General features: G+C 47.5%; 2 protein-coding genes and 1 non-coding gene across 10 annotated transcripts; 2 read left to right on the plus strand and 1 right to left on the minus strand.

Moving 5' to 3' along the window:
- Positions 1–21,870: 21,870 nt before the first annotated feature.
- LOC109747141 (uncharacterized) lies at positions 21,871–29,154 on the plus strand. 3 transcript variants are annotated; one of them, XR_012189979.1, is made up of 3 exons: positions 21,871–23,272; positions 23,892–27,479; positions 28,272–29,016. It is a non-coding gene; the product is annotated as an uncharacterized protein (transcript). The 3 variants fall into 3 exon arrangements; XR_012189978.1 differs by having other exon boundaries at positions 23,897–27,479; XR_005762987.3 differs by lacking the exon at positions 21,871–23,272 and having other exon boundaries at positions 26,119–27,479; positions 28,272–29,154.
- Positions 29,155–29,676: 522 nt separating this feature from the next.
- LOC109747149 (uncharacterized) lies at positions 29,677–44,755 on the minus strand. Of its 6 annotated transcripts, none has more exons than XM_045231189.2 (27): positions 44,556–44,755; positions 44,335–44,490; positions 44,004–44,192; positions 43,748–43,855; positions 42,571–42,648; positions 42,231–42,323; positions 41,755–41,841; positions 41,566–41,667; positions 41,381–41,476; positions 41,038–41,171; positions 40,824–40,914; positions 40,587–40,672; positions 40,422–40,515; positions 39,559–40,223; positions 39,346–39,439; positions 39,151–39,212; positions 38,948–39,023; positions 32,886–32,969; positions 32,636–32,754; positions 32,443–32,544; positions 31,973–32,092; positions 31,802–31,867; positions 31,343–31,409; positions 31,177–31,230; positions 30,572–30,664; positions 30,240–30,272; positions 29,677–30,138 (listed from the first exon to the last, which is right to left on the minus strand). In XM_045231189.2, exons 1-27 carry the CDS (start codon positions 44,718–44,720, stop codon positions 30,040–30,042), a joined length of 3,213 nt encoding a protein of 1,070 aa, XP_045087124.1. In that variant the 5' UTR covers positions 44,721–44,755; the 3' UTR covers positions 29,677–30,039. The 6 variants fall into 6 exon arrangements, with proteins under 6 accessions (XP_045087124.1, XP_045087123.1, XP_040251240.1 ...); XM_045231188.2 differs by having other exon boundaries at positions 39,346–39,442; XM_040395306.3 differs by lacking the exons at positions 29,677–30,138; positions 30,240–30,272; positions 30,572–30,664; ... (5 more) ...; positions 32,636–32,754; positions 32,886–32,969 and adding exons at positions 38,072–38,605; positions 38,735–38,805.
- A 2,366-nt stretch (positions 44,756–47,121) lies between these two features.
- On the plus strand, positions 47,122–48,368 carry LOC109747148 (uncharacterized). Its single transcript, XM_020306237.1, has 3 exons — positions 47,122–47,805; positions 47,899–48,129; positions 48,351–48,368. Exons 1-3 carry the CDS (start codon positions 47,122–47,124, stop codon positions 48,366–48,368), a joined length of 933 nt encoding a protein of 310 aa, XP_020161826.1.
- The last annotated feature ends 23,359 nt before the right edge of the window (positions 48,369–71,727 follow it).

Below are 71,727 nucleotides of genomic sequence, written 5' to 3' on the forward strand. Positions count from 1 at the left end.
TAACTTCAACACGAGGGGGGGTCGATATACCCCCTCCCTGATAACATTATTTTCCCGTGTATATATGTCGTCGTTGTCGATATAACCCCCTCCTGATAACTTCAACACGTGGGGGGTCGATATACCCCCTCCCCGATAACATTATTTTCCCGTGTATGTATGTTGTCGTTGTCGATATTACCCCCTCCCGATAACTTCAACACGAGGGGGGATAACTTCAACACGAGGGGGGGTCGATATACCCCCTCCTCGATAACATTATTTTCCCGTGTATGTATGTCGTCGTTGTCGATATAAAACCCCCTCCCGATAACTTCAACACGTGGGGGGGTCGATATATACCCCCTCCCCGATAACATTATTTTCCCGTGTATGTATGTCGTCGTTGTCGATATATATAACTCCCTCCCAGATAACTTCGACATGATGGACGGTCGATATGTATACCCCCTCTCGACCGTGATAACTTATACCATAGGAGCACACCCCCCGGCCCTCTCGCTCGACCAGAACTCTCGAGGACACCCAAACCCAATAAAAAAACAATGTCGGTCTCCTACCCCCTCCCGCTGCGCCCCTACCCTTGAAGCGTTGCCTAGGCCAGCCCAAACCCGGAATAAGCTAGCTCTACGTTTGCACTAATATATCCACCTGCTGTCATGTTTGTGTAATAATTGTCATGTTGTAATATTTGCAGAAACAATGGAGCACGGACGAGATGAGCAAGCAGAAGAGGTGTTGGGGGACATAATCTTAGCCGGAGGTGATATCTTGTCGTATCTTAACGACAATGATGGTCTGGAAGAACATGGTGAAGAAGCAGGCTGCGGTGATCGAAGAGTGGAGGAGGAAAGACATGATTATGATGGCTCCGGTGACCCAGTGCTGGTGCAAGAAGGAGCCCGTGGTGACGGCTCCGGTGACCGAACAGAGTCCGGCCAGGTAAATATATTAGTTAAGCCTGTGCTGACTAGCTAATTGATGCATTCATTGTTTTGGTATGTACACATATTAATTAACACTCGTCTTTCTTCTTTTTTCTAGCCCTCCGGATCGAGCACAACTGCGGTAAAGAGACGAGGCCCGAAGAGAAAGTTGCGCTCGGATGAAAGGTTTGAGATCACAGCAATCGCGCGCGACGGCCAACCGATTGAACCCCTCCGGACAAAGGATGCTTTTGCTGCTCAGTGCGGGGTTCTAGTTAGGGACAAGATCCCGATCAGCATCCACCAATGGTATAAGCCTAAGAAGGAAGACCCTGAGGTGCCTTATGTCAATGATATGCAGAAAGATGATCTTTGGACTGAGCTGAAGGCAAATTTCACCCTACCGCCAGAGGAGGATCCGGAGAAGCCAGTTATAGAGCAATTAATCAAGTCTCATGCTCTTAAGAAGATGGCAGACCTATTCAGGAGGTGGAAGAATGAGCTGAAAACGTTTGTCGACAAAGAAGAGACACCAGAATTCATCGGCCGGTATGAGAAGATCAGAGATCACTGGCCTGCATTTGTGGCCCACAAGACATCGGAAAAGAGTAAGAAGATGTCAGCGACAAACAAGAAGAATGCTGCGAAGAAGAAGCTTCACCATCGCACGGGGTCAGGTGGCTACCTCAAAGCCCGGCCTAAGTGGGCCAAGTCTGAGAGGGGTCTGCTTGATAAAGGGATCGAACCAGAGACAATGAACTGGCCAGACCGTTGCCGGACTTGGTTCTTCGGGGCTGGCGGAACCTTGGACCCTGTATCAGGGAGGTGTCGTTGGACGGACGAGCAACTTGCAATACCCGTCAAGAAGCTTAAGCACTATATCGATGCAGCGCAGCAAGGGACGTTCGTTCCAGACAGAGAGAACGACGAGCTCACAATGGCCCTCGGGAATCCTGAGCACCCTGGACGGACACGAGGCACGCCAGGCTCCGTTCCGTGGAAGGCTGGTTTTCCGGACGCGGGCGGTTACAAAACCCCGGAGAGGAGGAAAAAAGTGGAGCAGATCCAAATTCAGAAGCTGCACGAAAGGGTTCAAGCGCTAGAGGAACGAGACGGCAATCGAGATGCCGAAACTGCCCCCGAAGCTACACCGCCATCTCAGCGGACAAGCAGCATGGCTTCCACCGAGCAGCTTCAGCTGGAGCATGCGGCTCCTGCTAGCTACCCCGTGGATGCTATCACGGAGTCTCAACATTGCCACCTTATGGCGGAATGGAAGAACTTCAAAGTCAAGGCGGCTGTTGGCTCTGTTTTACCTCCTGAACCCGGCGCAACCTACCACTGCCGGCCGATTCCAGAAGGATATGCTAGGGTGATGGTGGATGAAATAACGGAGGGATTTGAGGACCTCCAGCTTGACCACCCTACCGGTGAAGGGGAGACTCGGCTGGGTTTAGCTCTGAAGACTCCGTGCCTATGGCGGAAGGAGCTCATCAAGCTTCCGAACTGGACGGCTCCGGCGAGTAAGGGCACTCCGCCTCCTCCTCCGGCGAGTGATCAGGGCACTCAGCCTCCTTCTCTGGCGCGTGGCGGCACTCCGCCTCCTTCTCCGCCAGCGCCGGCGCGCCAGAGCAGCCAGCCTCCTCCTTCTCCGCCTCGTCAGCAAGGGCGGAAGAGACCCTCCGCCGCTACGGCTGCTCCGGCGCGTCGTAGTCCTTCTCCTCCGCCTCGTAAGCAAGGAAAGAAGACAGCCGCAGCCGCTCCGTCTGCTCTGCCGGCGACTAGCAGTACAACTGCCAGAGCCGGGAGGCAATACAGATTCGGTCCTTCTCTGAAGACTCCAGAGAAGTTACCATATGAGAGGACCGAGGAGGAGAACGCGAAGATCGTGCGAGCCGAAGTGAAGAACTTCTTTGAAGGGGTGAAAGCAAAGAAACATCCACCTCCGGAGGAGAAGGTAGATCCGGTGAAAGCAAAGCGCACTCTGGCTGCCCTGACAAAACCACCAAAGTCTCCGCCGAGAGGCAACTATGAGCGCGTTCTTGCAAAGGCATATGCCGAAGCGGAGCGGTCGGGAAGTACTGTCAGTGATAAAAGGATGAGAGAACGGCGAGCTGGGAAAAAAATGGCCCAGCTCGGCGAACAAGCGAACCAATCGTGCCCCCCGCTCAAGGTGTCAAAAGACATCGTCGCTAATGATCCGGGTATGGTTCCCGGTTATAGCAATCTTGGACATTACCTGCCCGACGATGTACATTATGAAATCATGGAGGTGGACGAACACAAATACCATTACGGGAAGCCTCTCGTCAAAGATGTCAGATCTCTAAGCACGATGATGCGAAGACTACATGATTGGTACATGAAAACCTGCAGAGAGTCTGATGGGATGAGTACTTTGACGCTGAGAGTTAAACCGGAGCATGACCTCGTTTGAATTGAACTGCTGAATGTTCCATTTGAGGATTTCTTCTAGTTTTACAATCAAAAGGCCCTCGATAAAACAACAATCACTTGTTACTGTCTGTAAGTAGTACTACTTCTGTCATTAAGTCTCTCTATATAGGTCAGCTCTTTCATTGCATGTATTTATACTTATCCTCACTATATTATGCAGATTGAAGATCGCCGAATTGAAGAAAAGACAAATCGGTGATATTGGGTTCATTAACACAAATCTCATAGATGCATATACAGTTGAAAAAAATCCCAAAGAAGCCGAGGCCAACTTGCTACAATCGTTGGTATTAAATCAAAACAAAGATATAATACTCTTTCGTTACAACTTCAAGTGAGTGTTACTGTCTTGTGCATATTCGGTTTCCCTTATTAGTCCAAGTTATGGTAATGTAATTGATGACTTATGCATGCATGCGCAGCTTCCACTATATTCTCCTAGAGATTAAGCTTGAGCCGGGAGTAGTAACCGTCTTAGACTCGAGACGAAAAGATCCCCAGAACTATGCGAACATGACTCAAATGCTCGAGAAGTAAGTTAAATCGATCATTATCCACCATATCAGCAACTTTGTTCATTTCCTGATATCAAGTAATTGTTTTCTTTGTCTGGCAGGGTTTGGAGAAAATTCACCTCAAAAGCTCCGGGACTCCCGAAGAAACTGCAATTTAGACACCCAAAAGTAAGTACCATAGTAGCATGTTCCGCGCATCTCCTAGTGATTCAAGCGCTAGTTTCATCAATACCATTTAGCATGCTTGCTTATCAGTTTGATTGACCTCTATTTCTTGTAAAGTGGTTGTGGCAGGAACCCGGGAATAATTACTGTGGATACTACGTTTGCGAGTCCATCCGCCACACGACCTGTGAGCGGGGCTACACTGAAGAACAATATGAAGTGCGTAAGCAATAATATTCACAATTTTATTTTATTACCATCATTTGTGTTGAGTTTCATTTATTCATATATATATATATATATATATATATATATATATATATATATATGTATTGACCCCCTTCTTCAAATTAGATCTTTCGGATGCGGGATGAACTCCTAGCAGAACATCGTATGCGAGCAATTCAAGAGGAATTGGCGGCATTCTTCCTTGACCATGTGATCGCTGAAAACGGAGAATGCTATGTGGACTCTGTGTTCCTACAATATAATTTGGAGATTGTATTGTAAGAGATAATTATTGTATATATGTAGCCGGTAGTGTCGGATAGATATACGAGAACTTGTTGTTCGACCAATATCTCGGAGAAGGAGAGGTGGTCGATATCACTTCTCTCTGTATGCATATGTTCATGACGATCTTCTGTTTCCTTCATTTGATTACTAGCTAGCGTGTCTACTCCTCTCCATACGTATATAGTACGTAGCGTCGACCAAGCACGGAGATAAGAGAGGACACTTCTCTCTATTAATTAGCTAGCTAACACAATATATGAAGCACCTAAATTAACCACCCAAAACCCCTAAACCACCCCCTTTCAAAAAAAACAAAAACCTCAGCTCCTGCCAGGTGCTGACGCGTGGATGCCTATTGGTCCCGGTTGGTGACACCAACCGGGACAAAAGGCCCTCCTGCCTAGGCTCCCCGCACCGGCCACGTACCAACCGGGACCAATAGGCATCCTGCCTAGGCTCCCCGCACCGGCCACGTGTACGGCCTTTAGTCCCGGTTCGTGTAAGAACCGGGAGTAAAGGGCTAGGGCATTAGTAACGACCCTTTAGTCCCGGTTCCAGAACCGGGACTAAAGGCCCTTATGAACCGGGGTAAAAGCCCCTTTTCCTACTAGTGTTACCTCGTTACCGGTATTGTTCTCTTTTCTCGTTACTGTGTTCCGGCATCCCGGTGATCAAATCACAAAGTGTCTGGCCAGACGATGATGGATACCGTAACACCGAGAGGGCCCAGAGATATCTCTCCATCGTCGAAGGAGCAAATCTCAATCTTGAGCTATCAAGTTAATTTAAACACTTTTCCATGAACCCGTAAGCCGCCGTAATAGCCACCCATTTACGGATGACATTTAACAAACCCCAAAGTTCATGAAGCAAGCATGAAGAAACTCGATACTCTCATGGTCTAAGGAATCATGCAAATGTTAACCATCTCTATGTTATTAACTTGCGACGAAAATATCTCATAGCATAACATTAATTTGGGTCGATTCAACACAAGTGTTCTACTAACACTAGTAGGAAAAGGGGCTTTTACCCCGGTTCATAAGGGCCTTTAGTCCCGGTTCTGGAACTGGGACTAAAGGGTCGTTACTAATGCCCTAGCCCTTTAGTCCCGGTTCTTACACGAACCGGGACTAAAGGCCGTCCACGTGGCCGGTGCGGGGAGCCCAGGCAGGAGGGCCTTTGGTCCCGGTTGGTGCCACCAACCGGGACCAATAGGCAGGGCCTTTTGTCCCGGTTGGTGTCACCAACCGGGACCAATAGGCATCCACGCGTCAGCAGCTGGCAGGAGCTGCGGTTTTGTTTTTTTTTTTGAAAGGGGGTGGTTTAGGGGTTTTGGGGGGTTAATTTAGGTGTTTCATATATTGTGTTAGCTAGCTAATTAATAGAGAGAAGTGTCCTCTCTTATCTCCGTGCTTGGTCGACGCTACGTACTATATACGTATGGAGAGGAGTAGACACGCTAGCTAGTAATCAAATGAAGGAAACAGAAGATCGTCATGAACATATGCATACAGAGAGAAGTGATATCGACCACCTCTCCTTCTCCGAGATATTGGTCGAACAACAAGTTCTCGTATATCTATCCGACACTACCGGCTACATATATACAATAATTATCTCTTACAATACAATCTCCTAATTAAATTGTAGGAACACAGGGTCCACATAGTATTCTCCGTTTTCAGCGATCACGTGGTCAAGGAAGAATGCCGCCAATTCCTCTTGAATTCCTCGCATACGATCTTCTGCTAGGAGTTCATCCCGCTTCCGAAACATCTAATTTGAAGAAGGGGGTCAATACATATATATATGAATAAATGAAACTCAACACAAATGATGGTAATAAAATAAAATTGTGAATATTATTGCTTACGCACTTCATATTGTTCTTCAGTGTAGCCCCGCTCACAGGTCGTGTAGCGGATGGACTCGCAAACTTAGTATCCACAGTAATTATTCCCGGGTTCCTGCCACAACCACTTTACAAGAAATAGAGGTCAATCTAACTGATAAGCAAGCATGCTAAATGGTATTGATGAAACTAGCGCTTGAATCACTAGGAGATGTGCGGAACATGCTACTATAGTAATTACTTTCGGGTGATTAAATTGCAGCTTCTTCGGCAGTCCCAGAGCTTTTGAGGTGAATTTTCTCCAAACCCTGCCAGACAAAGAAAACAATTACTTGATATCAGGAAATGAACAAAGTTGCTGATATGGTGGATAATGATCGATTTAACTTACTTCTCGAGCATTTGAGTCATGTTCGCATAGTCCTGGGGATCTTTTCGTCTCGAGTCTAAGACGGTTACTACTCCCTGCTCAAGCTTAATCTCTAGGAGAATATAGTGGAAGCTGCGCATGCATGCATAAGTCATCAATTACATTACCATAACCTGGACTAATAAGGGAAACCGAATATGCACAAGACAGTAACACTCACTTGAAGTTGTAACGAAAGAGTATTATATCTTTGTTTTGATTTAATACCAACGACTGTAGCAAGTTGGCCTCAGCTTCTTTGGGATGTTTTTCAACCGTATATGCATCTATGAGATTTGTGTTAATGAACCCAATATCACCGATTTGTTTTTTCTTCAATTCGGCGATCTTCAATCTGCATAATATAGTGAGGATAAGTATAAATACATGCAATGAAAGAGCTGACCTATATAGAGAGACTTAATGACAGAAGTAGTACTACTTACAGACAGTAGCAAGTGATCGTTGTTTTATCGAGGGCCTTTTGATTGTAAAACTGGAAGAAATCCTCAAATGGAACATTCAGCAGATCAATTCCAACGAGGTCATGCTCCGGTTTAACTCTCAACGTCAAAGTACCAATCCCATCAGACTCTCTGCAGGTTTTCATGTACCAATCATGTAGTCTTCGCATCATCGTTGATAGAGATCTTTCATATTTGATGAGAGGCTTCCCGTAATGGTATTTGTGTTCGTCCACCTCCATGATTTCATAATGTACATCGTCGGGCAGTTAATCTCCAAGATTGCTATAACCGGGCACCATACTCGGATCATTAGCGACGATGTATTTTGACACCTTGAGCGGGGGGCACGATTGGTTCGCTTGTTCGCCGAGCTGGGCAATTTTTTTCCCAGCTCGTCGTTCTTTCATCCTTTTATCACTGACAGTACTTCCCGACCGCTCCGCTTCGGCATATGTCTTTGCAAGAACGCGCTCATAGTTGCCTCTCGGCGGAGACTTTGGTGGTTTTGTCAGGGCAGCCAGAGTGCGCTTTGCTTTCACCGGATCTACCTTCTCCTCTGGAGGTGGATGTTTCTTTGCTTTCACCCCTTCAAAGAAGTTCTTCACTTCGGCTCGCACGATCTTCGCGTTCTCCTCCTTGGTCCTCTCGTATGGTAACTTCTCTGGAGTCTTCAGAGAAGGACCGAATCGGTATTGCCTCCCGCCTCTGGCAGCTGTACTGCTAGACGCCGGCAGAGCAAACGGAGCGGCTGCGGCTGTCTTCTTTCCTTGCTTACGAGGCGGAGGAGAAGGACTACGACGCGCCGGAGCAGCCGCAACGGCGGCGGGTCTCTTCCGCCCTTGCTGACGAGGCGGAGAAGGAGGAGGCTGGCTGCTCTGGCGCGCCGGCGCTAGCGGAGAAGGAGGCAGAGTGCCGCCACGCGCCGGAGAAGGAGGCTGAGTGCCCTGATCACTCGCCGAAGGAGGAGGCGGAGTGCCCTTACTCGCCGGAGCCGTCCAGTTCGGAAGCTTGATGAGCTCCTTCCGCCATAGGCACGGAGTCTTCAGAGCTAAACCCAGCCGAGTCTCCCCTTCACCGGTAGGGTGGTCAAGCTGGAGGTCCTCAAATCCCTCCGTTATTTCATCCACCATCACCCTAGCATATCCTTCTGGAATCGGCCGATAGTGGTAGGTTGCGCCAGGTTCAGGAGGTAAAACAGAGCCAACAGTCGCCTTGACTTTGAAGTTCTGCCATTCCGCCATAAGGTGGCAATGTTGAGACTCCGTGATAGCATCCACGGGGTAGCTAGCAGGAGCCGCATGCTCCAGCTGAAGCTGCTCGGTGGAAGCCACGCTGCTTCTCCGCTGAGATGGCGGTGTAGCTTCGGGGGCAGTTTCGGTATCTCGATTGCCGTCTCGTTCCTCTAGCGCTTGAACCCTTTCGTGCAGCTTCTGAATTTGGATCTGCTCCACTTTTTTCCTCCTCTCCGGGGTTTTGTAACCGCCCGCGTCCGAAAAACCAGCCTTCCATGGAACAGAGCCTGGCGTGCCTCGTGTCCGTCCAGGGTGCTCAGGATTCCCGAGGGCCATTGTGAGCTCGTCGTTCTCTCTGTCTGGAACGAACGTCCCTTGCTGCGCTGCATCGATATAGTGCTTAAGCTTCTTGACGGGTATTGCAAGTTGCTCGTCCGTCCAACGACACCTCCCTGATACAGGGTCCAAGGTTCCGCCAGCCCCGAAGAACCAAGTCCGGCAACGGTCTGGCCAGTTCATTGTCTCTGGTTCGATCCCTTTATCAAGCAGACCCCTCTCAGACTTGGCCCACTTAGGCCGGGCTTTGAGGTAGCCACCTGACCCCGTGCGATGGTGAAGCTTCTTCTTCGCAGCATTCTTCTTGTTTGTCGCTGACATCTTCTTACTCTTTTCCGATGTCTTGTGGGCCACAAATGCGGGCCAGTGATCTCTGATCTTCTCATACCGGCCGATGAATTCTGGTGTCTCTTCTTTGTCGACAAACGTTTTCAGCTCATTCTTCCACCTCCTGAATAGGTCTGCCATCTTCTTAAGAGCATGAGACTTGATTAATTGCTCTATAACTGGCTTCTCCGGATCCTCCTCTGGCGGTAGGGTGAAATTTGCCTTCAGCTCAGTCCAAAGATCATCTTTCTGCATATCATTGACATAAGACACCTCAGGGTCTTCCTTCTTAGGCTTATACCATTGGTGGATGCTGATCGGGATCTTGTCCCTAACTAGAACCCCGCACTGAGCAGCAAAAGCATCCTTTGTCCGGAGGGGTTCAATCGGTTGGCCGTCGCGCGCGATTGCTGTGATCTCAAACCTTTCATCCGAGCGCAACTTTCTCTTCGGGCCTCGTCTCTTTACCGAAGTTGTGCTCGATCCGGAGGGCTAGAAAAAAGAAGAAAGACGAGTGTTAATTAATATGTGTACATACCAAAACAATGAATGCATCAATTAGCTAGTCAGCACAGGCTTAACTAATATATTTACCTGGCCGGACTCTGTTCGGTCACCGGAGCCGTCACCACGGGCTCCTTCTTGCACCAGCATTGGGTCACCGGAGCCATCATAATCATGTCTTTCCTCCTCCACTCTTCGATCACCGTAGCCTGCTTCTTCACCCTGTTCTTCCAGACCATCATTGTCGTTAAGATACGACAAGATATCACCTCCGGCTAAGATTATGTCCCCCAACACCTCTTCTGCTTGCTCATCTCGTCCGTGCTCCATTGTTGCTGCAAATATTACAACATGACAATTATTACACAAACATGACAGCAGGTGGATATATTAGTGCAAACGTAGACCTAGCTTATTCCGGGTTTGGGGTGGCCTAGGCAACGCTTCAAGGGTAGGGGCATGGCGGGAGGGGGTAGGAGACCGATATGTATACCCATCATGTCGAAGTTATCTGGGAGGGAGTTATATATATCGACAACGACGACATACATACACGGGAAAATAATGTTATCGGGGAGGGGGGTATATCGAGCCCCCCCCCCCATGTGTTGAAGTTATCGGGAGGGAGTTATATCGACAACGACGACATACATACACGGGAAAATAATGTTATCCAGGAGGGGGTATATCGACCCCCTCGTGTTCAAGTTATCCCCCCTCGTCTTGAAGTTATCGGGAGGGGGTAATATCGACAACGACGACATACATACATGGGAAAATAATGTTATCGGGGAGGGGGTATATCGACCCCCCCCCCACGTGTTGAAGTTATCAGGAGGGGGTTATATCGACAACGACGACATATATACACGGGAAAATAATGTTATTGGGGAGGGGGTATATCGACCCCCCCTCGTGTTGAAGTTATCCCCCCTCGTGTTGAAGTTATCGGGAGGGGTATATATCGACGACGACAGACCCGATAAAACATAAGAAAACGAAGAAGAAATAAAAAGAGGAGAAGAAGAAAGGAATAGAGGAGAGGATTGAAGAAAAAAAATAGGAGAAGAAGAAAAAATAGAAAATATTTTTTTTTCTTCTTCTCCTCTATTCTTCCTTTCTTCTTCTCCTCTTCTTTTTCTTCTTTTTTCCTCTTCTTATTTATTTGTCCTCTTCTTCCTCTCCTCTTCTTCTTTATTTCCTCTTCTTATTTTCTTCTTTCCTATCCTTCTTTTTCTTCTTCTTCCCTTCCTAGCTAGATATATAAAACTTTTCTAAAATTGTAACTTTTGCATACATAAAACTTTTCCATGGATCATCATTTCTCATATATATCGAATATATATCGAATATATATCCATTGTCATATATAAAAACTTTCTATATATGAACAAAAAACTTTCTATGAACAAAAAAACATTTTTGACATATATATTCATACATTTTGAACATCTACATACATACAAATTTTTTTTGTTCACATATACATTATAGCCACATACACATATACATCACATATGAACAAAAAAATTAAACTAATAAAAATAAAAAAAACATATAGCCACATATGAACAAAAACATATAGCCACATACATACACATATACATTATATATATATGATCAAAAAACAATTAAACTAATAAAAACAGAGCCGGGCGGCGGCTCTCACAGCGGGGGCGGCTAGGATGATGGCGACGGCGGGGGCGGCGAGGGCGCCGGCGCGCGGTGGCGGGACGGGGCGGGTGCGGCGAGGGCGCCGGCGAGCACGCGCGGGCCGGGCAGGGGGCTCGGGGCGCCGAGGCGGCGCGCGCGAGCAGGGGAGCACGAGGCGGGGCGGCGCGTGGGGGCAGGGCGACGACGACGAGCACCGGGCGGCGACCCGTCGAGGCAAGGGCGTGGGGCGACGGCGACGAGGAGCAGGCGGCGACGGCGACGAGGAGCACGGGCAGGCTGGCGGCGTCGGGGGCAACTGGCGAGGGATCTTAAAATTTCTCAAGTGTTGGCTTATATAGGCACACCTTTAGTCCCGGTTGGTGGCACCAACCGGGACCAATGCCACCCTTTAGTCCCGGTTGGTGCCACCAACCGGGACCAAAGGTCCCTTTTCAGCAGCGCAAAGGGCGGGAAGCGGCGGCCTTTGGTCCCGGTTGGTGGCACCAACCAGGACTAAAGGGGGGGCATTGGTCCAGGTTGGTGCCTTGCGCTGCCCGCGGCCAAAAGTTTAGTCCCACCTCGCTAGTTGAGAGGGGCTCGGAGTGGTTTATAAGCCCCACTGCAGCTGCCCTCTCGAGCTCCTCTCAAATGCAGGCTTACGGGCCTAATGTCGCACTGTGCTGTCTGTGGGCCTATTGGGCCTTCTGCGGGCCTGAATCCTGGCCTAGGTTGGGTTTCTAGTCGTATTCAGGCCGTGGTGGCCCAATAGGTGGCAGTTTTTTAAAAAAAATTCCAGTTTTTTTGTTCTGTTTTTTGCATTATTTATTTTATTTTGTTTCTTGCTTTATTTTTTAATTCTTTTTGCTTTTAGGTCAGCAAAATTATAAACTGTCTATTAGTGCCATTAGTTTTAGAAAAAATATAAACTTTCTATTAGTGCCATTAGTTCTTTATGAAAATTCTTTTTGCTGTATTTAGTTTTTTTTCTTTTTTGCTATATTTATTTTGTTTTGTTTCTACTTACAACAAAAAACGTATTTATTTTATTTTATTTTGTTTCTAATTACTTATTTATTTTACTTTATGATAATTCTTTTTGCTATTAAAGTTTCTATCAAAAAAAGTTCTTTATGAAAATTATTTTTGCTTTTAATGATTAAAAATAAAAAAGAGGCGCAATGCTCATTGATTTGCTTCATGCCTTTCGGAATAGTGTAGACTGCACTGCACATAGCTCGATGCAGTCTACCTTATTCCTCAAGGCTTGAAGCTAAGCAACGTGAGCATTGCGCCTCTTCTTCATCGTCTCTGAACTCAGGGCTTATAAACCGCTCCTAGTGCCTCTCAGGTAGTGAGGTGGGACTAAAAAACTGCTTAGTAAGAAACTCTAGTACCGGTTCATGCCACGAACAGGTACTAAAGGTGCTCGTGGGGCCACAGCCTCATTAGTACCGGTTCGTGGCACCAACAGGGACCAAAGGGTGGAATTGGTCCCGGTTCGTGCCACCAACCGGGACCAATGACCTTGCACAGCGGCGTGGTGGTGAGTTTAGTCCCACCTCGCTAGCTAAGAGAGAGCCGCACCTGTTTATAAGGTGCGGTGCGCCTGAGCTGTCGAGCTCCTCTCTAAAGCAGGCTTACGGGCCTAACCTCTCTGTACATGCCTGTGGGCCTACTAGGCCTTCTGCGGGCCTGAATCCTGGCCCATGGATGGGTTTCTAATCGTATTCAGGCTGTGGTGGCCCAGTAGGTGGCATAATTTTTAATTTTTGGCCTGTTATTTTTCATGCATTTACTAATTATTTTAAGCTATAAGACCCTAAAATTGAAAAGCATTTCAAATGAACTCTGAAAAGGTTGAAAGTTGGCATGGTATCATCATTTCATCCACATAGCATGTGCAAGAAAGTTGAGAGGGTTACGGCAAAAACTAGATGCACTTCTTGTACAAAACGGACAATGGTATCATACTCGTCTATTAGAAAGTTGGCATGGTATCATCATAATAGTTGCGGGAGAAAGTCTTCACTTTTTCTTCGCTTGTGTCATTTGCTTATTGCGCCGTAACCATGGATAATCTTCATCGTTTATCAGGATGCTTGGGTCAGCCTTGACTTTGAAGGGAGGAATTTCATGAAACTTTTCATAATCTTCAGACATGTCTGTCTTGCCCTCCACTCCCACAATGTCCCTTTTTCCTGAAAGAACTATGTGGCGCTTTGGCTCATCGTATGATGTATTCGCTTCCTTATCTTTTCTTTTCCTCGGTCTGGTAGACATGTCCTTCACATAGATAACCTATGCCACATCATTGGCTAGGACGAACGGTTCGTCAGTGTACCCAAGATTGTTCAGATCCACTGTTGTCATTCCGTACTGTGGGTCTACCTGTACCCCGCCTCCTGACAGATTGACCCATTTGCACTTAAACAAAGGGACCTTAAAATCATGTCCGTAGTCAAGTTCCCATATGTCCATTATGTAACCATAATATGTGTCCTTTCCCCTCTCGGTTGCTGCATCAAAGCGGACACCGCTGTTTTGGTTGGTGCTCTTTTGATCTTGGGAGATCGTGTAAAATGTATTCCCATTTATCTCGTATCCTTTGTAAGTCAATACAGTCGAAGATGGTCCCCTGGACAACGAGTACAACTCATCACAAACAGTGGTGTCACCTTTGAGACGTGTTTCCAACCAACTGCTGAAAGTCCTGATGTGTTCACATGTAATCCAGTCGTCACACTGCTCCGGGTGTTTGGAGCGCAGACTGTTCTTGTGTTCATCGGCATACGGGGTCACCAAGGTAGAGTTCTGTAGAACTGTGTAGTGTGCTTGAGACCAAGAATATCCGTCCCTGCATATTATTGAGTCCCCCCCCCTCCAAGCGTGCCTTTTCGAGTCAGTCTCCCCTCATACCGCGATTTAGGGAGACCTATCTTCTTAAGGCCAGGAATGAAGTCAACACAAAACCCAATGACATCCTCTGTTTGATGGCCCATGGAGATGCTTCCTTCTGGCCTAGCGCGGTTACGGACATATTTCTTTAGGACTCCCATGAACCTCTCAAAGGGGAACATATTGTGTAGAAATACGGGCCCCAGAATGACAATCTCGTCGACTAGATGAACTAGGACGTGCGTCATGATATTGAAGAAGGATGGTGGGAACACCAGCTTTAAACTGACAAGACATTGCGCCACATCACTCCTTAGCCTTAGTATGATTTCTGGATCGATCACCTTCTGAGAGATTGCATTGAGGAATGCACATAGCTTCACAATGGCTAATCGGACGTTTTCCGGTAGAAGCCCCCTCAATGCAACCGGAAGCAGTTGCGTCATAATCACGTGGCAGTCATGAGACTTTAGGTTCTGGAACTTTTTCTCTGGCATATTTATTATTCCCTTTATATTCGACGAGAAGCCAGTCAGGACCTTCATACTGAGCAGGCATTCAAAGAAGATTTCTTTCTCTCCTTTCGTAAGAGCGTAGCTAGCAGGACCTTCATACTGCTTCGGAGGCATGCCGTCTTTTTCGTGCAAACGTTGCAGGTCCTCCCGTGCCTCAGGTGTATCTTTTGTCTTCCCATACACGCCCAAGAAGCCTAGCAGGTTCACGCAAAGGTTCTTCGTCACGTGCATCACGTCGATTGAAGAGCGGACCTCTAACTCTTTTCAGTAGGGTAGGTCCCAAAATATAGATTTCTTCTTCCACATGGGTGCGTGTCCCTCAGCGTCATTCAGAACAGCTAGTCCGCCGGGACCCTTTCCAAAGATTACGTGTAAAGCATTGACCATAGCAAGTACGTGATCACCGGTACGCATGGCGGGCTTCTTCCGGTGATCTGCCTCGCCTTTGAAATGCTTGCCTTTCTTTCGGCATTGATGGTTGGTCGGAAGAAATCGACGATGGCCCAGGTACGCATTCTTCCTGCTTTTGTCCAGGTATATACTTTCAGTGTCATCTAAACAGTGCGTGCATGCGTGGTATCCCTTGTTTGTCTGTCCTGAAAGGTTACTGAGAGCGGGCCAATCGTTGATGGTTACAAACAGCAACGCGTGCAGGTTAAATTCCTCTTGTTTGTGCTCATCCCACGTACGTACACCGTTTCCATTCCACAGCTGTAAAAGTTCTTCGACTAATGGCCTTAGGTACACATCAATGTCGTTGCCGGGTTGCTTAGGGCCTTGGATGAGAACTGGCATCATAATGAACTTCCGCTTCATGCACATCCAAGGAGGAAGGTTATACATACATAGAGTCACGGGCCAGGTGCTGTGATTGCTGCTCTGCTCCCCGAATGGATTAATGCCATCCGCGCTTAAACCAAACCATACGTTCCTTGGGTCAGCTGCAAACTCAGCCCAGTACTTTCTCTCGATTTTTCTCCACTGCGACCCGTCAGCGGGTGCTCTCAACTTCCCGTCTTTCTTACGGTCCTCGCTGTGCCATCGCATCAACTTGGCATGCTCTTCGTTTCTGAACAGACGTTTCAACCGTGGTATTATAGGAGCATACACATCACCTTCGCAGGAACCCTCTTCCTGGGGGGCTCGCCGTCAACATCACCAGGGTCATCTCGTCTGATCTTATACCGCAATGCACCGCATACCGGGCATGCGTTCAGATCCTTGTATGCACCGCGGTAGAGGATGCAGTCATTAGGGCATGCATGTATCTTCTGCACCTCCAATCCTAGAGGGCATACGACCTTCTTTGTTGCGTATGTACTGTCGGGCAATTCGTTATCCTTTGGAAGCTTCTTCTTCAATATTTTCAATAGCTTCTCAAATCCTTTGTCAGGCACAGCATTCTCTGCCTTCCACTACAGCAATTCCAGTACGGTACCGAGCTTTGTGTTGCCATCTTCGCAATTGGAGTACAACCCTTTTTTTGTGATCCTCTAACATGCGATCGAACTTCAGCTTCTCCTTTGACTTTCGCATTGCGTCCTTGCATCGACTATGACCCGGCGGAGATCATCATCATCGGGCACTGGTTCCTCATGATCTTCAGCAGCTTCCCCCCTTGCATCATCATTGGGCACATCGTCTGGTTCCTCTTGATCTTCAGCAGCTTCCCCCGTTGCAGCATCACCGTATTCAGGGGGCACATAGTTGTCATCGTCCTCTTCTTCTTCGTCGTCTTCCATCATAACCCCTATTTCTCCGTGCCTCGTCCAAACATTATAGTGTGGCATGAAACCCTTGTAAAGCAGGTGGGCGTGAAGGATTTTCCGTTCAGAGTAAGACTTCGTATTCCCACATATATGGGATGGACAACACATAAAACCATTCTGCTTGTTTGCCTCAGCCACTTCGAGAAAATCATGCACGCCCTTAATGTACTCGGAGGTGTGTCTGTCACCGTACATCCATTGCCGGTTCATCTGCGTGCATTATATATAATTAAGTGTGTCAAAAACCATTACAGAACATCATGAATAGATAATTAAGTGACCAAATTAATAGAAGTTCATCATCACATTAGAACCAAAGTACATACATAGTTCTCATCTAACAACATATATATAGCTCTCCAGAGCATCTAATTAATTAAACCATACATTGAAACTATGTAAAACATTTCAATGCAAAAACAAATGCGATCATAATCGCAACCAAGGTAACAATTGATCCAACGGCATAATGATACCAAGCCTCGGTATGAATGGCATATTTTCTAATCTTTCTAATCTTCAAGCGCATTGCATCCATCTTGATCTTGTGATCATCGACGACATCCGCAACATGCAACTCCAATATCATCTTCTCCTCCTCAATTTTTTTTATTTTTTCCTTCAAGTAATTGTTTTCTTCTTCAACTAAATTTAACCTCTCGACAATAGGGTCGGTTAGAATTTCCGGTTCAACCACCTCCTAGATAAATAAAATCTATGTCACGTTGGTCGGTATATTTGTCATAAACAATAAATGAACCAAATAGTTATAAAAAGATAATGTATACCACATCCGAATCATAGACAGGACGAGGGCCGACGGGGGCGGATACCAAAACCATCGCACTATGTAATAAGAAGGAATAATAAAAGTAACAAAATTAGACAAGTAACTATCTAAAGTAAGAATTTTTTTCCTTTCAGAAAGAAGATAAGAACAAGAGGCTCACCACGGTGGTGCTGGCGACGAGATCGGCGCGGGCGATCGACGGCGGTGAAGACGGGGACGGGACGTGACGGACCGCTAAACCTAGACAAATCTCGGGGGAAATGGAGCTTGGAGGTCGAGCTTCGAGAGGACAAAGATTAACTAGTGTGGCTCAGACATTTCATCGAACACCTCATGTGCATAGGAGGTGAGCTAGAGCACCCAAATGCCCTCCCCTCGCCGGCCAGAAAAAACAGAGCACTCTGGAGTGCTCTGCTGTGGCAATGGGGTATATATAGGGAACTCATTGGTCCCGGTTGGTGGCTCCAACCAGGACTAAAGGCCTTTGGTCCCGGTTGGTGCCACGAACCGGGACCAATGCCCCCTTTAGTCCCGGTTGGTGGCACCAACCGGGACCAAAGGCCTTGTGCTGGAACTGGCGCGGTGCGGTGGGATGTTTAGTCCCACCTCGCTAGCCGAGAGGCTTCGACAGTGGTTTATAAGCGCAGCTGCGCTGACCACTTCGAGCTCCTCTCAAATGCAGGCTTACGGGCCTATTCTGTCACTATTTGCCTATGGGCCTACTGGGCCTTCTGCGGGCCTGAATCCTGGCCCATGGATGGGTTTCTAGTCGTATTCAGGCCGTGGTGGCCCAGTAGGTGGCATAATTTTTTTCCTCTGTTTTTTTTCTCTTTTGCTTTATTTGTTTTGTTTTGTTTCTACTTACAACAAAAAACTTATTTATTTTATTTCTAACTACTTATGTATTTTACTTTAATTATTTTATTTTTATTTATTTTACTGCTGCTATTTTTATTTATTTTACTGCTGCTATTTTTACTTAATTTATTAAGGTTTATTTATTGTAGTTACTATAGTTTATTTTATTTTATTAAGGTTTACGAGCTGTGGGAGGGACGAGGGGTGGCGACGTGTTGTGGGACACGATGCAGGGGCCGAGGAGGGAATTTAGGGTTAAGTTTTTATACGGGAACGGTTAGACGGGCTTTAGCGGGCTTTCACCGGGCTTGTGGGGTTTTACCAGGTCATCGATGAGAGTTTCCAAAAATGCCATTAGAAATCCGTCATGGATTAACAGGTTTCTTGTAGTGATATGTCGAGCACAATGAGTGGTGATCCTCCGGCCTCCCACTCGCACGCAGCCGCCGCCACCCTCCCGCTCGCTCGCCGCCGCCGTCGTCACCAGTCCCGGCCATTGCGCCGCCGCTGCCGTCATGCCCCTGAAGACCTATTCATCTTGCCTGAAGGTGATCCTGTGTCAGATCCTCCACTTAACCCGCGTGGACTGGCTCGTGGGTCACTGACAGTGGGTCCCTTGGGCCCACTGGTCAGGTTTGACCAATCGCCCCCGCCTCCTTCCTCCTCTGGCCGAACAGAGGCGGGGCTTCGACGATCAACGCCGGCGAACGGCGGCTCCTCGCGGGGTCCTGAGGGCGGGGATGGATCCGCCAGGCCGGGGCGGTCCTCCCGGTGGTCGAGGAGGTGGCGGGGATGGAGGGAGTCGCCGGCGGCGAGCTCCGCGGCGGACGGCAGCTTCGGGAGGTTTGGGGCTTTGGCCTACGGTGGTTCCCCGACGCAGCTGAGGGTTTGGGCGGCTCCGCACGGTCGAGGGGAGGAGGATGGTGGTGCTATACGGACGGGAGGGGGGGCTCTGGTTGCGACTGAATGGACCGGAGGGCGGCGGCGGCTGTACTGGCCGGAGATGGGGAAGAAGACCCTCCCTGGTCGATTGCCTGCTATGGGGGTGCTAGGTGGGGTGGCTTGAGGTCGCCTGAGGGACTGGACGGACTCGGGGGCTCCTTATATAGGCGGCCGGAGTCGGTTCCAACGGCGGCCGTGGATAAGAACGGCGAACCGCTGTTCTCTAGCCTGCAGGACGTCGTGGCGGCGACGGGCACTAGTGGACGAGCTCGCAGATAAGCTTGGACTGCTCCAGAGGCGAGCTGGCGACCGGCTGTGGCTCGGGCGGCGCCGTCCATGGCAGGGGCCTGCTGTGGCCGGCTGTCGTGCCCCTGAAGACCTATTCATCTTGCCTGAAGGTGATCCTGTGTCAGATCCTGCACGATACCTCATCACTACAACACGTCGGCGGCGGTGTATGAGGCGTCCATGGCCCTGGTGGCGCCTTCAAGGGAGGACGCATGATCTTCAAGGGAGGACGCCCTTCTCTATTCCACATATGGCGGTTATGGAGTTGATGGCTCGTGTTTTTTTTTCTCTTTTGCTTTATTTGTTTTGTTTTGTTTCTACTTACAACAAAAAACTTATTTATTTTATTTCTAATTACTTATGTATTTTACTTTAATTATTTTATTTTTATTTATTTTACTGCTGCTATTTTTATTTATTTTACTGCTGCTATTTTTACTTAATTTATTAAGGTTTATTTATTGTAGTTACTATAGTTTATTTTATTTTATTTTATTAAGGTTTATTTAGTTTTATTTATTTTATTAAGGTTTATTTATTTTATAAATATAAAAAAATGAACATAGATGCGCTTATAGAGAAAATTAAACCTAAATTCACAGTAAATTTCTATTTTCACTTTAAGAGAAGCTTAACAAGGCATAGAGGGACGGGTTTATAAACTGGTGTGAGCGCCCTTCGGTTGGCGAGGTGGGACTAAACACTGGCCGCAACTAGGACCAGCCCTTTAGTCCCGGTTTGTGGTATGAACCGGGACTAAAGGGTGGTGGGCCAGGAGCGTGGACCTTTGGTCCCGGTTTGTCCCACCAACCGGGACCAAAGGGGCCGGACGAACCGGGACCAATGCCCCCACGAGGCCCGGCAGGCCCCTGGCCGCACGAACCGGGACCAATGCTCACATTAGTCCCGGTTCGTGACTGAACCGGGGCTAATGTTAAAACTGCCCTATGACCTAAGCCCTGTTTTCTACTAGTGTAACATCGTGCCCTCAAAATTGCCAGCATCGACATGCCCATGATCAGGAAAACAGGATCATCATGCAATACTTGAGCCAGTCTTAGAGGCAAGACTAGGAACACATTTTACCGTTTAGGTGCCACACGTGCACATGAGTTTCCCTCCGAACCTCGTGGATATTGCAGACTCGAGAATCATTGCAGTTATAGCATGGAAGCTAAACATTCACAAACTCGGAGATACTAAATAACTGATGTTACTGCCTCTAGGGCATATCTCCTACAAATACATGCGTGAACCAAGCGTTGTATTGTATTGAGAAAACATCCCTTTGATGAACCAAACAGATCAAGTAGTCACTCAATACCACATCTAATACAGTGCAGTCTGATTACAAAGATGAATACGTTACCTGAGGTGAACCAAACGGGCCATAAGTTCTCAGCCCTTTGCTTTTGTCTTTCCATTACTGGTTGAGGAGTCTTGTTCCTTCCATGCGGTATCTATGAGTATCATGTTTATTGTAGGCAGCTTGAATCTGTCCATTGTTGATCCCTGCATCTGCAAATTACACAATTTGTGCCTTGCCTTTGATAAACAATATGCGAGTATCCTGCTTATTGTAGGCAGCTTATCAATTCGTCTTGTAACTGTTGAGGATGGCTCCCAACCACACTGGCCGACAAACTAAAATGGCTGCTAACTCTTCTGTCTTGTCGTGCTCATAGCGTGATAACTGTTGAGGATGGCTTCCAACCACACTGGCTGACAAACTGAAATGGCTGCTAACTCTTCTGTCTTGTCTTGCTCGCAGCGTGAAAGTGCATATGCCACACAGTTGGATGTGCCCGCTATGTGTTGGATTTGAAAATGCAAACCCACCAACTTCGTGAATGCTCATTGTTGAATTGGCATGTTGAGCTTCTAATATGTGAGGTTCGGTAAGTTGGGTTGATCTATCTTGATAACAATAAACTCTGAGTACTGCAGATATGGGCGCCAATGGTCAACGGCTAATAGAACAGCAAGACACTCTTTTTCATGTGCCGATAGCCAATAGTCCCAAGTTGCCTGACGACAATGCCTTGCTAACGTACGCCACTTGGTGTAAATCTTGCATAGGCACTACCCCAATCTCCGTGGCACTGGCATTAGTTTCCACGATGATCTTTTTTTGTAAAATCTAGAAGTACCCGATCGAAGCATCCACTAGTGCTCGTTTAAGCGCTTGGAATGTTGCCTCTGCAGTTCGTGTCCAAATGAACAAGGTATATTGCCTCTGTAGTCTTCGATAAACAACCGCTCATCTAAACTTTTGGACTATGTATCACGAGACTCATAAAACTCTTTGAAAACGAATATAGTGACAACAATTCCTGCCATGTAAACCTCATATCGCCAAAGAATGTACGTACTAGTGAAATGTTTTTTTTCTTTGGGAAATAAATTCGCCTTGTGTTTTGAAATGTATGAAGTATATGTTTTTTTTTTACAAAAGAGAGAGTGTACATGGTTTCGGACGTCAAAACGGGAGCAGGAGTAGGAAGGAGATACGTTTTCCTCCAGCAGAAACGGGAAACCAAACCCCCAAAAGAAAATCAATCCCCTCCGCTCCACCCCACCCCAATGGCGTCGCCGGCGCCGCCACTCCCCGATGTCCCGGCGGCGCCGCCCTGCAGCCCCGACGCCTCGCCGACCATGGAGGCGCAGGCGAGCCTCCCGAACCACCTGACGGAGGACATCCTCCTCCGCCTCCCCACGGCCGCCGACCTCGCCAGCGCGTCCATGGCCGGCCACTACCTCCGCCTCATCATCGCCGACCACTCCTTCCTCCGTCGTTTCCGCGCCCTCCACCCGCCGCCCCTCCTCGGTATACTCTCGGATCCCTTCTTCCCAGCCCAGCCGCCCCACCCCTCCGCCGCCGCCGCCCGAACACTCACAGGCACCGACTTCTCCTGCTCCTTCCTCCCCTCCCGCGAGCAGCGGTGGCGTCGCTGCGACTTCCGCGACGGCCGCGCCCTCCTCTGCATCGACACCGACGGCGGTGCCATGGTGAGGGACGTCGCCGTGTGCGACCCGCTGCACCGGCGCTACCTGCTGCTACCTCCCGTCCCCCAGGGCCTGCCCGATCTGGTCCATCACTTGGATCCTTTCCTTGCTCCTGCCGGCGGAGACGAGGGCGCTGACACTGACACTGCTGCGGGCGCTCCCTTCAGATTCAAAGTCATGTGCTTGGCCCAGTACCACACCCGCTTGGTCCTCCACATCTACTCTTCATCCGGTCCCCATGCCGGACAATGGCGCACCGTCACATTTGATGGTTGGGCCGCTCTCCTCGCCGGAGTCAGCGACCATGCGCGATCCTCTGCTGCGTTCGGAAAGCGCTACTACGCGCACGGATGCTTCTGTTGGGCAATATGTGCGATCAACAAATTGCTCTTGCTCGACACAGCTACCACCGAGTTCTCCTCCGTCAACCTTCCGCCTGATCTCATGAATCACCAGGTGGCCTTTGTGGAAGCAAGCCAAGGGAGGCTTGGGATGTTCGCTCTCAGCCAAGTTCCCACACACCTCGTGCCTCGCCTCCGGTATTCCATTTTGGTTAGCACTGGGGATGACGACCCAGGGCGGTGGCAAAAGAAAAAGGTGGTCACATTGTCCCATGATTACTGCTATCAGATCATTGGTGTAGCTGGGGGGTACCTGCTCCTGTATCTGGTTACAGACAACCCGGATTCGTTCCCTCCGGGTAAAGTGCCAGACCCGGGCTGCTTTTCACTGAATCTTCGCACTATGGAGCTTGAGCGCTTCTCTCGGAATAGAGATATACTGCCATTGCAGGGCCAACTGTATTCGGGCTTCCCGCCATACTTGTCTCCACCAACTATTTGAAACGGTAAGCTTGCTCCTAGTTTTTGCCTCTATTGTTCATATGCAGTATAGAGGGTCGACATTGCTAAATGATGCAAGTATTAGTTAGTTTGTTTGGTGGTACTGTGCTCTGTCATTCTGGGCAGTTTATGACTTTATGTGTTGATGATAGATTCCTATTTTGCATGTCCTTGTGCTTCTATTAGTTGGCCATTCTGCTTATAAACAATGATAAGCTCCAATCTACTAGCAGTTTGCGTCATTCCACTTACTAGACATTATTAGTATAGCTTCACACCTGCGTAAAGAGTACTGGTATGGTACCTCCGGTGGTGCTGGGATAGATACTCGCAGTGGCTTGGATGTAATTTGAAGGGGATTTAGTCCCTTGGCTTACTGTCATTTTTGTGTCCATAGCATCCAGATTGACACTGTTTACATGGTTGCTTAACTTGATCAGAGAAGTTTGTCCTTGAGCAGCAATTACATGGTTGATTAACTCGATTAGAGAAGTTTGAAGCCCCAAACTAATTTTCGTCAGTATAATATATGAATGTATCCCGTTGGGTATCTGAAATTATATATTTTTGTTGCGTCTGATTAGCTAGAGTGGTTGGTTTCTGACCACATACTGTTATGATCAGTGTAGGGCTTAATCTGCTGGGTAGAGGACCAATTGACTCCATTTGGATTGTTGTTGACTTGATCCATCCCATCTCATATAAGGCAGTGCCAAGCCCGGTAATTGATGGAGTGCCTAGCATCAGCAGCAGCAGCAGTGGTTAAGTTGCTTCGTTCCTCTTATTCGGTGGACTGGATGGAACCATGTATGTATATATGTATGCACATCGTGTTACTTCCGGCTAGCACGTGTAAGTGTCCTGTTGTTCCGTTAACTTGTAGTATGTTTCATTTCATCTTGACGCTCAGTAATGTACTACAGTACATTGTACTCATGGACCACATCAGGGAGAAGAAATCTTCATTCTTTCTCCTTTTTGCGGGAAAGGAGACCTCTTCCTTCGCCTGGGCCTATTTCTATTGATAAGAATGCGAGGTTTATAGACTGGACCACATCAGTAACGAGTTGAAGTAAATGTTGATTCTGAAGAAATACAAAGCTTCTTTTTGCTATACCAGGCTAGTTGGTTTCCGATCACAAACTATCATTGGATTGCATATGGGACTTATTTTGCGCCCGGCTGCTTACAACTGCAAGAAAAGATGGATGACACACACACACACACACACACACACACACCCACACACACACACTTGCCTGTTCTCCATGTGTCTTATTTCGTTCGTGACCTTATGTCTTCAAACAATCTCTTCAATCTTGATCTGTTGGATTTGATTAATTAGAGAAGGCCATGTTTGGGACTGCTCCACCCCACCAAAATCGGCTCCATCAAAATCGGTTTATGACTCTAGTTGTTTGCTCCTCTTGTTGTTTGCTGGACAAGGCTGCGATCTGGGAGCACATCTAGGTGAAGTTAAAAATTGTAGATCAGATGTTCTCTTTTGAGTAATATAGTGACCCTGTATACATTTTATCTTTATTAAACTGGTCACTACTTGCTGCAGATTCAGTTGTAGCAAGTAAAAGTGGCAATCTGCTAGTTGTTTCTTGTGCAGCTAGCAATCAATTCTGAAATAGTTTCTTCCAGAAATTGAAAAGGAAAGATGGAATAGGTTCTGGGCTGGCTTATGTAACCATGGGTATTGTTTGCATCGAATTTTTTTAAGTCAGTCTTGCAGTGTTTGTATTGATCTTTCGTAAGCATCATTACGGAATTCATGTGAACATTTTAACTATGTATTGGCCGACATTAATCTGAACCTTTTAACTATCCATCAGCGGATATTTAGGGCAAACTTTAAATTGTATATCGGTTGCATTAGTTGACATCATTTACATACTTTTATGTGAGTTGTGATCTTGTTAACACTCCAACCATGTATATTTCGCAAAAAAAAACACTCCAACCATGTATATATTGAAGTTGAAGCTAACTGAAAGGAAAACAAGGTAAAAACTTGCATGTGGATCATTGCGAGTGGTTGGCACCTCTGTGGGGTGGTGCCTGCCGGTGCCCTGGATGTACATGGCCACAGGGAGCACCTCCTACCTCCACAAACCATCATCTGACATGACTTGCATAATTCATTCAGAAAGAGGGAAATGGTCAGTTTGACATGTTATAAGCTCTCATCGAGTACAACTACCAGGTCAGTGATCACAGCAACACACCCAAGAAAGTGAGCGTGTACTAACCTCTGTCCAGTAACACAAACATTATCAGTAGACAGTCGGGAATTCGTCGTGCTAAGGCCCGCATAGAACTAGCGGACCAGAACAGCAACCGCCGCCAATGAAGAGTAGCGTAGATCAAAAAGATCCAATCCGAAGACACATGAACAAAGACGAACGACGATACTAGACGCACCAACGGGGCGGGGGCTAGGCAGGGAGAACCTTATTTCATTTCGGGAGCCGCCATCGTCTCGCCTTCCTGAGCAGGACATAAACCCTTAAAAAACTAAAAAAAAAGATCTAATCCCACCGGCAAGGGCCGGGATCCACCGCGCCCCATGGCCCTAATGCCACTCGAGAGACGAGGCGGACCGGCGGCAGCGCCGGTAGTAGGCGGAGGAACCCTAAGCTTTTTAAGGGAGAGGAGCCAGAGGCGGCAGCGGCTGCACAGACATCTCTCTCTGATTTCGCCAAAGAATGTATTCGTGAAATGTTTTCTCCAAAAATAAATTTGCCTTGTGTGTTTGAAATGCAAGGAGTAATTTTTTTTTTTTACAACAGAGAGTGTATATGATTTTTATATTTAAAACAAGTAGAGAATTTTGCTTCATTTTTCTTGACGCGTTGAAGGAGAGGTCAAAGTGGGAGCACGAAGGAAAATCAATCCCCTCCTCAGTTCCACCCCCAATGGCTTCGCCGGCGGCGCCCTTCCCCGATGCCCCGGCGGCGCCGCCTTGCTGCCCCGACGCTTCGGCGGCCCCGCCCTGCAGCCCCGACGCCTCGCCGGCCATGGAGGCGCAGGCGAGCCTCCCGGACCACCTCACGGAGGACATCCTGCTGCGCCTCACCACGGCCGCCGACCTCGCCCGCGCCTCCATGGCCGGCCCCTCCCTCCGCCGCATCGTCGCCGACCACTCCTTCCTCCGTCGCTTCCGCACCCTCCACCCGCCGCCTCTCCTGGGTATACTCTCGGATCCCTTCTTCCCAGCCCAGCCGCCCCACCCCTCCGCCGCCGCCGCGCGAACCCTCGCCGGCACCGACTTCTCCTGCTCCTTCCTCCCCTCCCGCGACCGGACCTGGGTTCGTCACGACTTCCGCGACGGCCGCGCCCTCCTCTGCGCCGCCACCGACGACCACTGCCTGGCGAGGGACGTCGCCGTCTGCGATCCGCTGCACCGGCGCTACCTCCTGCTACCCCCCGTCCCCCAGGACCTGTCCGATCTGGTCTATCACTGCGAGCCCTTTCTTGCTCCTGCCGGCGGCGACCAGGATACTGACATTGCTGCCGATGCTCCCTTAAGGTTCAGAGTAATGTGTTTGGCCAAATACCAGACCCAGCTGGTCCTATTCGTCCTCTCTTCGTCAGGCCCTCTTGCCGAACAATGGCGCACCGTCGCATTTGATGGCTGGAGCGCTCTGGTTGCAGAAGTTAGTGAAGGCGAAGATGTGCGATCCTCCACTGCGTTCGGAGAGCGCTACTACGCGCACGGATGCTTCTGCTGGGCGATACCTGGAATCAGCAAGGTGCTCATGCTCGACATTGCCACGATGGAGTTCTCCTCCGTCGACCTCCCGCCTAGTCCCTGGAGTAATTCCCAGATGGCCTTTGTGGAGGCAAGGGAAGGGAGGCTTGGGTTGTTTGCTCTCAGCCACAATCTCCTCTTGTATTCCATTTCGGGGAGCATTGAGGATGACCCCCCAAGGCTGTGGCTAATGGGGGCTGTAGTCCCGTTGCCCCTTGATTACGCCTATTACATCATTGGTGTAGCTGGGGGATTCTTACTCCTACATGGGTTTCAAGACGACCCGGAATCGTACCCTTCGTCTGAAATGCCAGATCCGGACTGTTTTTCACTGAATCTCCAGACTATGAAGCTTGAGTGGTTTTGTGGGACTGAGCTCATGATGCCATTGAAGAACCAACTACTGTATGCGGGTTTCCCGCCATCCTTGTCTCCACCAACTATTTGAAGCGGTAAGCTTGCTCCTATTTTTTTGCTTTTATTAGCTAGTATAGCATCCATGCCCTTGATAGGATTGGCACTGCAATATGATGATGCAAGTACTCCCTCCGTCCCAAATTACTCGTCGCTGAAATGGATGTATCTAGAACTAAAATACATCTAGATACATCCATACGTGCGACAAGTAATTCGGAACGGAGGGAGTATTAGCTAGTATAGCATCCAAAATTGCTAGGTGACTAGCTTTAAATTAAAGTCCATCTGTTTCCAATGATGCTGATGCTTATGCCCAGTAAAATGTCTGTCCTTGAACTGCAACTACGTGGTTAGTTAACTTGATTAGAGAAGTTTGAAGACACATTTGGTGCACAGGGCACTGGGTACGTCTGGGTTTTCCTTTAGTATACCGTGTATATATGTGGGTCAAATGAACTTGGTGATAAACTAGATATACATTTTAGAGTGTATAGATACATTTTAGAGTGTATAGATACATTTTAGAGTGTAGATTCACTCATTTTGCTCCGTATGTAGTTCATAGTGAAATCTCTATAATGACTTATATTTAGGAATGGAGGGAGTAATTAACAAGAGAATGTTCTAATTAACCTTGTGTAGCTCTGGCCTTCATCCTGTGTCCGCCACTGCATTTGGTCCTCCTGAAAGCAAGAATTGTGTATTCATCTGGACCGAACGAATATATGAATAATCCTATTGATCATCTGAAACTAGATATATGTTTTGGTTGCATCTAATTAACAAGAGGGGTTGGTTTCTCATCACATCACATGCTATTATTGCAGGGCTTAATCCGCTGCGTATTTTGGACTCACTTTGCTTCTGGCTGATGATTGCAAGGAAGGATGACACACACATCAAGCAATTGTCTGCGTATCGCCTCCGGTCCTTTCATGTCCTCAAAGCCCACATGCATGCTAGCTACATGTTGGTTGATTTGGCATGTGTGCGCAACCTGAGTGCGTTCATATTAGATGGGTAGATGGGCCGTCCACCGGCCGGCCTGCCTCGTGTATATTAGAGATGGGTGCTGCAGACTGCAGTCTCTCTAGCTACTGTTAATCCGCATGTGTTTCTTCCATGTAGTCTCTCTTGTTTGTTGCTGTTATTTGGCCATTTGTAAATTGCTAGCGGTGCCAAGTCCTAGAGGCAGATGATGGGGATCCTAAGCTTAGAGAGGCGGTGGGTTCGAAGGGGCTTCGGCCTGCGACGGCTCTTTCCTCGCGGCCTTGATGCCTAATGGGAGGCAGTGCTGCTACGAGAGGGAGTCTCCGGTGCTCCACCGTAGGGGTCTTGCCGGAGCAAGAGGTTTGTCCCCGGCGCTGGCGAAGATTGGTTCCATCAAAGAGCAGCTGGACACGGTCGTGTTTTCTGTTTACTTTCAGGGTTCTTTCCAGAACAGTTGAGTCTGTTATTTTTCAGTTTCTTTGGGATGCAAGATGTACTGCCAGCAGCTTTGATCAATGAAGTGATGGGTCCTTCTGGACCCTAACCCTTGTTCAAAAAAGAATGCATCCATTTGTCGACGAATTGTTTGTAACATACATCATCTCCTCTTCTTATGTTTGGCAGATGCAGCTTTTTTTAGTAGACACATGGATGTAGATGCATCCACTTGTTTGGATTACAACACAGCTATAATCTATGATGACAACTTATAATGTATCATCTCCGCTTACAACTGAAACTGCGCACTACTATTGCTCTTTTGGGTGGAATGCATCACTGAAAACACCGGTACATTCTGCTTGCCCTTGAGGCGCAGCGTTCCCGTCGACGGGCCGACGTCCGATGATGAGCTTGTAGAGCAGCACGCCATAGCTCCAGATGCCGCTCTTGGCCATCAACCGCCCGATGTGGAGGCACCCTGCATCAACATGATCAAGCTTCGTGACAACCCCCAAAAGATGGACAACAAGTAGCCTATGCCATGGCTTGGATAATAAATTCAGAAAGAGGGAAATGGTCAGTTTCGCACTTTATAAGCTCTCATGGAGTACAATGAATTACCAGGTCAGTGATCACAGCAACACACCCAAGAAAGTGAGCATGTACTAACCTTGGTCCAGTAACACAAGAATTCTCAGCAGACTGCTCCTGCTGATCACTGGGGTCTAGCATGCCACCATATCGTTCACATTGTTCAGCCTTACATCTGACTTAACCATGCATGGCTTATTGTCAAACTTCTTTTTCTTTCTAGTATAAATACTTATTATTACTAAAATAACTGCACATACATATATGCATTGTCACTATACAACCTCGGTGATTGTAGAATCGAATTAAGATTACAAGATACTGTGTCTGTCAGCCACTGGTAGTATACAGGTTCTTGCTCAGTTTCTCCGCCGTTCCCACTTCTTCTTCCAGCTCTTCTCGAGGGCAGGGTGGTGTGTGTTAGTCAGCAAAATGCCTATAAGGCTATATAACTAACTGTTTTCGCTATGAGGCCCACATGATCTCGACTCCAACCGCCATGATGAATGTGAACGCATCCACCCATGTATGGCGGGCCTTGTATCTTCATGTCAGGTGTTTCTTCCGAAGTAATCAGGCGTCAAAAGGATCCATCCACTCGTCATCTTCTCTTACGGCTTTTTCCCACCGTTCTTTGAACTTTTCCAGCTCAGCTGACGACTGTCTTCTAATCTGATGGTTGAAATAAGAGGAGTGCAATTGACGTTTTAGAAGATATGTAGGAGAAATATCTGATATAGGTTTGGAGGGAAGATAACATATGTTACACTCACGTGTGTCCGCAAATCCAAAGATCTTCGAGGTAACTGTAGCAAAAAGGAAATTGTTGATCAGATGATAATACTGGCGTTAGTTATCTTGCAGGCATAAGAGCAATCAAGGCTATAGAAGGATGACCATCGAGTTAGATATCTGAACTATACCCCATTACCATATTAAAAGATTCAGTCTGTGTGTTGGTTAGTTGCAATTTAGATTTTGTATTAACCTTAGAGATGATTCCGGAAACAAGAGAAATGTTTTCTCTCTGTAATTTCATTTCAAATCACATTGTCACCAAAAATAAATACAAGGCAATATACAAAAAATATGACGACAAACAGACCTTGCTGGTATCTGATGGTCCTCCTAACGATGGTATCCCTTGATGGACGACATACTCACTGTCAATTACACCGACCTTCTCAGCTCGATCACCCTGAAAACAGGTAGCACTACATGCATCAGTATTTTGGTTACTTATCATTCCTACAAACTCATCCGTAATAAACCATCATTCTTAATCTGGCAGATGATAGTTGAAACACCAGAAATAATTAAGCTGCAAAGTGACAGAAGAACACATCGCAATAAAAATTATGGAACAAAACAAGACAGAAGTCATCAGTACTATCAGATAGAGGACTAAAAGCCATCTTGTATAGTTAAATTTGATCCTTATGTTAGCCCATAAATTTGATCCTTATGTTAGGATATGTATAGCTAAATTTGATCCACAGGTGCCAAACACTGAAAACAGAGTAATCTTCCTAGAGCATACTAACAAGCTAAACATATTATAATTTAAAAATATCCAGCTCATAAAAGGAAGTGACCTGATTGTGAATAACATATAGCATGGCATACTTGAAATGCAAAAAAAAGGAAGTGAAATAGGTTGTAAAGCTTGAATAGTGCAAACCGCCATGGGATTTGAGCAATCTTAAGTACCTGAGCACAATAACCAAGCTTCATGTCAAGGCCCCATCCATGAATCAAGTCATTCTGCAAGTTTGAGACATTAAAACTGGATGTGCTACGAAGAGTTATGACCCTCCAGTCACACTGAATAGATCATGATGGATTATCGAGTAGGTTAGATGGTCAGAATTCGTACCTGTATTAGATGCCATACACATTTCCAGGCAGCGCGAGAAAAAACTGGCGCCATGCCCTCAACCCACCTATCAAAGAATGCTGAGTTACAATACTAGTAATCGATCGAGCTAGTTTATGAGAACGAGATCAGCAGAATTTGCTCAACAATCAATCAGTTGGATGATGTAACTTTATTTTGCTGACCACACCAAAAAAAATGCTATCGAACAAAGCAGCATTTTGATTTTTGGTTCTACAATAGCTGATAAAAAAACATAAATCGGTTCAAAGAATATGACCGTAACTCAGTAAGGTAACTGTCTTTTTCAATCAAAGAAGAATAAAGTATAGCATAATTTAATACGTATGAATCATTGGACATGCTAAATATGAGGTCTAGAGAATAGGCTACAATGGCCAAGTATAATTTAGAATAGCCAGAAAAATTACTATGCAAGGCCAAAGCTTCAATTTTTACCCTGTGCATGGAGGTCCTTTACTATCATCAGAACAATTCATGCTTGAACGATTGTCATATACTCTCCTGCCGAAGAAATGAAGAATTAAAAATGTTAGCGAATGCACATACAAAAATGATTAAGAAAATAATTCATATTCTGAGATGTTAGAACTAGAAAGACACAAGCACCTATGCACTTTTGTCATCTTGTTGCGGATTGTGATCCGGTGGTGAATATCTGTTGATAGATCAGGATCCAATGCGGGTTGTGTGATTTCTAAGCCTTCGGACACCATTATATCAATATACCTAAACAGGCAACATGAAAAATGAGAAGGCATTTTTCAACAGAAAATGGAACACAGCAGGATATATATTCTCAAAAGCAATGATAACCAAAGCAAGTCAATATCTACTCCAAGTATATTGTCAACAAAAAAAATCAATCCAGTAGGAGTTTCAAGCTGAATGCATACTCCAAAATTGTGCAGAATAACAATTATATCTCGCAAACAAGATTGTACAGCTAGAGCGAAAGAAACTGAACCAGTGTCAAAATGGCTGCTTCATAACTACTCGGGCCATCCAAAAAATTAGCGTTTGCGAACTAAAAAAGAAGACGATTTCAACAAAATGAAACAGTATGGTGTGTCCCATACCTCCTCGGATCAAAATTTTCCACTCCAAGGTCTTCATCCCATAAAAAGATGAAATCGTAGATAGCCACAACACTAGGGTGCAGAAAGCGCTTAGCAAACCACCTGCATAGGAACATATGCTCATTCCAAATGTGGGTGAGGTCATACATAACGAGGTAAAAGAGACAGCAAGCTATCTGCGCCTGGGGCTTACCATTTAGTTTGGTTGGGCGCAACTATGTGTATGGCCTTATCGCTCCACTCGAGGCTACGCCACCCATCCACGTTCCCGTCGTAATGGAACAGCATGACCGTGTAGCTCTCATTCAGAAACTAAAACAGTTAACAAATAGTAGGGTGAGCATCAACTCAGAACAGACAAAACCTTCCCTTATGAAATTACAAAAGTAGTTGGCGTTAAAGGAGACAAACTCGAGAAGAAGAAGAAGAAGAAGAAGACGGACCTTACGAGCCATCACGTCCACATTCTGCATCTGCGAGATCCCGACCGCCATCGCCAGGAGAGCTTTGTGTCTGTCATTCTTATTCTGCAGGCAAGGGTGAGAAGTAGTATGCACATATTAGCAACAGAATGGCCTAATGAGTTGGTCGCCTGCTAGGAGCTTGCAACTAGAATTGCGGATCCTAGAGGTCTGCGAATTATGATGCTAGGACGCTGGGATATCTCCGCTAAAGCAACCGTCAGAGACAGGGACAAAACAGACAGGTGAACTGAACTGACAGAACCAGCCGCAACACCGTACATTAACTACACTTGGAGCAGAGGTGAGTGAGAGCCAGCGTTCTAAGGGGACACTTTGATCCGTTCACTCAGCATGGTTCACTTGCAGCTAGTAAGTAAATAAACCAACTGATAATGAGTCGCAGTAACTGTAAGGAAACGATCCAGAGCAGAGTCGAGCTCAGTTAACCGGTTTGCTACACTAAAAGCTCAGGTTGGCGTTGCCTTGAGGCAACCCCAAGGGTTGCGGCAAGGGGACAGTTTCATTCATTCATCCATTCGCTGTGGTTCAGTTTCAGATAAGAGGCCCAACCAATTTTATTGATGACAGCAACTGTAAAAGAGTAACAGTGACAGTGACAGTAAAGGTGGGGCGCCGGAGGAGGAGGAGGATGGGGAGCGGACTACCTTGGGGATGGCGCGGTTGGCGGCGGGGTCCCAGAGCGGGCGGAGGAACATGTCGGAGCTGGTCTGCACGATCCCGCGCGGCAGGCCCTCCGCGCCGGTCCTCCGGTTCCAGTTCCAGCGGGCCGCCGCCGCCCCCTTGCCGCCGCTCCGCTGCTGCGTGGCCGTGGCCGCGGCGTAGTCGGACCTCCCGAGATCCACCTGGCGGAGGAACAGAGGCCGGGGCTCGAGTGTCAGTCAGTCAGTCAGGCACTCATTCATTCGGGCAGGGGAGCTAAAAATGGAAAGGGGAGGTGGTGGGGGGCTCGCCTTGAGGTGGTGGTGCTGGATCTGGAGCGAGGTGATGACGATGAGGGCGACGAAGGCGGCCAGGTAGCCGCAGCCGCAGGAGGCGGCCCGGCGCGGCGGGATGGGCGGGTACTTCATCCCTCCCGGCGCCGCCGCCGCCGGCGGCCGTCCCTTGGTGCAGGCAGCCTCCCCTGACCCAGACGGGAGGGGCTCTGGAGCGCGGAGGAGGAGGAGAGGAGGGCGCGCTCCTCGCCGGAGTTGGGGGGACGGGGAGGCGCTGTGGAGGAAGGAAGGTTCTGGAGGGTTCTAGAAGGAGGTGGGGATGCGGCGGGCGCGCGCCTAATCTAATGGCCCATTATTCCGAAATGGGCTTAAACAAATGGCGTCCTCGTACTACGCCCGTCGCTTTTCGGTCGGTCGGCATCCCACTCCCACTGCCTGCCTGCTCGTGGGTGGGTGGGTTTGTCGTGGCGGGCCCACCTGCCAGTGGCCCAGTCGGTGGCCGAACTTGATTAATTTGGGAGGGAGGCTTTCATTAGTGGGAGAGATGGTGCGGGACAGGTGTCCCGTTGGGTCAGTGGCGGTGTGAGCCGACGACGAGTGCTTTTTGTGTGCCACGCGTGACGTGTCCCGTTAATGCATGACGCGTCCTTGTTGGTTGGCTGACACGTGGAATCAGGCCACCACATGCTCTTGTCCAGTGATCCGATCTGCTCTGGTCTGATCTGGGAGGTGCAATTTTGTAGTATGTCTGTACAGAAACACTTGTCGAAAAAACGCGTGAAAACAACCGGGTGTATCTTGAAGTAAAATACATCTAGATAATTCCGTAGAAGATCTGAGTCGTGGAAGGTCGAGCATGAGGAGGAAACCACATTCGTCTTCAACCGGTGGTGCCCACGATCACGGCTCCTCCAAACACCATAGAGGTTGGTAGGCAAGCTATCGTCATGGTCAATGTCGGTAGCCTTCTTTCGATCCATGCATATCCGGTTCGATCCACCGCCGCTGACAATGCTGATGAGGTCGGAATGGGATCGGGTGTTCTCACGTCTCAGCGTAGTGTCCGGTTGGTCTTGGTTGGTGATTGATAAACAAAAAGAGAACGAAAAAGGTAGGAAATCTACATATTTATACCATTGAGGTCCTTAGTTTAGCCAAGTAGGCAAGAGCATTTTCCATCGCGAAGGATTCAAGCCAGCCACGGGTTTCCCTACGGCTACCTTGTTACGACTTCACCCCGATCAAAGTCCCCACCGTGGTATGCGCCAATAAGACCACCAAATTAAAGGCCTTTGTGGCACTAGTGGTACAAAGAAGTCATGGGTGATCATTGGTGCAATGCTGATTCGGGAGAAACCAATTCTTGGGGTTTGACGAACGGTGTGTACAGGGCCCGGCTACATATCCCCTGCGACAATGCTGATCCGCGATTACCAGCGATGAGACTTGGGGTCTGCCGCCGTTGTCCACAGATTGTGCAAAAGTTGTGTACCAAGGTCATTTCGTGATTAACTTTGTTAACAAGGTGAGAACATTGATGTTGGCCACTGATGGTGGAAAGGAAAGAAGAAGAAGAAAACAAGCCAAAAGATGAAGATGGGATCAGTATCAACATGGCAATCCTGCCGACTACAAAACCTGGGTGGGTGGATGTGTGTGCATGAAGATGATATTGGGACTCGGACTGGGTGGGATGAATCATCCATCAACCAACAACCCACTCGTCTCGTCTCAACGGGAGTTGGGCACCTTTGGAGCAACTACAATGGGGCGACCCATTTCGTCCGCGGCCGTTCGTTTGGGTCGGCGCGGACAGAAAAGGCGGCTCAACGCGCCGACCCAAACGGACGCACGTCCGTTTTTTGTCCGCGGGCGACCCATTTTTTAGCCTGATTTGCGTGGGCGCGGACACGCGACGGACGCGCGCGCACTCACCTACTCCTGTCCCCGGGCCCGCTGATCTGTGGCACATTGGCCTCCCGTCTCACTCTGCGGCCAACAAAGCAACCCTCCCGCCTCCTCTGTCGCCGCCGACGCCGCCGCCCATTTTTTCCGGCGACTCTTCCAGCTGCCGCCGCCTCCACATCCGCCCAGCAACGCCGCCCCCTCCCCCCGTCGCCCTCCGCCGCCGTTTTGCCGCCGGGGAGCAAACTGCTTCCCATCGCGGCTTCCCCCACCGCACAGCCGCCCGCGACCAAGAAACCGCCTCGCCGCCCCTGCCACATCCAACCGGCACGCTCGTCGGACGCCGGCAGGGCAGCTAGCTGGTCTGTGGGCGTCGCGACTCCCCTCGCCGGCCGTCTCCTTCGTCGACACCCGCAAGCTGTTCGACAGTTTGCCAAGGTACGAAATGGACTCCGCCGACGAGTTCTTTTTCCATAATTTCCTTTGCGACTCCGACGATTCATCGTCCGACGACGAGGAGGAGATATTGGCTGCCGTGTTGGTCCATCACCACCTCAACAGCCAGCGGCCGTTGTTTCGTGGCTCCATTTCGGGCCACCTTCCGGCGTTGAATCGCAACCGAGAGAGCGGGCATTTCCTTCTTTGAAAGGACTACTTTGATACAACAAACCCGTTGTTCAAACATCACAAATTCCGCCGCCGGTTCCGTATGAGTAGGCATGTTTTCAACCGTATTAGAGAGGGAGTGGTCGGCTATGATGACTACTTCGAGTGCAAAGAGGATGCCGTCGGCAAGATTGGTTTCTCCTCTTATCAGAAATGCACTGCCGCCATCCGAATGCTTGCATACGGAGTGCCCGGTGATCTCATTGACGAGTACGCCCGTATGAGCGAGTCTACATGCCTAGAGTCCCTGTATAAGTTCTGCAAGGCCGTGATTGCTATGTTTGGCCCTGAGTACTTGAGAGAGCCGACAGCTGAAGATACAGCCCGTTTGCTAGCGATGAATGCCAGCAGGGGATTCCCGGGGATGCTTGGCAGCATAGACTGCATGCACTGGGAGTGGAAGAACTGCCCTTCTGCTTGGCAAGGGCAGTATAAGGGACATGTCAGGGATTGCACTGTCATACTAGAGGCCGTGGCGTCTCAAGATCTCTGGATCTGGCACTCTTTCTTTGGCATGGCTGGATCACACAATGATATCAACGTGCTTCAGCGCTCGCCGGTGTTTGCTAGGCTTGCCGAAGGCAACAGCCCACCGGTGAACTTTATTGTCAACGGCCACAAGTACGACAAAGGGTACTATTTGGGTGACGATATCTATCCTCAGTGGACCACTATTGTCAAGACAATACCCAACCCTGTCAGAGAGAAAAGGAAAAGATTTGCCCAAGAGCAAGAGAGTGCTAGGAAGGATGCCGAGCGTGCCTTTGGTGTTTTGCAATCTCGATGGGGCATCGTTCGGTATCCTGCTAATACTTGGAGCACGCAAAAACTATGGGAGGTGATGACTGCTTGTGTGATCATGCACAATATGATCGTAGAAGACGAGCGCCCGGAATGTCTGTACGATCAAGGCTTTCAGTTTCAGGGTGAGAATGTTGTGCCTGAGCATGGAGTAGCGGCAACATTTGGACAGTTCACTCAGTTTCATGAAGACATGCGTGATTGGGAAACTCACGTGCAACTGCAAAATGATTTGGTTGAGCATATGTGGACTCATGTTGGCAACCAATAGATGTATCTTCTTTTATTATGTGAAACATTTTTATTTGTATTTGACTTATAAAACTATACTATTTATTTGAGCGGCCAGACTATTTGGTTTGTTAACATTTTCATTTCACAATATGTTTGAATGCAAATCAATGTAAAATTGGGCGGCCACGCCTGCACATATGGGTGGGCGCATTGCCGACCCATATCAAAAACAGGACAGACGCCGAACGGGCGGCCGACCCAACCGGACAAAAAGCGGACGAAATCGCCGTCGGTTTGGGTCGGCCCGTTGGAGTTGCTCTTATCTTCCCAAGTGTCAAGCCGTGAGCCGTCGACGTTGCTCTTTCCCTCAATCTCTGTCTCAGCTAGTTGGGGTAGTTGGGCTCGTGCTCAATCTATTCTATACCCAGAGTGGAATAGTTTGGACACTCCTACACCAATCAGTGGGTGTAGGGAGCAGACACCACCATCATCGGTACAGTAGGGTAGGCCAGCTGCCAACCCCAGCTTAAGCATCCGATGCTGTACCAACAACACGCGGCTACAGCATCACGGTTCAATGGGTTTGGTGTTGCTGCAGATGATCCATTCACATGATGCCCAACCAAAAGACTGCATTCCGACCATCTGCACATACGTACGCGGTTCACCGGGTTTTGCTCAGCAAGTGATCACAGACGCTCGTGCTCATCTGTCTCCTCCAGTGAGTTAGTACTAGCTCGTTTGTGCACAAAAAATAGTCAGCAGCCATCTTCACCGGCTCCGACAGCCCATCAGAAACTGAATTCCTACCCCTACTCCATCTGCATGCGCTACTCTGCAGTCTGCACTCTGCACCACGTACACACCTTCTCCACCACCGTGCAACGGGAGCTGTTCGTCGGGGCATCATCAGCAGGCACACTAATCTACCTCCTCCAGTGAGTTACTAGTTCCAGACCACACACAAAAAATCACATCACATCCGCCGCCTCTTCTAAAACTTCAAGGTCCACCTTCTTCCTCTTGGTCGCCGTCTTCCAGGACGCCGGCGACACCCAGCTGCTGCCTTCCCCGCCCACCAGCTTCCTCCTCCTCATCTTCCCCTTGCCCTTGCTCTCCTCCCCCCACACCTTCCTGTACCTGCCGATCACAACCCCACTATGGTCACCACCAAGACGTACGCAACACCGGTCGTCATATATGACATCTCTGCATGCATTCTGCCGCATGAAACAACACACTGAGACCGTGGCGAGACGCTGCTCTTACTTGGCCGCCAGGGCGTCTTCTACGGCATCGAGCTGGTCGGGGTGAATCGTGACGTCCACTCTCTCAAGCCTCTGTTTCTTACCAGCAGCAACAGCGGCACAGGGAAAGGAAAGAAGCAAGAGGCAAAAACGTCAGAACCTCAACTGTCAGGCAAGCAACGGGCCGGGCTTCGATAACAGACGATGAGGGAGGGAACTCCACTACTTTGCTCACCCTTTTACTTTTCGGGCCTGATGATGATGTTGATGTTGATGTCGACGGTTTATCTTGCGCTCCCACCAGCACGTACCTGTGATTAAAGCGAGAGTGCGCGTGCATGCGGCGTGTCACTTTTATGGTTTTCATTTCAAAAGCTAAGCGGGGATCAAGGGAGGATTGCATGATAAGGGCTGGGTTAGGAAAGCATGCAAATATACCTGTGGCTCGACAAGTACATTGACCCGGCAGAGGCTATCCTTTCTTCTTTCTGCTCAAGAATCTTCACATGCAAGAAAGAAACAGCAAATTGACGATTATCAGCAACGACTAGCAAACCCAAACGGGGAGCACTTCAACAACTTAATGATCAACGGCACCATGCTTTCTCGGACACAGAGAGCACTTCACATCACCTGGTAAAATGGCTTTTCTGCCTGCTTCTCGGGCTCCTCCCTCCACGACTTCCCAAGGTCGATAACATCAGGTGTTTCCACACCGGCTGGAGTGCTGCTGTCATGGCCACAAGGACAAGTGAATACCAAGTGTCTGCTGCAATGCAATATATAATCGAAAAGAAAATTTAATATGGCAACTGACAACAGAAGAACACAGGCATGGATAATTACCTTGAGATGGTGTTACCAGACCGAATGACTTCTACCATTTCCCCATCTTCCAGTTCCTCCTCCTGCTTTTCCTCTTGCCGAATGCCTTCTACTATTTCCCCATCTTCCAGTTCCTCCTCCTTTTCCTCTTGCCGAATGCCTTCTACTATTTCCCCCTCCTCCAGTTCCTCCTCCTCCTTTTCCTCTTGCCGAATGCCTTCTACTATTTCCCCCTCCTCCAGTTCCTCCTCCTCCTCTCCCGCTTGCCGAATGCCTTCTACAATTTCCCCCTCTTCCAGTTCCTCCTCCTCTTCTTCCTCTTGCCGAATGCCTTCCACTATTTCCCCATCTTCCAGTTCCTCCCCCTCTTCTTGCCGAATACCTTGTACTATTTCCCCATCTTCCAGCTCCTCCTCTTCCGCTTGCCGAGTAGCTTCTTCTATTTCCCCATCTTCCAGTTCCTCCTCCTCCAACTCTTCCAGAGTGACTACTACCCCCTCTTCCAGTTCCTCCTCCTCCTCCTCCTCTTCTAGAATGCCTTTTTCTATTCCCCCATCTTCCAGTACCTCATCCTCTTCTTCCTCTTCTAGAATGCCTTTTTCTATCTTCCCATCTTCCAATTCCTCCTCTTCCTCTTCTTCTTCGTCCAGTTCTCCCCAGTTTTTACTGTGATCAGTAGGTCCTCCCTACATAATTGCATAAAGGAAATGTTAGTTCTGCTCACTACTAACTTCATTTACAAGGTTTATCGTGCTGAATCCAAAAACATTTTCGCATACTGGGTTGGGTGCCTAGGCTGTTGGCAAGAAACAATAGCAGGCTTCCAAAGGAAACATACGAGTAATTAGATGGTGTAAAGAGCAACTTTTAAATAGAGAAGTAACCTCGTCGATTGGCGGCTTTTCCAACTCCCCAGGTCCATCACCAAAATTGCCGCCTGATGATGACGGTGTACCTTGCGCTCCAACCAGCACGTACCTGCAAAGTGAGCACATGCGGCGTGTGACTTTTCTGGTTGACAAACTAGACGGGGATCGGGGGAGGATTACTCAGTAGGTTTGGCCAGGGAAACATATGCATGGCTCGACGCGAACAGCGCCCTATGAGTGATCCTTAATTCTTTCTGTTCAAGAACCTTCAGAGGGAAGAAACAACATGTCGATGATTAACAGCGACGACTAGCCAAGCCAAGTAGTGCTATAATAGAATCGTTTGTTAATTATCAAAAAAAATGATGATTAATGCCACTTTGCTTTCTCGGACACAGAGAGCAGCAGTTTACTTACCTGGTATAGTGGCCTTTCTGCCTGGTTATCTGACTCCTTCCTCAGCTTCCGAAGCTCAATAACATCAGGTGCTTCCACACCAGCTGGAGTGCTGTTACAGCAACAAGGACAATTAGATACTAGGTGTCTACTGTACTATTTAATTCAAATAAAAGAACTGGTAACTGACGATTAAAATAACTGGCAACAAGAGATCAGAAGTATAGAGAATTACCTTGAGACGGTGTCAATAGACCGAATAACTTCTTCTATTTCCTCATGAATAATTAGTTCCTCCTCCTTTTCTTCCTCTTCATCCTCTTCTTCGTCCAAATCTCCCCAGTGTTTGCTGCGATCGAGAGGTTCTTCCTAGATAACCGCAGAAAGCAAATGTTAGTTCTGCTCACGAAAACCACAATACACTGCAACTAACTTTATTTACAAGGTTTGTCTTGCTGCAGGAATCCAAATAACTTTTTCATATACTGGGATATGGTGCAAAGAAACAATAGCTGGTTTAGAAAGAAAGTGGACGAATAACTAAATTGTGTGAAAAGCAATTTTTTCACATAAGGTACCTCGTCAGGTTCATCACCCAAACTGTCTCCAGGAGAGATTGGGGCATTAAAACCTGGGATCTTCAGATAAGGATAAGAGGGTGGAGGACCAAAGAACTGGCAAAAAATGAATCAGGGTCAACTGGCTAATGATGAAAGCACTGTCAGTACGAAAACCAGACAAACATAGGTTAGAAAATACATACCTGCATCCTGGTAACCCATGGGGGCGGGGCACCGTCAGGCATACCAAGAGCTTTTTTAAGCTCCTGGGACAGCATACCTGGTTTCATTACCTTAAGCTTCGGCTGTCGAATGTGCAAGTAGAACTACTTAGCATCAGAACCATATATGGACTCATGGATGGTGTCTGCCAAATATAGAGGAGCACGTACCTCAAACTCCTTCCCTTCATAATATAGATCACCATAACTAGTCAACTTGGGTTTCGTTTGATATTTGAAGAATGCATCATGCAAAACCTGTGGAAAACAAAACATTATTAGCCTTGAATGACACCATGGTACAAAGTGATAACTGGGCAGATCTATTATACTAAAGTTGCATCAAATACGATAATTCATCTTTGAGCCTGAGCTCATCTGCTTATTAGTTGTGTAAGTTCCCACAACAATAGAATGGCACTCAGGGAGTTACTCTTATGGGTTCATGGAGGATTTAGGTTTGCATCAAAAAGAGGGCCTGAAATACAAACACGGCAAGAAAACTAGAGAAGGCACTGAACAGTAGCAATATATGTACTGATGGTTGTATAGAAGAAAACAGAGGAAACGAAACACACAAACTGCTTCACATTTGCAGCTTTCGCAACATAACTAAACTACTACGATATGCAGGTGGAGATGTTGACCTCATAATCCATATCCATATATCCCCTCTTGGGCTGCATACGGCTGTGCTGCTTCTGTTTCAATGTCTTGTTGTTCTCCTTCTCAACGTATGCCTGCATAAACATTTAGAAAATCAATTGGGCTTTCCTTTTTTGTGCAGGCAAGTTTCCAAAATTTATTAGCTTGCCAAAGGACTGCGCCAACATGCAACATTTCCCATGATAGAACAGACACTGGCACGAGCTTACAAATATAACACTGGATTTACCAGCCAATCAGCCAATAAACCCGAATAGTAGCTTCACTGAAACCAACACAAACACTCCATGTATGTTCCTCAACTCCAAGAAAGTAAGTTACCTGTCTTATTTTTTCAATTCCAGTTGCAGCAATGAAGTCAGGAAGCTGGAACGGTTGTTTTTGAAAACCCCTCTTTCCCTGAAACAGCAACATAATGCATGAATCCAAAAATATGAACAGAGAAATAGGTGAATATGGCAGTCCTGGATGCTATCTTCAGTTTAGAATTTTGTAGTCTTCAAGAAAAAGATAACATTTCAAGAAGTATGATCTGATTCTAATGCACGGAAAATCAAAAGCCATGGACTCTAGTTGGACTCTAATCTGTACAGCAGAAGGGGCATCAAATGAATGCCCACAAGATTCAACTATCCTATATACCCCCACCAGAAAAAGAAAAAAAAAACTATCCAGTATACACTACAGAAACCATTCAAGTAGTACAACACCATTTCCAGCCTCCTCGATTGTTACAACAGTCCCTGCAAGAATTACAAATCCATATAAGAAGGGTGAAACATGTTGGACATTATGGGCATGTTTGGTTTGTTGCCCCAGATAGCCAAGCCACAATTTTGGTAAAGCATAATCAAGACGTCTCCAAAATGCCAGTAAGGTTGAGATTATTGAACTCTTCTCTAGTTGTTGCTGTGGTAAATGGATCCCACATTTCATATAGTACTTCTCATCAAAACATAGTCAATGTAGGTCTTGGTTTACTGATTAAATCACAAGGCATATAGCTGTTCAAACGGGTCACAAATTGGATTGGCATTTCAGAAGAATAATGTTTGAAGCCTGTTACTCAGATAAATATCTATTTATTACAGCCCAACTATCTATAGCCATGTCAGCAGAAGCGGACCTCAAATAAATAACTAATTGGTATAGCCAGCTATCGCTTAGCCATGTCAGCAAAAAGGGCACAAGCAGCAGGCATGCCCATGAGTTGAGTTTTCCTACTATGCACCAACAAAAGCCTAGGCACAACCAAAATATTGCAGAGCATGCTAAATATTGGAGTTAGGCCAAGCGACCAAATCTTAGGGACGATACAAATTTAAGGTAGGATAAAACTGGGCAATCAAGCCTCGACAAGGCACATGCTCCCACACTCACTCCCTGGTTGACTTAGAAGAAAATGGAGCCATCTTCTGCATAATGACTCACCGAGCAACTAATTTCACAAAACTTGGTTATCATACTAAAAAAATTAGATGTTTGAAAACTCACAAACCTGCAAGTACTTTCGTTTCTGGCACCAGTGTCTCGGAACCGGCACGGTGTTCCTGCAGGACTTGAGACATACAAGCAACTTCGGATCAGGGGCATTACCATCCCAGACCTAGCAAGGGAGACAAACAGCAAAGCACGTGTCAGATGAAGAGCGCATTCATGTAAACATACCACAGCTAGCTAACAGCGTCAACATGTCGACATAGATGGCACAACACATTGCGGTAATAGGAGAGCGATTGAAAGAGGGAAAGCACCTCAACAACATCAGGCCTGCTGCACGTCTGCCTCAGCTCTGAAATCTTCACCCTCCGCAGCTGCTTCCTCTGCTTCTTCGACAGGACAATTGCTTCCTCCTTCATTGGGGCCTCCTGCTCAGCATCAGCAGCATCTGGCCCCTTGTTCACCGCGGCATCCGCAGCGCCTTCCCTCTCATTCTGCTCGCCCTACCAACAACAAAATTTCGCTCTAGTTCAAGCAGAGGACCCATTTGCTGTCAGCAGGCACCAAACCCTCGCCGAAACCCCGCGAAAAACCCTACCAAATTCCGCCGAAATGGACAGTAAGGGAGGAGGAAGGCGCGGATACCTCGGCGGGGGGAGAGGACGGCGCGGAGACCTCGGCGGGCGCGGCGGCCGCGGGGTCCGCGAGGCCGAATTTCTCGAAGACGGCCGCGAAGGCGCCGAGGAGGAGGGGGTCGGCGGCGCCGAGGTCGGGCTTCTCCGGCACGTACTCCGCCTCCACCTGCAATAGAACATGGAGTTAGGCGCGGCTCAAGCGGATTACGGGGCGGCGGAGCAGGAGCTCGCCTGGGGAGCGGGGTCGGGGCCGGGGCGGGCGCTCTCCTCGCCGGCCCCCGCATTGGCGGCCGCGGCCCTGCTCTTCCTGTCCCTGCGGCGGCGCAGGCGGCGGGGGCGGCCGCGGCCGCTGTCCCGCGGCGTGGGGCTCGCCGCGGCGGCGACGGCGGTGGGCATGATCGTCGTCAGCAGGAGCGAGCGAGGCGACGAGAGACGGGCTTTTGCTCTAGCTTGTGGACTGTGGTCGGTCTTGATTCTTGACTTGTGTGTGGGGGGTTCGTTTGTTGGGCCCAGCCCAAGCTGGGCTCTATGGCTTTCAACATTTGCTACTCCTAGAGTGAAACATCTTAACCCATAAATTTCACCTACTAATAATAAATATTGAAGCCATAAATTGATATCCTGAAAGCATCCTAACCCATAAATATCGATGCCCGTAAATGATGAGAAAATTGTTTAAAAACTGGGCTTCAAGATAGCACTTCAGGATATCGATTTCACCTACTAAATATTATGAATGATCAAGCCAGATTTTTTTTATGGATGAGGCCAATGATCGTAAATTCAATTTGGCTCCAGGGAGCATGTGCTCCTGCGTGTGAAAAATAATTTTTGAAATGTCAAAAAATCCCAATAATTTTTTTATATATATTTATAGTCACATCCGAATGCTACGTGCAAAGTTTTAGGCAAAAAGGTTTAAACATTTTGGCATGTGAATAAAAAAACAAATTTAAACACCGAATGTTATCTCAAAATTTCACCCCAATTTTTTTTTCCACCTTCAAGCATCAAGATTGCAGCCTGTAAAAAAGAGACATGTTATCTTCCTGTAAAAAAAACTCACGCCCAGCACGCGCACCGAGCCATGGCGGGCCCTCCTCTGCTCAGCGCCGCACGAACCCAAGGCCGTGGCCATCCGATTGCAGCCTCGGCTGCACGCACCGACCGATCCGACGACACGGGCTCGTGTCCTACCCTGCAGTGAGAACAGAGAAGGGCTTCCTCCCCGCCGACAACATTTCCACCCCCGGCTTGAAGCCCCCCCAAGGGCCTTGCTAGTCATTTTTTTTATCCATGCCCTAACTTTCCGTCTTTCTTAAATTCTACTAGGATTGTCAGTGAAGTCCCAGGATTTGACAGCACATTAGAAATCCGGTCAGACTCAGGCCAACTTATATACTAGGCAAGGATAATTTTGCACTGTAGTATAGTGCTCCCTTTATCTCATAATATAAGATGATTTGCAAGCTATGTTAGCTTGCAAAAACGTCTTTTACTATGTGATGGGCGGAGTATGTTGTAAGAACATTACCAACTTCTGAACAATACCAGTTTCTAGATAATTTTGGTGGTACTGCTGGCTGCTGTCTGCTGTCTGCACCAGCACCTGGGGTGCATTTCACGTCTTGTATTAGTTCAATGTAACTATTCTACAACTGAAGAATAAAACTCATATTATTATACCCTGAAAAGATTGTGATGCCTTTCTTACTGGAAAATCCTAAGAATCTGGTCCACTCATTTTCAATGGCCTTACCCATTTCCCATTCGCTCTTCCTCCCTCCCCTCTTCCACTCCATCGGGCACAGCCATCACCAATGGCAATGCCACGCGGATAGGGTTCGTCAAGTAGCTATCATTGTATCCTGACATCGTTCGGATTTGGACCTCTGCAATATGCATACGTTTTTTTCCCGTCAACTATTGAAAGTTTAGCCGCACTTTTTCTTATGGAAAGTGCTACGCGTCGGCCGGTGGCCGTTAGATCTACCGTCATCCTACGGCCTAATCCGTCTTCACCATTGCAACAAAGACAATATTAATGTTACAGAATCATTTGTAACGGAGCTTATGTTGCAAAAAGAAAAAAATGTATTTACCTTTTTTGTAACATAGATAATGTTTCAGGAATCCTGCAACAAGGATGATGTTGCAAAAAAATTACAATGAAAGACCACTCGTCGTCGTTGCCATCGCCATTTGCAACTCCGTCGTTGGTGTAGAAACTCGTCGGCGTGTGGCTGCATGGCCTGGTGGGCACATGTTGATTCCGCTGCACACACGAGGTCGTGGCGGTTCAGGCGGAGGTCGGCGCGGGGTCGCGGCGCTGTCGGACGCCGGACTGAGGCGGTGCGCATGGCCTGGCGGTGCATATAGTTCTAGAGAGGGCACGTTCGCCATTGGGTCTTCCAGCCCGACGCCTTCTGCGCCTCTCGCTCCCTCGGACCTTGCGCTTCTCGTGCGACTGCGCCCGGCGCCGGCGGCCGCCCTCCGCCACCCCTCCAGACGGCACCGCTCTCCGCCCGCCCTCCTCCGCGTTCCTCCCGTTGTCCGCCACGCCTCACCTCCGCCGTCCGGCCCTGCCCCCGGCCTCCTTCGACCTAGCCCTAGCCCATCGGGGCGAACGGCGGCGGCGCTCCGGCCCTGCGCTCGGACAAACGGTGAGCGCCCCTAATTCTGTTGCTTCTCTCGGTGATCCTGCTACCCAATTCCAGTTTGGTTCGCGTGTGTTGATGATTCTCTTCCGGTCTTTGTTTTCACTTTTCAGGAACCCTAGCTCACTCAAGATTGAAGCATGAGCCGCCGATGTTCCTCGGTCGCGATCGCGACGGCCCTCCCGCTGGAAGACGAGGACCTTCTCCGTGAGATCCTCCTCCGCCTCCCTCCGCAGCCATCCTCGCTCCCCCGCGCGTCCGCCGTATGCAAGCGCTGGCGCAGCATCCTCTCCGACGACGTGTTCCTCTGCCGCTTCCGCAAGCACCACCGGAAACCTCCTTTGCTCGGCTTCTTCAGTGGGAATATTTACACAGAGTACCACTTCACTTCCGTCCTGGACTCGCCCGACTGCATCCCCGCCGCCCGCTTCTCCCTGCCACTCCCCATGCCCAAAGGCATCATACCCTACCACAAACGTTGGAACATAATGGGCTGCCGCCACGGCCTCGCCGTCCTAGTCAACTTGTCGCAACACGAGATCATGGTGTTGGATCCCCTGAGCCGGCAACAGTACCACGTGACTTGTCCACCAGGGCTCATGCTTGGGCAGGACTCCACCGTGGTGTGCTGTCATGCTGCGGTGGTGTGCGCTGACAATGAAGATGGGCATGTGCACAGCGATTGCTTCTCGAGGCCGCTCAAATTGGTCTTTATCTGGGTCACCGAGAACCTACAAGACACGCACACGCAAGCATTCGCTTGCCTGTATGAATCGGTGTCTGGTCTATGGGGAGATATTTCCTCTATGGAGTGTACGTATGAGGTTTATATGACATAGGGCCTAGTGTCCTTGTTGAGAATGCACTTTGTTGGTTGCTTTTTGGAAGTGATGTCCTTGTATTAATTTGATCTTCAGAGTCAGAGCCTTAGTGTGATCAAGAAGCCGATAGACACCGACTCCTATGGATCAGTCCAACTCTTACGGACAGATGATGGTGGACTTGGCCTTGCATATTTGTTGGAACCGACCATCCAATTATGGGAGAGGAAATCAAACTGTGATGGTGTTGTCAGTTGGGTGTTGTTGCAGAAAACCATTCAATTGGAGGAGTTCTTTCCACATGGAGTGTTTAGTGACTTCAGAACGGTACTGCTATCGGGGTATGATGAGGACACAAATGTTATTATTCTGTCTGCGGTGACTGGCGTGTTCATGCTCCAACTTGACTCCGTGCAGATCAAGCATATTATCAAAAGAAATAGCATATGTTACCTCACCTTTCATCCCTACACAAACTTCTATACTACAGGCAATACCTCCATGGCTACATGGGACAAACAGTAAAGTCTAATTTGTTTGTTTTGCAGATTGCTTGTGCTACCTGATTGCTGTAATATATATTATTCTTGTGATTAAAGACCAACGTTAACTAGGCATATAAGAATATGCTAAGTTGTTTGTTTCTTTGTTGGTCTGGTGCTTTATGGTGATGTAATTTCCTGTAATTATTGGGCTACATTAAAGCTAGAAAAGGAATATAACTATTGCTTTGATTCATGGCCCTGAACCTTCCGCCCTCATCGCTCTAAAGTTTGTTGTGGCTACCCACCTGAGACCCGGTTACGTACTTCAAAGAAACCAAGACATGCTTGTGGGGAACAGTCTGACCATCATTGTTTGGTTGCTACATTATCCTTTTGCAGCTCTGCTAGTCTATCTGAAAACTTTTGTTAAACTGAATCTATGTTTGCATTATGTTTTCAGTAACTTGAAACACATATCTTGCTTGGCATTCCAAATGTGTTGCTATACATATATATATTTATGTATCTATAAATCTGTCGTCCATCATTTCTCATACTCATTATTTTAGAATGTGCTCCGGGAGTGCAAGACAAAACATTCACACAGAGGATGTATTTGCCTTTGTGGGTTAAACTTACTCTGGTCTTTAAGAGTGCAATGAGGGCACAAGGAGACATGTGAAAATAGAGTGTCCCGATGCTTTTTATTTCTGAATGGGCCCATGTTACATTCATGCGCTGCGCCATTCAACTGCAAAGAGTACTTGACCCCCCAAAAAATTCTTGATGTATGTATTTCAAATGGCAGTCCAATTCTGGATCTTGCCGTCAAATATTTTCTCATTCCAAGTAGCACTAAAATTTGTTTGTGGTTTTGGATATACAATTTCCGACGGTCCATAAAGTCACTAAGTTCTTGACAGAAAACCGGGGAGTGGAGAATAATAACTTTTAGTGTGTAAATCTCCTTATCCTGTGGTTGGACTGCAATATGTGCTCTCTTGCTGTTTGTACATTGATGAGTTGGTAAAAGACGCAAAAAGGCTTGTATACCGTTTCTTTTCTATATGTCTTTGCTAAATTCTATTATTTCACTGCTCGTTGTTGTTATTGTAGAGGTCACGTGCGTGTCCACCCCCCAAACACACGTCCTCTTCATTCTGCTGTTCCTCGTCATGCCGGACTGAAACATTAGTTCAGTAAAATTATTTACCAAAGCAAATGCATGACACAAATATGCAAACTTAATTGTAAATTTAAGCATCTCAATTCCTCTCCAAGTCAAAAATATATCTTCTTTCCTGGCAACAAAATATATTCTTTTTCTCTTTGAAATGGAAATAAAATATTATTCACAAAAAAGAAAAAAAAAAGTAAGAACAAAAATCTGCATGTAGACCAAGTGGACAGCTATTGTTCATCACCGACAATCGAATACACTCCACCTACCCAGTTCAGATCCTACGTCTGCTCAGACGAGCTACTACCCTTCCTCGCCGGTGTCGCAGCGGGGAGGTTGAAGACCACCTCCAGGAGATCCTCCTTCGCTTCCCTGCACAACCATTGCCCCTCCCCCACACCTTCCCTGGACGACCTCGACTTCCTTTGCCACTTCCTCAAGCACCACCGGAAGCCTCCTCTACCTGGGTTTATACTTGATATTCTCTTCAAAGCAATCCAATGGAAAGGTGGCAGTCCTAGTGCATCACAAGGCAATGGCGATCAAGAGGCATCGTCGACCGTTGACCCAAGAGAAGTATCGCACGGCTTGCTTGGCTGTCTGGCTCTACTTGGGTTTTTTCACGAAATGTCTATTTTGTTTTTAAGTGGAGTGCATTGTAGTTGTAGGTCCCTAAACTATTTTAAGGGTGTCATGTAGGTAATGGCCGGTGAAGGAAATAGGCAAATAAATTCAAATTCATGAACTTTAAAAGAATGTTCGCGTCGTTCGTGAATATGGAAAAAAGTATGCATAGTATGCGGATATGGAAAAAATGTTCAGGACTTAAAAAAAATGTTCGCGATATTGGCGAACATTTTTTTGAAGTCATGAATATGAATATTCGTGAACATTGTTTTCGTATTCGCGAATGACAGAAACATTATTTTAAAGTGGTGAAAGTATATGAATGTTCATGAACAATTTTTTTATATTTGCAAACGATACGAACATTTTTTTAAAGTCGTGAACATTTTTTTCCATATCCGCGAACACGTTTTTAAAGTCATGAAAGCATATGAATGTTAGCGAACAACTTGAATATTTTTCTAAAGTCGTGAACATTTTTTCCATATTCATGGACACTTTTCGAAAGTCCTGAAAGTATATGAAGGTTCGCAAACATTTTTTTCATATTCGCGAACGACGCGGACATTTTGTTATTTGCATATTTCTTTGTTTTTTAATAGTAAAAACGTCTGTCACCAGGCGTTACCTTGCAGGCCCGCGGTCTGACGTGTCTTGGGTCAATTGCGCCAGCTGGCCGGTCAGGAGGGGTCTGACAGATTTTGGACCTGAATGACAGACTTACTGGACTTCGAGAACCTGGATGCCTGTTTTCATAGTTTGAGGATCTACATGACACACCTGAAATAGTTTAGGGACCTACAATGCACTTCACTCTTTGTTTTTTAATAGTAAAAGACGTCTATTTCGTTTTTTTCGAGACAAAGAAAGGTCTACTTCGTTCGAAGTTAAAAAAAAACATCTATTTCGTTTCTACTCGGAAAGCGTCAGCCAGTTGATTCGGCCCTCGGTGGGATTCATCACAAAAAAAAAAAAAAAACCAAGCAATACGATATTCTCCTCAAAGAAACGAAGCAATAGACGGAGAGAAGAAAACAAACTCACCTATCCCACCGTGCGTCTCTCCGGCGAACCGCGCCCAGCGCCGGCGGCCGCCCTCCCGCAAGCGCTCCGGCGAGTCCTTCCCTCGTTCCGGCACGCCTCGCCCTGCCTCCGCCCTTCGGAGGTTCCCCGACCCCGGCCGATCGAGCTCCTTTGCCCTAGCCCTAGCTCCCCCGGCGATCGACAGTCTCACTTCGGTTCTAGTTTCTCTCCAATTTCACCCTGAAGAAATTTACCTGTGAGCGCCCCTGGTTTCTCCCCAATTTCAATTTGGTGTACAACCTTGAGACTCAAGTATGAGCGGCCACTATTCCAAGCGGGCGACGGCCCACCCGCTGGACGACGAGGACGTCCTCTGGGAGATCCTTCTCCGCCTCCCTCCCCACCCATCGTCGCTCCCCCGCGCGTCCGCCGTCTGCAAGCGCTGGTGCAGCATCCTCTCTGACGCCGGCTTCGCGCGCTGCTTCCGGAAGCACCACCGAAAGCCTCCTCTTCTCGGCTTCTTCAGCGGCGGCACAAGATTCAAGTTCAGTCCCGTGCTAGACCCGCCGGACCGCATCCTGCCCGGGCGCTTCACGCCGCTACACACCCGCAAAGGCTGGATCTGCACCGGGTGCCGCCATGGCCTCGCCGTCCTGGTTGAAGAGTCTTTGCGCAAGGCCATCGTGTGGGATCCCCTCACCGGCCGGCGACACTGTGTGGCTTTTCCGCCGGGGATAGAAGCTGACGATGACGTTTCAAGATGGCATGCCGCGGTGTTGTGTGTTGATGCCGAAGATGGGCACGTGCATGGCGATTGCTTCTCGAGCCCGTTCAAATTGGTATTGATCAACAACGGAGGCGAAAATACGTTCGCTTGCGTGTACAAATCGGTATCTGGTGTGTGGGGGGATATTGTCTCGCTGGCCTCTACACCTAGGATATTTTTCACAAGGCCGAGCGTCCTTGTTGGGAATGCACTTTGTTGGACGCTTTGCAGAGGTGGTGCCCTTGTGTTTGATTTTGAAAGTCAGAGCCTTTGTGTGATGGAGAAGCCCGCGGATGCCCATATTAACCATCAAACGTATGGGTCTGTGCAGCTCTTACGAACAGAGGATAATGAACTTGGTCTTGCCACTTTGTCAAAATTTACCATCCAGTTATGGGAGCGGGAATCAAAATGTGATGGTGTTGTCAGATGGGTGCTGCTGCAGAAAACTATTGAGCTAGAAGGGCTCTTCCCACACTCAATGCAAAGTGGCCACGAAAGGGTATTGTTGATAATGGGGTATGATGAGGACACAAATGTGATTGTTCTTTCTACGACAGTTGGAAACTTCCTGCTCCAAGTTGAATCGATGCAAATCAGACATATTACTCATACAAGTAAAACATGTTACGACCCCCTTCATCCGTACACAAATTTCTATACTGCAGGTAATACAGTAATCCCAATTTGTTTGTTTGGCTTGGATTCCTTACATTTAATTTCCGTTCCTGATATTGTTCATGTGATTAAGGATCCATTGAATATATATAAGAATACATCGAATTAGTTGTTTCTTTGTCACCAAGGTGATTTATGGCAATGTAACATGTTGTTATTACTAGGCAATATTAAAGCTAGAATAGGAATATAACAATTGCTTTAATGTCTAGCAATTTACAAATGCTGACTATGGTTTTGTGCACATAATGATCTCTTCACCAAGTGGTTTCTAACAACCGGAAACTGGGTACAATTGCACTAAGAGAATATAGTGATATCATCTGCTATGTGAAATAGTTAGCGAATTAGACTTTTCATTGTTTTTTTGGGCACATATGCCTTCTCATTGATCCCAATTCTCTTAGAATTTTCATTGTTTTTTGGGCTTCTTTGCTTGTAGGCAGGGGAGTTGGGTGGAAATGGTTTGATCTAGAACTGTGAAAGCATGAAGTTTGGTAATGTGCTATCCTTGTTGAACAAGTGAGGTAAATTTATCGTTTTGCTATGTGTATATGTTTTTTGCTTGGTTCTTCAGTTTATAGAATAATGCATGATTAATTGATTTAGGTTTGTAGTGCATGAATTTGATTAATTTCAGTTCTTACACATCTAATAAAAATCTTATTTTGATTAGAATCAGCGCTTTGTACAGATTCTCATATGTCATGATACACAAAGTAAATCTTGAATAACCTAACAATCTAGAGTGCAGTTTTTTCCATCATAAACATAGGGCGAAGGTGTGAGACATCACAAAGTAATTGCTCTTCTATTGCCATTCTCGATTTGTAATATAGGTTTTGTCTAATAATGCCGATCCAGATGATTTAGTTTTCGATACTTTTGTACAATTTCCACAATGGTAAAGTTTGATTGTACACCCGGGGACAATTTTACCATTCTTCTTTGGACTTGGTGATAGATGTGGCTTCATTTATTATCCTTGACTCAACTTCTCTTTGAATTTTCATATAGTTTGGGCTTCTTTTGATTATAGGCAGGGGAGTTGGGAGGAAAGGTTGCTGAGACACAGCCATGGCTAGTTGGCGCAAGGAAGTTGTTCTATTTTGCTTAGATGCAGCCATGGCCAGTTGGTGTAATGAAGTTCTTCTATCTATTTGAGACATATGCATGCCTAGTTGATGCTCAAATTGTCCTCCCGTGTAGTCCGTAGTTTCTTCTAGTATGAATGTATGCCATGGCATGTGATATGGTTGATGCTAAGATTGCTCTTCTATGTAGTATGTAGGTCGTTCTACTTGTATGTACCTGTCCTGTCAAGTGGAACTTGTCGGATTTAATCGTGTGAAGTCTTGTATATAATGTAAGATCAGCAGAACATTAGTCAAGTTACATGCCTGGTTAGCGACTCCTGGAGTTGCTTGGGTTAATGCTTGACTTTGTGATGTGAGGTACTAGTAAGGTGGATGGGCAAGAAGAAATAGGCTCTGGCACTTCTTCACACATGGTCTTTGCGAAAGTCTCAACATATATAATTGATCTTCCAAGTCCCATCATATATACTGGTTGTGTTTCGTTTCGGTTTAGAAAAAGTATTTTTATTTGGTGAATGTGATTTATTAAGATCATTAATATTTGAACGTGAAGCACTGGAAATTCATTTTATACATAAATTATGAGCTGAATGTCCTTCGGGTTGACAAAGGTCCTACTGCCAGCCTAGTGGTTTTTTCTAACAAAATATTTTTTGAAAACTGGTCCACTTCTGGATCCGCCGTTGAAATTTCTCTTGATTGGGATTAAACTGAAATATGTTTCCTGTTTCTGGTTTAACACTTGCAGATAGAAGTCACCAAGAGATTCTTCAGGGAAAGCAGAACTTGTTCTTGCCTACCTTGTAGGAGTACTGTGCATAGTTGATAGTTCGCTTCTGTCCTGTACAGGCAAGAAGAATTTGGTGTTACTACTCATGAATGTGCTGCAGTTCGAAGTCTGTACTGGTTAAGTAGTGGGCACCTCTTCCTGCGTTGCAAGGTGGAGGTAGGGGAAGATGCATCATATATACAATAATACAAATGCATTAAATCCTCCGAGAAAAATTACTGTGTTTTTCTTCTTGCGGTTTCTCAGAAGCCCGTGAAGTGAAGAGGTTGTAGTTTTTGAATCTTCAGAACTACTCCCTCCGTCTGGGTTTATTAGCCCCCCTCTTATTTTGAGTTAAAGTCTGACCATAGATTCATTTAACTAATAATGTAAATTATATGCCAGAAAAATTATACAATGGATAATCTCTTTTAAATACAAATCCAACAATATACTTCATATTTTTTTAGGCATAATGATGGTCAAATTTCGACCCAAAATATGAGAGAGTTCAGTACACCTGGATGGAGGGAAGACAGTGCGTGCCTTCTAAGTCAGTTCTATTCTCGTAGAAAAGAGCCATTTTGTTGTTGTTCGGAACCACTGCTCTTTTTAGGCCTGGTTCAGAACATGCTCTGAGCGTTTGGACTTCCTTGATTCTTCAAGATCCTCCCATCCTCTAATACCCACACCTAACACTTCATCTCTTTTACTCCAATCACATCGTTTTTAACAGAGATCATATGGGTTCAGGAAAGAGATTTGATTTGAGATCTTTTCAGGAGTTCATCCAAGTGACTTCATTTTGCTTGTTAGTACTGTAGGGCGCGCTCCTCCTTGGTGGTTAGGAGTCACTAAAGAGTCTTTGTTTCACGTGTGAAGGGGTCAAGAGTTTGTAAGGGCAATGAGATCGTCTACTCCATGCAGATCTACCTCGAGTGAGTTTTTACCTTTGGTGGTCGATAAGCCATGGGGTAATAGGTTGACTTCGCTTGGTGGGCCCTTGATGGGCGACACATTCATGATGAAGAGTGTCGTAGAACCATTTGGTTCAAAGCCTCCGTCAGCCTGATGTGGGATAGTGCCTCCATGGAACGGTGTGGCGGCCGTGGGCACATGGGTGGCTCCGATGGCTGCGGATCTGGCGTCCTGTCCAGATCCGTCTCGATACGGCCTTGGCCGGCCGGTGGCGCGAGGAGGACCGGTGAGGGGCGGCTGGAGGCTCCCTGTAGGCATGTCGACGGCGGCCCTCGTCTCCACGGCGAGGCTCCATTCGGCTCCAGCCAACTGTGAGGTTGGGGGGATGCGACTTCCGGTGAAAATCGTGCCGACTTCGGTCATGGTGGACAATGGCGGCGTGTATGACGTCGTTCCCTTCTCAAGGCATCATTGTTGCAGGTCGTGACACCCCACTCGTGATGCTCCGGGGGAAACCCTAGATCTGGATCTACCGGGTCGGACGATGATGGCATGATGCCTTTGATGCCGTTGTCCCTCCTGAGGGCATCGTTTTGGAGCAAGTGCTAGTTGGACGGGACAAGCGGAAGAGCGGTGTCTCATCCACCGCAAGGCCGATGACGGATCCCGGTGGCATGGTGATGCGGAGGTTCGGCGACGGGCGCGTGTGGACAGATTCGTGCAGGATGGTGGAGTTGTCTGGCGTCGTGGTGGCGTCGACGGCAGGCCAGGCAAGGTCGATGGGTCAGTTGCTGCTCTGGAGATGGACCGGTGGAAGATAGCAGCGGCAGCCTCTGAGAGTGTGTCGGTTCGGTATGGGACCCAGTCCCGGTGTGTGGATGGGCTGGGGCATCCGGCTTTAGATGTTAGGGTTTGGTGCGATGTCCGCTTGGTATTAGGCCCGGATATTCGGCACACCTTCATCAATGGGATAGGAGTAGCAATAGGTGTTGCCTAGATGGCGGCTTCAGGCTCACTGATGTGTTACTTTGTATGGTCTCTGTGAATAATTAATAAGATAGTCGCATGCATGCAGAGGCCAGGGGTTTATCCTCTTTTGCCAAAAAAAATCCGAACCACGGAAAAAACATCGTCGTGCCCTTTTGTTTGCTACCGCCTCCGTCCTGGTTTATTGGGCCCCTTTGTACTTTGTGTCGGGGATATACCCCGCGGTATGACCCGGCCGGATATATGACCCGGCGGGGACTTGGTGTTTCATTGGTAACCCGCCAAAGGATTGGCGACTCACGAGTCTGGCGGCTCACTGGTCTGACGACTCACGAGCCTGGCGACTCACTGATGACCTGGCCGGGCCTGGAGACTCATTGGTGACCCGGCGGGTGTTTTAGATGGATGACAAGGCCCAAGGCCCAGAAGGCCGGCTCATATTATGGTGGGCCGGTTTAAGAGAAAGCATAAGAAATATTCCCTTACAAATAAAGCAAGACTAGGACTCCACTTGTAATAGATTAATCCTAATCCTACTAGGACTAGTCATATAACCCGCCTCTTCAACTTATATAAGGAGGGGCAGGCGCACCCCAAGGGGGACAGAAAATTATCGCTAAGGCTAGACACAACTAAAGGGGAGCCGGCTTATGCGGCGACTCCTCCATGAGCATAATGAGACCTAACCACAAACAGCATGTAGGGTTATTACCGGATGATGTTTCCCGGGGCCCGAAGCTGTCTAAATCCTTGTCTTGTGTGTTGATCCGCCTCGCGTCTCTCATCCCGATCAACCCCTCTCAAGCTACCACATAGATGTGTTGGCCTCACGACTAAGTCTTCACACTAGGACATCTGCCGTGACAATTCCACGACACTTTGTGTCAAATTTTGACTAAAGATTTAACTAACGAAATGTTAATGACATGCATAAATATTTTATTAGTTCAATCTATGGTCAAAATTTGACACAAAATACAATGAGGACTAGTAAATCAGGACGGGGGTAGTATATCTTAACTCAAGCTTTTACTTACCTCGCGAGTTCTTTTCTCCGCTACCTAGTACTCTTTGTAGCTTGCTTGTCAAGTTCCTAAGCACTAGAAGGTTGTTTTGAAATTCACCAACCCCTTAATCTCGTCTAGTTTTTGGTTTATTTTCATCAAGAGCATGCCAATGACATACAATATTTTTATAGAAGGAAATTTTGAAAACTCGTCTATTTTTTTCCATGGTTCAACTGGTCTAGTTTTTTTTTGAGAAGAAACTGGTCTAGTTTTTGGTAGGACTATTTCACCCCTAAATCAGCCCAGGGGAGGGCGAGGCCCATGGGTTCCAGCACATTTTTCCTTGCAACAACCTACGATGTCCACACCGCGATATATAAGTCACCGGCAACTTTCCTTCCTTTATAATCCCCGCGCTACCGCCGACCAGGACCTTCATCCCCGCGCTGGACGTCCGCTCGCGGGGCATCACCTTTGGCCCCGGGCCGGCGAACCCGATCCGTCCCATATATCTCGCCATCGGTGACGATAAGCTGTTCACCCTGGGCGTAGGCGCCTTCCAGATGCTCTCCGTGGATCGATCCGGCGGCGGCGGCATGGACATGGACTGGGTCTGGTGGCCGCGAGTGCTCCTGAAGCCGCCATTCGAGCTTTGCAACGCCACATCCACCTCCTCGTGAGCACCAAGAAGGAAGGCATTGCGGCGACCTTCACCTATGACGCGGAGGAGCTCTCATGGAAACAGCTCGGCAATTGGGTGCTGCCCTTCGCCGGCCGTGGTCACTTTGACCCTCTCCTCAACGCCTTTGTCGGGCTCTCGAAAGACCCGGACACCCTCGGCCAACTATACTCCTCCTACCTGCCCAGCTCCGGCGAGACCCCTCCCGTGTCGAAGCTCGGCAAGGAGAAGCTGTTCAGCGAGGACCCGGCGGAGAGGCATGTCGGCGCCACGCTCATCTACATGGGGCGTCGGGGCAAGTTCTGCCTCGTAGAGTGCGTCTGCATCGATCAGGGGCTCAAGGAAGAGGGAGATGTGGGCTGCTTTCTTTATCGTTTGACCACTTTCTCTCTCAGCCATGACATGAATGGAGACCTCACGACCGGCAAGAGCCGCCGGGTGCAATACTACAAAGTGCGTGGTAAGAAGGGGAACTTCAAGAAGAATGGCAAGCAAGTTGCCACTCTCGGGAAGAAGCCTAAAGCTGGACCCAAGCCTGAAACTGAGTGCTTCTACTGCAAAGGGACTGGTTACTGGAAGCAGAACTGCCCCAAATACTTGCCGGATAAGAAGGATGGCAAAGTGAACAAAGGTATATATTTTATATACATGTTATTGATGTGTACCTTACTAATGCTCGTAGCAGCACCTAGGTATTTGATACTGATTCGGTTGCTCATATTTGTAACTCGAAACAGGAGCTACAGAATAAACGAAGATTAGCTAAGGACGTGGTGACAATGCGCGTCGGAAATGGTTCCAAGGTCGATGTGATCACCGTCGGCACGCTACCTCTACATCTACCTTCGGGATTAGTTTTAGACCTCAATAATTGTTATTTGGTGCCCGCGTTAAGCATGAACATTATATATGGATGTTGTTTATTGCGAGACGGTTATTCATTTAAGTCAGAGAATAATGGTTGTTCTATTTATATGAATAATATCTTTTATGGTCATGCACCCTTGAGGAGTGGTCTATTCTTGTTGCATCTCGATTCTAGTGATACACATATTCATAATATTGAAGCCAAAAGATGCAAATTTGATAATGATAGCGCAACATATTTGTAGCAGTGCCGTTTAGGTCATATTGGTGTAAAGCGCATGAAGAAACTCCATGCAGATGGACTTTTGGAATCACTTGATTATGAATCATTTGATACTTGTCTACATAATTCTCGAACCCATAGGGTCCGCCCGCTTAACGTTCGTTGACGATATAGTATTATATGAGTTATGTATGTTGGTGACCGAATGTTGTTCGGAGTCGCGGATGAGATCCCGGACATGACGAGGAGCTCCGGAATGGTCCAGACGTAAATATTGATATATAGGATGATAGTGTTTGGTCTCCAGAAGGGTTCCGAAATTCACCGGAAGGGTTTCACATGTTTTCTGAAATGCTCTGGTGAAAGGACACTTTGGTTGGGCCAAGGGCTAAAGCCCACGAGGCTTTAGGTCAGTGCAAAAAGAAGTTGTATGGAAGGCAGAGGCTAGACGCCAGGGTTCATGCCGTCTACCCCTGGGTTAGACGCCGGAGTCTATGGCGTCTACGTAAAAGCCAGGAACCGTGGTGTTTTGCCTTGGAGACAGAGAAGGACTCTTCCTTGTGTTCCAAACCGATTTTGGGGAGGCCCTCTCTCCAAGTAACGACCCCTCACACCACGATTCACCAAGCCGTGTGTCGGCGCCCCCTCTCCCTCTAGTTCATCCCCCGCTCTAATCCGTTGTGCTTGGAGAAGCCCTGCAGAAATAGTTTCACCACCACCGTCACCACGTCGTCATGCTGCCGGAACTCATCTACTACTTCGTCCCTCTTGCTGGATCGAGAAGGCGAGGACGTCATCGAGCTGAACGTGTGCTGAATGCGGAGGTGCCGTGCATTCAGTGCTTGATCGAAACGGATCGTGAAGTTGTACGACTACATCAACTATGCTGATAAATGCTTCCGCTTAGCTATCTACAAGGGTATGCAGACGCTCTCCCCCTCTCGTAGCTATGCATCTACATGGATAGATCTTGCGTGTGCGTAGAATTTTTTTTATTTTCCATGCAATGTTTCCCAACTGTATGGAGATACCGATGATCAAATCTCGGTGTCACAACCCTAGAATAATTGCCCGCAATTAGTTGCATTAGTGAGCATCATGCATCATATTTAATTTCAGTTAAATTTGAGGCCTCCAAATATTAAGTAAAGGGCAAAACCCCTGAAAATGCATTCAACGATTCCAAAATGGCCTTAAATAATGTTGGTTATATTTTGGCAAAGGTTTTGAGCCCAACCAAAAATGACGAACATTTTTATGGAATATTTAAGGTATTGAATTTAACTCACTATTATATTTGAGTTTGAATTTATATTCATACATTTAGAATATAAATTAAATAACCCTGAAATAATTTATGTGCATTTGGAAATATCGAATGAGCAACATAAAAAAATTCAGAGGCAGTCGGTACTGGTTTTAAATTCAGCTTAGATTTAAAACAGTGGTAAATAATAAACAAAAGTAGAAAAATGGAAAGAAAAATAGAAAGAACGAACTGTACCTCGGCCTTACCTGGCAAAGGTTTCGGCCCAGCCCACTACAGTCTCCTCCTGCCGTCTTCCTCCTCGGACAGAAGGGCGCGCGCGTGGCCGCAGCGCGCCGGCACGCGCCCGACCACATCCTGGTTGCCTACGTGCCCCTGGCCTCCCCTAGTGTTTCCACGCAACCCCCTCCGACCCGCTGGCCTATGCACTCCTCTCCTCTGGCTCTGTCTCTCTCGTACGTACCCGAGCGCCCATCGCTGCCGCTCATTGCCACCGCATCCACCAAGCTTGCCTGGCCCCCCACCGTGTCCTGGAGCTCCGCCATGATGCCTTCTTCCTCTCCGTCAACGCACGTGAGCCGGGAGCAACACAACATCGCCCTCTTCGCCATCTTCACTGTCGGCTGCCGGAGATCGCGATCGCCGCCTCGTCGACCCCGAAACCTCCATCGAGCCGCCGAGCCCTCCGTTCGATGCACTGTGAGCTTCTGCTCCATTTCCCCCTTTCAAAGTTGTCCCTTGCGTCCTCTAGCCGTCGCCCCCGCGAGCATCGAGCTCCGGCAATCGCCATGGTCGGCGAGCCACGCGCTCTCAAGCTCTTCCGGTCGCTCTAGTAGCACCCGTGTGCTCCCCGGCTCCCCAGGAAGTCCTAGAACCCCTCGTTCGGTCTCCCCGTGCACCGCAGCATCGGCTGCTTCGTGCCCGTTTCTCGAGCGCCACCAAAGCTCATCGCTAGCCATGCTCCCGGCCTCCCCGCACCCCTTTGACGCGTCCCCTAGATGCGCATGAGCGTCAGCTGCCCGTAGATGCTTGTAGTGCCGTCATGAGCGGACGCCGCCGCGCTGGATGCTTGCCGGGGGGCAAGTTTCGGTCGGCTGACATGGCCCTGTAATTAGTGCTGGAAATATGCCCTAGAGGCAATAATAAATAGGTTATTATTATATTTCCTTGTTCATGATAATTGTTTATTATCCATGCTAGAATTGTATTGATAGGAAACTCAGATACATGTGTGGATACATAGACAACACCATGTCCCTAGTAAGCCTCTAGTTGACTAGCTCGTTGATCAATAGATGGTTGCGGTTTCCTGACCATGGACATTGGATGTCGTTGATAACGGGATCACATCATTAGGAGAATGATGTGATGGACAAGACCCAATCCTAAGCCTAGCACAAGATCGTGTAGTTCGTTTGCTCAGAGCTTTTCTAATGTCAAGTATCAGTTCCTTAGACCATGAGATTGTGCAACTCCCGGATACCGTAGGAATGCTTTGGGTGTACCAAACGTCACAACGTAACTGGGTGACTATAAAGGTGCACTACAGGTATCTCCGAAAGTGTCTGTTGGGTTGGCACGAAACGAGACTGGGATTTGTCACTCCATGTAAACGGAGAGGTATCTCTGGGCCCACTCGGTAGGACATCATCATAATGTGCACAATGTGACCAAGGAGTTGATCACGGGATGATGTGAGTTACGGAACGAGTAAAGAGACTTGCCGGTAACGAGATTGAACAAGGTATAGGGATACCGACGATCGAATCTCGGGCAAGTAACATACCGATGGACAAAGGGAATTGCATACGGGATTGATTGAATCCCCGACATCGTGGTTCATCCGATGAGATCATCGTGGAACATGTGGGAGCCAACATGGGTATCCAGATCCCGCTGTTGGTTATTGACCGGAGAACGTCTCGGTCATGTTTGCATGGTTCCCGAACCCGTAGGGTCTACACGCTTAAGGTTCGATGACGCTAGGGTTATAGGGAAAGCATGTACGTGGTTACCGAATTTTGTTCGGAGTCCCGGATGAGATCCCGGACGTCACGAGGAGTTCCGGAATGGTCCGGAGGTAAAGATTTATATATGGAAAGTTGTTGTTCGGGTTCCGGGAAAAGTTCGGGTTTTTTCGGTATTGTACCGGGAAGCTTCCAGAAGGTTCCGGAGGGGTCCGGAGGTCCGGAAAATGTTCCACCACGTCCAATACAGCAGCATGGGCTGTAAGGGGGCGCCCTAGCCTTAATGGGCCAGGGGCACCAGCCCCCCCAAGGCCCATGCGCATGGGAGAGGGGAAACCCTAAGGGGGAGGGCCTCCACTTGACTTGGGAGGCACTCCTGGGGGAGGATTTATAGTGGGGGAGAGGGGGGCCGGCCCCCTTAGATCTCATCTAGGGTTGGGTGCGGTGGCCAAAGGGGGGAGGAGTGCCTCCCAAGTCAAGTGGAGGCCCTCCCCCTTAGGGTTTCCCCTCTCCCATGCGCATGGGCCTTGGGGGGGCTGGTGCCCCTGGCCCATTAAGGCTAGGGCGCCCCCTTACAGCCCATGCTGCTGTATTGGACGTGGTGGAACATTTTCCGGACCTCCGGACCCCTCCGGAACCTTCTGGAAGCTTCCCGGTACAATACCGAAAAAACCCGAACTTTTCCCGGAACCCGAACAACAACTTTCCATATATAAATCTTTACCTCCAGACCATTCCGGAACTCCTCGTGACGTCCGGGATCTCATCCGGGACTCCGAACAACATTCGGTAACCACGTACATGCTTTCCCTATAACCCTAGCGTCATCGAACCTTAAGCGTGTAGACCCTACGGGTTCGGGAACCATGCAGACATGACCAAGACGTTCTCCGGTCAATAACCAACAGCGGGATCTGGATACCCATGTTGGCTCCCACATGTTCCACGATGATCTCATCGGATGAACCACGATGTCGGGGATTCAATCAATCCCGTATGCAATTCCCTTTGTCCATCGGTATGTTACTTGCCCGAGATTCGATCGTCGGTATCCCTATACCTTGTTCAATCTCGTTACCGGCAAGTCTCTTTACTCGTTCCGTAACTCACATCATCCCGTGATCAACTCCTTGGTCACATTGTGCACATTATGATGATGTCCTACCGAGTGGGCCCAGAGATACCTCTCCGTTTACACGGAGTGACAAATCCCAGTCTCGATTCGTGCCAACCCAACAGACACTTTCGGAGATACCTGTAGTGCACCTTTATAGTCACCCAGTTACGTTGTGACGTTTGGTACACCCAAAGCATTCCTACGGTATCCGGGAGTTGCACAATCTCATGGTCTAAGGAACTGATACTTGACATTAGAAAAGCTCTGAGCAAACGAACTACACGATCTTGTGCTAGGCTTAGGATTGGGTCTTGTCCATCACATCATTCTCCTAATGATGTGATCCCGTTATCAACGACATCCAATGTCCATGGTCAGGAAACCGCAACCATCTATTGATCAACGAGCTAGTCAACTAGAGGCTTACTAGGGACATGGTGTTGTCTATGTATCCACACATGTATCTGAGTTTCCTATCAATACAATTCTAGCATGGATAATAAACAATTATCATGAACAAGGAAATATAATAATAACCTATTTATTATTGCCTCTAGGGCATATTTCCAACAGTCTCCCACTTGCACTAGAGTCAATAATCTAGTTCACATCGCCATGTGATTAACACTCATAGGTCACATCACCATGTGACCAACATCCAAAGAGTTCACTAGAGTCAACAATCTAGTTCACATCACTATGTGATTAACACTCAATGTGTTCTGGTTTGATCATGTTATGCTTGTGAGAGAGGTTATTAGTCAACGGGTCTGAACCTTTCAGATCCGTGTGTGCTTTACGAATTTCTATGTCATCTTGTGGATGCTACCACGCGCTACTTGGAGCCATTTCAAATAATTGCTCTACTATACGAATCCGGTTTACTACTCAGAGTCATCCGGATTAGTGTCAAAGTTCGCATCGACGTAACCCTTTACGACGAACTCCTTTTCACCTCCATAATCGAGAAAATTCCTTAGTCCACTAGATACTAAGGATAAGTTCGACCGCTGTCATGTGATCCTTTCCCGGATCACTATTGTACCCTCTTGACCAACTCATGGCAAGGCACACTACATGTGCGGTACACAGCATAGCATACTGTAGAGCCTACGTCTAAAGCATAGGGGACGACCTTCGTCCTTTCTCTCTCTTCTGTTGTGGTCAGGTCTTGAGTCTTACTCAATACTCACACCTTGTAACACAGCCAAGAACTCCTTTCTTTGCTGATCTATTTTGAACTCTTTCAAAATCATGTCAAGGTGTGCGTTCTTTGAAAGTATCATCAGGCGTCTTGATCTATCTCTATAGATCTTGATGCCCAATATGTAAGCAGCTTTATCCAGGTCTTCCTTTGAAAAACTCCTTTCAAACAACCCTTTATGCTTTCCAGAAATTTTACATCATTTCGGATCAACAATATGTCATTCACATATACTTATCAGAAATTTTGTAGCGCTCCCACTCACTTTATTGTAAATACAAGTTTCTAACAAACTTTGTATAAACCCAAAAACTTTGATCACTCCATCAAAGCGTATATTCTGACTCCGAGATGCTTGCTCTAGTCCTTGGAAGGATTGCTGGAGCTAGCATACCTTTTAGCATCCTTAGGATCGACAAAACCCATCTGATTGTATCACATACAACCTTTCCTTACGAAAACTGGTAAGGAAACTTGTTTTGACATCCATCTTCCAGATTTCAAAAATGCAGCTAATGCTAACATGATTCCGACGGACTTAAGCATCGCTACAGATGAGAAAAATCTCATCGTAGTCAACTCCTTGAACTTGTGGAAATACTCTTAGCCACAAGTCGAGCTTCATAGACGGTAACATTACCGTCCACGTCCGTCTTCTTCTTAAAGATCCATTTATCTCGGATTTCATGGCTTCTAACCATTTGTCGGAATATGGGCCCACCATCGCTTCTCCATAGCTCGTAGGTTCATCGTTGTCCAACAACATGATTTCCAAGACAGGATTACGCATTACTCTGAAGTAGTACGCATCCTCGTCGTCTTACGAGGTTTGGTAGTGACTTGATCCGAAGTTTCATGATCACTATCATAAGCTTCCACTTCAATTGGTGTAGGTGCCACAGGAACAACTTCCAGTGCCCTGCTACAAACTAGTTGAAGTGACGGTTCAATAACCCTATCAAGTCTCCACCATCCTCCCCAAACTTTTAAGAAACGACAACTTAGGTTTCTCTAAACGGTGTCGTCTCAACGGAATTGCGTGGTGCCCCTTTTAAAGTGAATGCAGTTGTCTCTAATGCCTAACCCATAAACGATAGTGGTAATTCGATAAGAGACATCATGGTATGCACCATATCCAATAGGGTGCAGTTATGATGTTCGGACACACCATCACACTATGGTGTTCCAGGCGGTATTAATTGTGAAACACTTTCCACAATGTCTTAATTGTATGCCAAACTCGTAACTCAGATATCTCTATGATCATATCATAGACATTTTATCCTCTTGTCACGACGATCTTCAACTTCACTCTGAAATTACTTGAACCTTTCAATAATTCAGACTTGTGTTTCATCAAGTAAATACACTCAGCATCTACTCAAACCATCTGTGAAGTAAGAACATAACGATATCCACTGCATGCCTCAGCACTCATTGGACTGCACACATCAAAATGTATTACATCCAACAAGTTGCTCTCTTGTTCCATCTTACTGAAAATGAGGCCTTTCAGTCATCTTGCCCATGTGGTATGATTTGCATGTCTCAAGTGATTCAAAATCAAGTGAGTCCAAACGATCCATCTGCATGGAGTTTCTTCATGCATATATACCAATAGACATGGTTCGCATGTCTCAATCTTTTCAAAAACGAGTGAGTCCAAAGATCCATCTACATGGAGCTTCTTCATGCGTTTTATACCAATATGACTCAAGTGGCAGTGCCACAAGTATGTGGTACTATCATTACTATCTTATATCTTTTGGCATGAACATGTGTATCACTACGATCGAGATTCATTTTAGGTGCAAGACCATTGAAGGTATCAAATAAACAGAGTAACCATTATTCTCCTTAAATGAATAACCGTATTGCGATAAACATAATCCAATCATGTTTATGCTCAACGCAAACACCAATCTCGATGGTAGAGGGAGCATGTGATGCTTGATCACATCAACCTTGGAAACACTTCCAACACACATCGTCATCTCACTTTTAGCCAGTCTCCATTTATTCCGCAGCTTTTATTTCGAGTTACTAACACTTAGCAACCGAACCGGTATCTAATACCCTGGTGCTGCTAGGAGTACTAGTAAAGTACACATTCATATAATGTATATCCAATATACTTCTGTCGACCTTGCCTGCCTTCTCATCTACCAAGTATCTAGGGTAGTACTGCTTCAGTGACCGTTCCCCTCATTACAGAAGCACTTAGTCTCGGGTTTTGGGTTCAACCTTGGGATTCTTTACTAGAGCAGCAAATGACTTGCTGTTTCATGAAGTATCCCTTTTGCCCTTGCCCTTCTAGAAACTAGTGGTTTTACTAACCATCAACAATTGATGCTCCTTCTTGATTTCTACTTTCGCGGTGTCAAACATCGCGAATAGCTCAAGGATCATCATAACTATCCCTGATATGTTATAGTTCATCACGAAGCTCTACTAGCTTGGTGGCAGTGACTATGGAGAACTATCACTATCTCATCTGGGAGATTAACTCCCACTCGATTCAAGCGATTTGTGGTACTCAGACAATCTGAGCACATGCTCAACGATTGAGCTTTTTCTCCCTTAGTTTGCAGGCTTAAGAAACTTGTCAGAGGTCTCATACCTCTTGACGTGGGCACTAGTCTGAAATCCCAATTTCAGTCTTCGGAACATCTCATATGTTCTGCGGCGTTTCAAAAAACGTCTCTTGTGCCACAATTCTAAACCGTTAGCATTACGCACTGAACTATCACGTAGTCATCAAAACGTGTATGTCAGATGTTCTGCAACATCTACAGACGACGCTGAGGTTCAGCACACCGAGCGGTGCATTAAGGACATAAGCCTTCCGTGCAGCAATGAGGACAATCCTCAGTTTACGGACCCAGTCCGCATAATTGCTACTACCAACTTTCAACTAAATTTTCTCTAGGAACATATCTTAAACAGTAGAACTAAAGCGTATGACATAATTTGCAAAGACCTTTTGACTATGTTCATGATAATGAAGTTCATCTAATTATTTAATGAACTCCCACTCAGATAGACATCCCTCTAGTCATCTAAGTGATACATGATCCGAGTCAAACTAGGCCGTGTCCGATCATCACGTGAGACGGACTAGTCATCATCGGTGAACATCTCCATGTTGATCGTGTCTGCTATACGACTCATGTTCGACCTTTCGGTCTCTTGTGTTCCGAGGCCATGTCTGTACATGCTAGGCTCGTCAAGTCAACCTAAGTGTTTCGCATGTGTTCTGAGGCCATGTCTGTACATGCTAGGCTCGTCAACACCCGTTGTATTCGAACGTTAGAATCTATCACACCCGATCATCACGTGGTGCTTCGAAACAACGAACCTTCGCAACGGTGCACAGTTAGGGGGAACACTTCTCTTGAAATTTTAGTGAGGGATCATCTTACTTACTACCGTCGTTCTAAGCAAATAAGATGCATAACATGATAAACATCACATGCAATCAAATAGTGACATGATATGGCCAATATCATTTTGCTCCTTTGATCTCCATCTTCGGGGCACCATGATCATCTTCGTCACCGGCATGACACCATGATCTCCATCATCATGATCTCCATCATTGTGTCTTTATGAAGTTGTCACGCCAACGATTACTTCTACTTCTATGGCTAACACGCTTAGCAATAAAGTAAAGTAATTTACATGGCGTTTATTCAATGACACGCAGGTCATACAAAAAATAAAGACAACTCCTATGGCTCCTGCCGGTTGTCATACTCATCGACATGCAAGTCGTGATCCCTATTACAAGAATATGATCAATCTCATACATCACATATATCATTCATCATATCTTCTGGCCATATCACATCACATAGCACATGCTGCAAAAACAAGTTAGCACTACTAGGAAAAGGCCTACTAATGGCGCACCTAATTTGGCCATTAATGGCGCATTAGTGGTGCGCCATTAGTGCCACGCCATTAGTATATTTTACTAATGGCGCACCACTGGTGCGCCATTAGTATACTAATGGCGCACCCCAGATGCGCCATTAGTATATACAACAGTGCGCCATTAGTATGCCTCCCAGGGGGCCATCTATACCCAGGTGCTTTGGCATACTAATGGCGCACAACAACAGGATGCGCCATTAGTAACTTCAGCATACTAATGGCGCACTGTTTAGTGATGCGCCATTAGTATACTTTGGCATACTAATGGCGCACTATGATGTGATGCGCCATTAGTATGAATATTAGGTTTTTTTATTTTTATTTTTCTGTTTTTTGCACAGGTTACAAAATGTATAATTGGACAAAATATAGACAGCACACATCAACAACAGATTCATCGAATACAATAGAAGATTAGTCTCTGAATACAATTCATCATTTTAGTCTCCGAATACAATTCATCATATTAGTCTCCGAATTGAAAAGACCGAACAAAGATAGAACATTATATTACAAGTCTCGAGACCGCGAGTTTGTCTTCACATTACAAGTCGATATCGATCATCTAAACTACCATCACATAGAAGAGAGCTGCGGTCATCATGATGAGCATCATCACGATGAAACTCGTCTTCATCCGGTTCCTCCAACGCTCCCTCCCCTCTCCCGCTAGATAGCGGTCGTATCTAGATTCGGCCTCGGCCCTAGTGGCGTACCCTTTGTAACTGTTACCGCTGAATCGGTGAACCTGTCTCCGACACTCCTCCCAGTCGTCGTAGACTCCGGGAACCTTACCCTTGTACACGACATACCACGGCATCGCTATGCAGTAGCCAAACGAAACGTTAGTACCAATTCACAGACAATACATAAGCAATATATAAGTATGCAACAGAACGATCGGAAGAGAAAAGCAAGACATTAATAGCATCGATTAAATCTAAGTTGAACGACTCTCGAAACCAAAGAGACATACTACAAGTTCATTAAAGTTTAATTACAACATGAGCCAATCGATGTTTCAGAACTAGACACAGCATCACTGCTTTCGACTCGACTCAAGGGACCGGAGCGTGGATGAAGCCGCCGTCTATCGTGGGAGTCATGAAACAACGGGCGTTGTCAGCCTGCATTTGTAGGATTGTGTCGATGTCACTGTTGGACGGTTGATTTCTGAGGTAGAACTGCCCCGAGGTACGAAGGACATCTTGATGGATGATTTCCGCAAACTCCGACTGGATGCGAAAGAATTCTTGTCTGATGTCCGCGTCCTGGATTGCCCCCAAGGTTGCGGCCCAATCTTTGAGATTATTTGGTAGGAGAAGGTGATTATGGTCCCGCACGATCGCCCACATGTGATGGAGGGCGTAGTAGGCATCCTTCTGACCGCCAGGCGGCTGCTTGACGCAGCAGAACGTCGTATTGTGGGAGAACACGTGCTTGCCGTACTTACGAATAGGCCTGGTAAAGGTGCCTCCAGATTTGACGTAGCCGGGGAGAACATCATCAAGAACCTTCTTGACACTTGTGTAGTCTACGTTCGACTGACGGTCCGGGTCGAAATACGTGGCCATGGAATATTTGGGGCTTAGGAGGATGAGCGTGCAATGTGTGTCACTGCAGAAAACACGGAATGTTAAAAGAAAAACGATCGAAATCTAAGAATTCATATGTTACGGGGCGGTTGAGGGGAGGACTTACTCGGGAAAGTAAGGCACGAGGAAGTTATCCTTATCTTGGTTTGCCAGAATGACGCCTTCGAGGTAAGAACTCGCGACTTGCCGGTCCCCAGCGCTGCCCAAGATCTTGGCACGCATGTAGAAGGGGTCGACTATCACGATGTCCGGGGTCTTGTCGCGAATGATCCGCATCTCCATACTCAGCGAAAATAGCCGAACGAAGGTGTAGTGCAGCGGATGAAGGTTCAACATAGCGTGGATGTCATCAAACCGCAGGACGATCGTACCCCCGATGGAGTTATCCACAAAGCCCTTGCCCTCTGGCACCTTGGCCGCGAAAACCGGGTATGCCACATCCTTCTCTCGGAGACGCCGCTTCTCCAAAGAAAGAACACTGTCATGCAGACTCCGCATAGCACCGGTTGCAGCATCGAGCATATTTCTCGGTAGCATCGGCCTACCCGCCACATGCACCCTCCTCGAGATATCCTCAGTTGAAGGTGGCCCGTCCTGAGCACGGATCGTACTCAGTGCCGGCTGGCCCGCACCCTTGTTAGTCTTTCTTTTGCGTGCCTTCTTCTTCTCCTGTAATGGGACCGAGTTCTGCTGACAGACCGCCTTCTTGAGTGTGTTGGGGCTGATCATATTTCGCACCTCGCCTATCTGAGGCTCGGTGAAGTCGGCAGCTGGAGGCGTCTCCTGAGAGCTGAACTGCAGACGACGCCTGTTGCAACTTGGCTTCTCCGCGGTACCAGCTAGATCGCGCACGTCTTTTGTTGGGTTGGGTTCTTGAGAAGGAGGCCCCATGAAGTCGCCATCGTACCCATGATCGGCAAAGTACTTATCGACGTTGGCTAATGTATCGTCGTCGTCGTCATTCTGATCCTGTGCCATATGCATGTTTGGATCCAGTGGCATAGGGATGTCCGGCACCGTTGCGGCGGTCTTGCCATGGGGCCGACTTGGCGCCGGCACGACTGGCGGTGTTGTCTTTGGGGTGGTGTCCCCCGCCCCCAAACGAATCTGGCTCTTCGGCCAAAGCAGGGGCCAGCTCAGGCACGCGCTGAGGGTCATCACGTCATCATCGTCGGCCCCATGGGTCGAATCGGAGGTAACAACTCGTCGCAGCCTGGCAGCACCCGAACCAGTTGAACCCTAAACAAGTTGGGTGGCATCTGGGTACCGTGGAACAAGGGGTTGCCCGGTTGAACGATTTTGCCCTTGGCGACATCGATCAACTCGTTGTTCATGAAGTGCAGGAGAGTGCACGGAACGTCGGCGGCGCCCTGCGAAAACATGTAGGGCGTTATGGATGCCCAGTCAAAGGCAAGGAGATGAAGTCCTCGGCCGAGAGAGGCTTAATTAGTTACCGTGATGATGGCGTCGAGCTCGGCTAATGTCGAGGCACCGCCAACGGCGGGCGTGCAGTTGACGGAGGGGCCGCTTGCT

Source organism: Aegilops tauschii, chromosome 7 (genome assembly GCF_002575655.3).
Source record: "Aegilops tauschii subsp. strangulata cultivar AL8/78 chromosome 7, Aet v6.0, whole genome shotgun sequence".
Taxonomy (NCBI): Eukaryota; Viridiplantae; Streptophyta; class Magnoliopsida; order Poales; family Poaceae; genus Aegilops; species Aegilops tauschii.

Coding starts and splice junctions, on each gene's coding strand:
- LOC109747148 (XM_020306237.1), top strand. CDS start 47,122: ATGAGCCGCCGATGTTCCTCGGTCGCGATCGCGACGGCCCTCCCGCTG. Junction 47,806..47,898: donor CTATGGAGTGTACGTATGAG/GTTTATATGACA, acceptor TTTGATCTTCAG/AGTCAGAGCCTTAGTGTGAT.
- LOC109747149 (XM_045231188.2), bottom strand. CDS start 44,720: ATGCCCACCGCCGTCGCCGCCGCGGCGAGCCCCACGCCGCGGGACAGC. Junction 43,856..44,003: donor GCAGGCCTGATGTTGTTGAG/GTGCTTTCCCTC, acceptor CTCCCTTGCTAG/GTCTGGGATGGTAATGCCCC. Junction 42,324..42,570: donor GAATTGAAAAAATAAGACAG/GTAACTTACTTT, acceptor ATGTTTATGCAG/GCATACGTTGAGAAGGAGAA.